We start from the raw sequence: 72089 nt of genomic DNA, 5'->3' as shown, positions 1-72089 counted from the left end.
ATTGTACACTCTAAAATAACATAGTGGCCAACCTTCATAATGGCATGTGATGCTCTGCTTTTCGCCACTGTGTCATGCATGTAATGGGTCACTCAATAAATATTGGCTCAACAAAAAGGGCTTCGTTTTTTTTGTTGTTGTTGTTTTGTTTTGTTTTGTTTTAAAGTTATGGACTGTTGAGCTTCATGGCTTTCACCAGCTCCACAGTACAACAGTATCAGAGTAAATATATTCTTACGTCCTTAAGTTAATTTCCCAAATTGCTGAAGCTCAGAAGAAATTTCTGCAAAGCTTAAGGAGCAGAGGGTGATGGGAATAAATATTCCCCTTACAGGTCTATGTTTTTTTGGGAGGAAAGAATATCTATCTCTTCTGGTGTTCCCAGCAGAATTCTTACTACAAATCATTAGCAATAGATTTTTGGCATTTTTGGGAATTCTGCTTCTCCTTACCCTTCATTTCTCAAAGGTAGCCAAACATCTTAGAACAGAAATCATTTCTTGAAATAGAAACCACCTTGTTTGTTTATTTTTTGGATGTTTCTGACAACTTAATGATATTTCTTGTCCCTCCTCCAATTTATTACAGATTTATTCAGGCTTTGTCCTGCATTCTCTTTGTTATGGCGTTCTGTTTGAGTGTGAAATCACTCATATAAAGTGCCTGATTAGTTCATTACTGTGAGTCAATTTATTTATTTTTAATTAACTAATTTTATCTTCCTCAAATTCTTTTTTGGTGCAGACATACACAGCTTTCACTATTTTATGAATCTGTTGTTCCTCCTCTTCTAATCTGACGTCTGCCAAAGTGAAATTTGACTCTCTGTCATCTCCGGGATGACATCAGTGCAGCATAAAAATGACATTAAGAGACAATATAGGGTATTTCTTAAGGGCATGAGGTCCCAAGTATGAACTAGATCACCTGGTTTTGAAACCTAGTTCTAATACCTAATGCATTGGTGTGTGCTCTGACAAGTTAACCTCTCTGAATCACCATTTTATATTAAAAATTAAATTTTTTAATTTTTTAAAATTTAAATTTTAAAAATCTCAGATAGCTGTTGTGAGGAAGATTAATCCAGACGTGAAGGATGCCTGTCATATGGTACCCAAAAATGAGATACTATTACCTAGTAGTCTTTATGACCATCACAAAGATTCTTTTTAATACATCAACAGTTTGATAATATTTATACTTACACAACACTATATCATTTTTTTTCTTATTTTGAGAGTTTATTTTTTTAGGAAGTTTTAGGTTCACTGCAAATTTAAGAAGAAGGTAAAGAGATTTTCCATGTGTTCTCTGCCCCAACCAATGCATAGCCCCCACTTTTCATTATTCACATTCCCCACTAGAGTGGTAGATTTGTTACAATCGATGAACCTACACTGTTACATCATTTTCACTGAAACTCCATCATTTACATCAGTGTTCCTCCTCGGAGTTGTACTTCCTATTGCTTTGGACAAATATATAATGACTTGTGTCCACCATTTTCATTTCACACAAAGTATTTTAATACCCTAAAAATTTTCTTCGTTCCTCCATTCATCCCCTCCTCTGCTCTAACTGCTGCCAACCACTGGTCTTTGTATTATCCCCATAGTTTTTCCTTTTTCAGAGTGTAGCATAGTTGGAATTAGACTGTATGCACCATATCTTTTCATGGCTTGGTAGCTCCTTTCTTTTTACTGCTGAATACTATTTCATTGTCTGGATGTCTCCTAGTTTATTGACCCATACGCCAACTGAAGGGCATCTTGGTTACTTTGCATCATGCACTTTTAATATTATATTCAAATGAATTCCTTTTACTAAATGTTCATTGGCTAAACAGAGAATTTTATTGCATGATGGTGAACAAAGCAAATATTATGAATTATAAATAATGTTGGTAAAATCCCAGAACTATCAAGAATAAAAATAAGCAAAGGGGAAACAAAAAATAAAAAAAGTACATGGGAAAATGTGGAGTGACATAGAGCACCTATGCACAAAAGGCAAGATCAGTATGTCTTTACCACGTATCAGTCCTCATTTGCCTTAGAAATGTGGCATAGTGCAGACAACATGATTATTTTCCTTGGCTTCCCATAAGAAGGACAATCAATTGATGCAATTAAAAGATGACAGTCAATTAAAATGTAGTATACAATCAATATTGATAAATATTTGGAAACCTCAATCTGAGGAAAGAGAGGCAATGCAATTAATGCATTGTAAAATAGTTCTCTTACCCAAGGATACAAAAACAACTGGGACATAATTTTTAAACACAGATAATTACTCATTTTTGAAAAGCTAAGGAAATATTATAATATCCCAAACCAAAGAACCAGTTATTAAAAAAGAACGAGATTACCTGGATGGCTCAATGGGTTAAGCATATGACTTTTTGTTTTGGCTCAGGTCATGATCTCATGGGTCATGAGATCAAGCCCCACATCTGCTTCCATGCTTAGTGGAGAGTCTGCTTGAAGATTCTCTCCCTCTGTTCCTCTGCCCTTCAAATAAATAAATAATTTTTTTTTTAAAGAAAGAGCAACTAGTTGAGGAAAAAGCACAAACTGGGGAGTCCTTAGAATATTACCCTAATTTGAATATCCTCTGATATCAACAAAATGGACTTTTTGGAGACAAACCAGATGCCAATCAGATTGCTGGATTACAAAGTATGTTCAGCCAATAGACTCATACATTGATGAGGAAAATATATGATCTCAATGCTTATAATAAGGGTGTTTGAACAAGCTAATATGACTTTAATCATTAGGTATCACAGAAACAACCAGTATTAACTATACTTCTAAGACATACCAGGAAGAGTATGAAGGCTAAAACAGAAGGAAAGGATTTACACATTCACACACACACATAAAAGGAGACTGCAATTTTATTCCAATAGGTGAGGAAAAACACCAGAATCCTTGACAGCTTTGTGTGTGTGTGTGTGTGTGTGTGTGTGTGGTGTGTGTGTGTGTGTGTGTGTGTGTGTGTATCCATCTAACACATTCCACTGTACTACAATATTTACTTGATTTATGTATTCCACCCACCTTTCTCTCTGAAGAAAGGCAATTCTTATAGAAAGGCATCTTTTTGCTATTTTGTTGACAAATCAATATACAGCAGTTAGAAGTACTTAGCATACATAAGACAATTTATAAATATATAATATGTGTTGAACTCATTTGTGTTTGCTATTTTCCTTGAAGGCACATGGAACAAAAATTCAAGTCCATAACCTAGTTTATAGGAATCATATTCAGACAGTGAATTTTAAGAAAAGATATTACATATTTTTTTCCACATCCTTTGTCTTGCATATTTTACATCTTTGTTCCTCAAGCTATAGATCAAGGGATTCAGCATGGGGATAACGAGGGTGTAAAATATGGACGCCACTTTATCAGTGTCAAAGGAATGACTGGACTCAGGTTGCACATACATAAATATCAAAGTCCCATAGAACACTGTGGCCACTGTCAGGTGGGAACCACAGGTGGAAAAAGCCTTGAGCCTACCCTCAGCTGAGTTCATCTTGATGATGGCTACTAGGATCAGTAGGTAAGACACAAGAACTACCAGAAGGGATGAAATCAAATCAAAACCAGCTAAGATAAGAATAATCATTTCAGTTTCATGTGTATTTGAGCAGAGCAAAGACAATAAGGGGAGACTGTCACAGTAGAAATGACTGATGACATTGTAGCCACAGAAGGATAAATTAAAAATCTTTATGGTGACTATAAGAGACACAAATGTGCTGTAGAGATAAGGGATTGCCACCAGCACCTGACACACCCTTTGTGACATGATGATGGGGTACAGCAGAGGGTTGCAGATGGCCACGTAGCGGTCGTAGGACATAGCTGTTAGAATAAAAAGTTCACTAACAATGAACACAAGAAAGAAGGCTAGTTGTACAGCACAAAAATAATAAGAGATTGTATTTTGATCCACAACAAAATTTACTAACATTTTGGGTCCCACAGTTGTTGAATAACCAAGATCAGTGAAGGCCAGGTGTCTGAGGAAGAAGTACATGGGTGTTTGTAGTCTGGTGTCCACCTTGGTGAGGATGATCATGCCCAGATTGGCCACCACTGAGATCAAATAGATGATGAGGAAGAGCCCAAATAGTGGAGCCTGCAGCTCAGGTTTGTCTGTGATTCCCATGAGAATGAACTCATTGAGCACTGTTAGATTTTGAGTTTCCATGCAAGTTTATCAGGACACCTATTCTGGATAAAGACATCCACATGGTCAACAGATTTCATGTATTATCACCTGAATGATTTTTAGTATGCAAATCTAGTATAAATAAAATACATCCAAACTTTCCAATTTCAGATATTTGAACATAAACTCCTCTCCCACAAAGACTAATATCATAAACAAAAATAGTCAGTGGTTCTCAACTGGAAGTGATTTTACTAACCAGATAACACTTTATCAATGTCTAGAAGACATTTTAGTTGTTACAACCAGGAGGTGGGGTTCTACTGGTTTATGATGGTTAGAGGTCAGTTATGTTTCTAAACATCCTACCAGACCCAATATTCAGTCCAAAATATCAATCGTGCCAAGTTTGAGAAACCAAGATGGTATTGATAGATAAATAATCTAGACGAAGAGAGAGAGAGAGAGAAATGAATATATAGGTAGACACATCTATGTATGTAAATAAAGATACAGATATAGACATAAATATGTATATAGGAAAAATTTTTAAAAATCAAAACATTTAAAAATTTGGGTATAATACATAAACTATACTGTGTCATATCTTAAAGTTTTCTATTAGTCATTTGTGTAATTGCAATTACACAGTGACACTTATAAATTGCATTTAATAATATGACTTAATACATATTTCACTATATAATAAATTGTATTATACAATTATGTAATGACTACAAAAAAATTAAAGCCACAGAGTCCAAAAATATACACTACTTCAGCACATAGTCCTGTAAAATCTTTTACACCCACAGGTGATATAGACTGAAACAGTTGACACACCTGACAGATATTGCACAAGTGAATTAATAAGAAAACTATCACAGATTGCAGTTGAGAATCATTCATCTTTATTGCATAAATATATAAGATATATTTATGTAGATATAGTCTCTGTTATACCTTTATTTATGGCATATATGAGGGTCACTTTGGGCCAATAATTTACTTATCTGAATCTCTTTATTCTCATATACAAAACAATACTTCCTTACATAGGGCGATTAAGAGAGATGAATGAAGGTCAAATGATTCAGCATGCCTGGAAATCATGTATATAATGGATTTTTTGTTTTTGTTTTTTGGTTTAATGGTGATAGTAACTTAGCTCAATGCAGATTTATTTACATATTTGTATGTAAATTCTTACGGACTGTGACATAATTTCTTTATTCAGGTTATGATGATGAACAGGTAAGGAATAGGTCAAGTAAGATGGAATGCAACTTAATGCAGGTGCTACCCCTGACCCCTTTTCCATAACTAACTTGAACCATCAACATGCTATTCTTTTAATTATTTATCTTTTAATATTCTTAAGTATTTTTTTTAAATACTATAAGTTTATTTGGATATGACTTTTCTTAGAACATTAATTTTCCCTAGGGGCATTTTCATTATAATTGACATGTACTAACGTGTATGTGACAAATCTAATACACTTCATCATGCAATAACCCAGGAGAGAATGAGGAAGTCTGGGCAAATTGGGAGAATGAGGGTGGCTCCATTGGTTAAGTGTTTGGATCAGAGGGTTCTGAGATCAAGCCCCCCGTCCAGCTCCTGGCTTAATGTGGAGTCTGGTTGTCCTTTTCCCCCTGCCCCTCCCCTAGCTCCTGCTCTCTCTCTCTCTCTCTCTCTCTCTCAAATAAATAAATAAAATATTTTAAGAAATTGGGAGAATGAGCAGTCACTGGCATTGCTTTCGTATGTATATGAATATGATAAAGATTCATTTAAAAATTCCTTTGGGTACTGTACTTTAAAAACCATTTAAAGTCACTATATTAGACAATACTATAGAGGTGAAATAAAATATACTAAAGATGAGATATTCATGGATTCTTGATATTACTTTAAATTCTTCTATACTTAAGGGCCACAGGAACTTCTCCAAACTATAATATAATACAGAATGCAGATATAGATTATGATCAAATAAAAATATATCTGACTATCCCTAATAATATACAGATTATACCACTAAGAAGCGGATGGCAGATTAAGGCAAGAGAATTATTAAATTTAAAATATCCAAGCATGAACCCTTCCTTAAGAAAAAAAGAAATAGAAGTGATACTGGTTACAATGAAAACTCATGGTTACATTAGGAGATAATAGGGACATTACAATATACTTACATTACATAGTCACAGCAGTCTCTGTGCCACAAAAAAATAGAAATATATAATTTAATATATTAAATATAAGAGTGATTACATAAAATTTTCATTTAACTCACTTAAAATACTGCTTCTAATGTTGTGACCTCCTGATCACCTACCCTGCCTTGATGCATGCAACTTTCTTATATTAGAAAGATGGAAAAGTGTATCAGTAGATAGTAATTTTAGAAAAGTATCTTCAGGGACACCTGGGTGGCTCAGCAGTTGAATGTCGGCCTTTAGCTCAGGGTGTGATCCCAGTTAGGGGATCAAGTCCCACACCAGGCTTCCTGTGAGGAGCCTGCTTCTCCCTCTGCCTATGTCTCTGCCTCTCTCTGTGTGTCTCTCATGAATAAATAAATAAAATATTTTTAAAGCTTGTCTTTAGCAAATGCAACAAGAAGTGGTATAAACCTTGTTTTCTGTTTTTTGGGTTTTTTTTTTTTTTGCAAATATGAAAAGCTGCGAAAAATCATACTGATAAGTTCCAATTTTCCCATTAGATAAGGAAAAGCAAACATCTATTTCTTTTTTCCTCTGAGCTTTAGAGTTCTAGGGAAGAACCAAATTGCTTTTTCACTGTTTAACATCTTTGTTGAAAATCAATTGTTATTTTTTTAAAGCTACATTCTTTTAGATAATTATATCTGCTTCTTATCGGATCCTAACTAAAATTGAAGAACATACTGAACACTGTACCATTACCATAAAACTGTGTACTTAAAATTCTGCTAATATCCAAATAATGCTTTTCACATCCTAGTGTGAAATAGAATTCCCCTTTTGTCTCAACAAGTGATCTGGAAAGAATCATACGTATATTTTTATTTAAATAATCATTAAATCTTAAATTATATTGAGAAGTTCACACAAAAAGAGCATGGAGTCACTAAATAACTAAGAATTTGGAAGGACATCAAAATGCAAGACTGAATACTGGCCACTTCTTAATTTTGCCAATTAAAAAAAATGAATATCTGTTTAGTTATGCTTCATTTGCTCTCAGTTTTGGCCTGCATTGGAGATGAAATTATTTATATAAAATGAATAGCTTGCAAGCAATAACATGATGATACTTCAAAGATGTTTTTGAATATTTAGTCTGTCGATCCAGATGAAAATAATAGAAAAAAAAAAGGATAATGTGAATAGGAAAGGTTAGGTGTCCTATTCCTGCTGAGACATTATGGAGTAATAAAAAGGAACAAAACCAAACACTAAACACAAAAAAATACCCCAAAACTAAATCATAAATGGCAACTTTTTGCTAGAGGTTTGCAATTGAATTAAAGCAGAACTTTGCTTATGTCACTTGATCATTGTTGGTGTTGTAACATAAGATCACCCATGAAATATTCTATCATTTTACCTGTAATGAAGCCTGTCTTGACTCCCGCATGTGTTTCTTACATGGCATAGTGAGAACAATTTATGGATTTCTTTTCACCTTTTGAGACTCTCCCTGAGGAGATTCCAAGCAATTTGCTGATTATCCCTAAAGTATTTCGGAGCGTAACAAAATGTCTGGAGGTTGTGCTATAATTGTCCAAGAAAATTGCATTTACTGTCTTTTCTTTCATTTTTCTTTTTGACTTCCTGAATTCCTTCCTGACTTCCATCCTTACTCCCCTCCTCTCTTCCTCCTTCCCTCCTTCCTTGACCCTCTTCCTCTCTCTGCTTTTTCTCCCTCTCTTCCTTACCCCCCTCTCTTCCTTCCTTCCTTCCTTTTTTCTTATTTTTTTTTCTCTTGGTTAACTTTCCTCTTGTAGCACAAGGAGCTCTTGATTAAAATATCCTATCTATAGGACACTCATCAAGAATCTGCATTTCCAAAGTGGTCTTCTCAAAGGAATGGTGTAGTGTAGAAGTGTTTAAACACTGTCCTATTACAGTATTTTAAACTTTTTAGGGAATTATAACACTACATAATGCAAATTCAAGGTGCTACTTCCTTGATTTGTTGCTCAAATTGTTTTTACTTTTCCTTCAGGGACAGAAGTTAGTTACTATCACTTTTCATTTCGTTCCTCATTATGCTACACTTTAAAATGTGTTTTATCTCTACTAGTTTCTTGAACTTTCATGTAAATTTCAGTATAAAGTTGCCTTTACAAAAATTTGCTGGGTTTGCACTAAATCTATAGATCAGTTCATAAAGAATTGATATTCTGAGTGTATTGAGTCTTTCAATGAACTCAATATGTTTATTAGTTTGTTCAGATCCTTTCTGATTTCTTCAATCACTATTTTGTACTTTTCTGCCTACAGTTCCTGTACATTATTTGCTTGCTTCTACCTACATATTTCAGTATATGTAGGGGATTATGAATTTTTAAAATTTCATTTCTATATGTATATATAGAACGATATTTGTTTGTTAATCATGTATCATGTCACCTTGCCAAACTCACATTTTTGTTTTACACTTTCGTTTTTCAGATTTGTGGAAATTTTCTATTAGATGACATATCACTTGCATGTAAGAATGGTGGCATTATTTTCTTCCCAAGTTGTACATATCTTATGTCCTTTTCTTGCACTTTCTGGGAAATCCTATTGGTCGGCTTTGTTTAACTATCGGTGATGTTGCATTTTTAGATTTTTTTGTAATGTAATTATAAATTAATTAGTCTTTTGTTGTTGTTGTTGTTGTTGTTCTGGCATCCTTTACTCAGCAGAATTATTTTGAGATTATCCCCATTTTGGGATGTACCAATAATTCATTATTTTTCATTGCTAGTGGCATTCACTTCCTTGGATACCCTACAGTCCATTCTCAATTGGATGAATATTTCATTTGTTTCCAGTTTGGGGCCATCACAAATAAAACTTCAATAAAATTGAAGGGGAAGAAAAAAAAAATCCTCGTTTACTGTCTTAATGTTTACACTTAGGCCTGCGATTTAAACTGACACAAGAGATTAACAGGACAAAAGCATATAGATTTTATTTTGTCATTTTTTACATATATGTGGGAGTCCTCCCAAGAACATGGACCCAAAGAATTGGCTAGGCCTAAGTGTTTATATACTAGGTTGAAGAAAGAGTGACAATTGTAGAAAAGTAACTAAAATATTTGGTGAAACTAAAGACAGATAAGAGTTATTTTAATAAACTCTGTTTGTATAGGTTTCTTTTGGCTTAGTCTCAAATCTATGGTGCTGAGAATTTTTTTTTTCCTTCTGATAAGGAGGGCTTTTTTAAGATGGCAATTTAGTTTTCTTTCTTTTTAAAAAAATAATATTTTATTTATTTATTTGAGAGAGAGAGAGAGTACACATAGCAGGGGGACGGGCAGAGGGAGGGGGAGAAGCAGACTCCCCATTGAGCAGGGGGCTTGATCCCAGGACCCTGGGATGATGATCTGAGCTGAAGGCAGGCACTTAACCAATGAGCCACCCAGGCACACCGTAATTTCATTTTCTGTCAATGAGCCACCCAGGTGCACCTTATTTTAGTTTTTAATACGGTGATTTTATTTTTAAATGTTAAATCATCTGTATGTTTCTGGGGCAAGCCTAATATGGTGCATCATTGCTTTTACATACTGCTAGATTCCATTTTTTAAATTCTTATTACAATTTTTGAGTAAGCGTTCATGACTGATATTTATTTCTCTGTTGTTTACTTATGATGCTTTTGCATTTGATATTGGGGGAAGTGCCACTCAGTGTTGAGTATTTACTTCAATTAAATTGAATTGAGTATTTAATTCAATATTCTGGAAGAAAATGTATATAACTCATTTTCCCAGAAACTTAGTGGAATTCCTCAGTCAAGACCCCCAGGCTTGAGTTTTGGATTAGTGAGAGTTATTTACATATATATTGCCATAGTGAGATCCTTTTCATCTGGGATTTTTTAATACAGTATTTCTTAGCATCCGTATACATAAAAATATATAATGCATTCATTCTTAATATCCTAACCTAAAACATGTATTGTTTATAGATACCTTTAATGTCTCTAAATTTTTTGTACTTTTTGTGTTCTCAATTTTGTTAATCTTCTCAAATTATCATTGCATAGTATATGAAATTTGGAAATTCCTTATAATATCACATAAAATTTTCAGTTATGCACCAATTTTTAATTTTTAAAAACTTTTCCATTTTATGGAAATATATTGAACTTTCTGAAATAAGTTATTATTGTACTTAATATTGAAATAGAGACTGACTTTATATATATATATATATATATATATATATATAAATAAATAAAATACATTATCACAATTTGTAAATCTCAATATATTTTATTCTCTTTCTGGTTTATCATTTGAGGGACTATGAAAGGTACAAGATTTTTTTAACAAGATTTATTTCATTTTACTTATTTATTTTAAAGATTTTATTTATTTATTCATGATATTTATTAATGATAGAGAGAGACAGAGAGAAAGAGAGAGAGAGAGAGAGAGAGAGGCAGAGAAACAGAGAGAACCAGGTTCCATGCCAGGAGCCTGATTCAGGACTCGATCCTGAGACTCCAGGATCATGCCCTGGACCAAAGGCAGTCACTAAACTACTGAGCCAACCAGGGAACCCTAACAAGATTTATTTTAGAAGTGGGATAGTCAGTTATGTTGTTATTTTATATTTTTCAAATCCAGATATTGGAGACTTTTATTTTCTCCTATTACAAAAGTCATAATTATTCACTGAAGATAATTTGGGGAAGTATGTAACCAAAACTATTATTTTAGACACTTTCATAACTTTAGCAGCCACCAAGAACTAGTGTTTGCTCCTAGAAAGCAAATATTTTCTTATATTTATAGTTGCAAAGTTCATAGTACATATTTTTTCTCAATAATTAAAAAATTAATGATATAAACTCTTTAGTAAGAATTATCCTTATATAGAAATATACATATGATGGGTTTTTTTATTCCAATGAATAAGTTTTATTCAAATTTTACTGACTAAATTTTATTCCATGATAGAGGCAGAGAAACAGCCCAGTATCTCTGTGATGTAAATAATAACAAAATATGCTAAAAATAAACAAAACGTTCAAAATTTAGAAGAGTTAGAAGGAAGTTTTCCAGAAGCTTTAACATAATATTCTATAAGTTGTAGCATATTTTACTAAACTTTTACTAGAAATATAGTATAGCTCAAATTATGGGATTATCTCCTTTTGCTTCTTAGCAAAGATTATCAAATCCATGCAGTGAAATAATGGACCCTAATAGAAATCTTTTACATATTTTTATGAACCAATATTGAAAAAAGTCACCCCCCCAAAAAAAAGGCAACAAACCAAATTTAACATAGAATAGACCTCTTTTTCAAAGATAAAAAACCAATTAGAAAACTAATTTTAATGAGTATTCTTATTTTTCAGAAATAAAAAAGTGTACCCATCGCATTAGACAAAAACAAGCAGTTAGAAGTAAAGACCCCAACAAAACATAAAATCAAAAATCAAATATTGGAAGCTTCTTTTGGAGACCTCAAGAAATTTATCTTTTTTTCTCCCAGCTTTATTGAGGTATTAATGACACATAAGTATAAAGTGTACAATGTGTTGATTTGATACACTTATGTACTGCAATATGATTACACTTTAGCATTAGCTAATGTCTCCATCATGTTTCATAAGTACCACTTTTTTTGTGATGAGAACATATAAGATTTACTGTCTTAGCAACTTTAAAGTATATAATGGAAGTACTGTTAACTATAATCAAGAAAATCTCTCTTAATTTGTATTTCCCCTGGTATAGGGAAATGGACTGATTAAGACAAAAAAGATGTTACACCGATCTTGTAAGTTACTGAATTGCTAAATATGTTGAGTTAATAGGCTTTCTAGGGCTCCTATATGGAAGCAACTCACTGATGAGAAGAGCTGCACCCTGAGATCACCCACAGGTTACTAGAGTATTTGAGCAAATTCACATGACAGATGATTTCTAACCATAGTGCTACACTGAGCCTCCTTGAAATCACAGTCAGTTTGATTTCAACATATTCCAATAAGAAGAGTACAAAGGCTAAAAGTGAAAAATGAGCTCACAGAAATACTTACACACAGGCACAAATACACAAACAGACACTGGGAGATTTAATCTATTAATTGAGAATAACATAAGAATCATTTGAACTCTCCTTTTGTGCCTTCTATTCTTCTTCATGCCCCTTAGTAAGAGTCTTAGTAGTAAGACTCTCCTACTTACTCTTATGGTTTATGGTGTCTTAACCAATTCTACTGTCCTATAAATTGTACCTAATTATTATTATTTTTATAATATATCTCCTCCCCTCAAAAAAAAAAGAAAATATTTTTCCTGTTTTGTATAGTAATGTATTTACAGCACATAAAACTGTGACTGGCACTTAATAACCTCTAAGTGTATGTTGAACTCACTTGTGTTTGCTATTATTCCTTCTAGAGACATACAGAACAAATTTTGAAGCCCATAACCTAATTTTGGGGGATCATATTGTATGTCAGCTTTAAGAAACATTATTGCATAGTTTTTTCCACATTGTTTGCACTGCATATTTTACATCTTTGTTCCTCAAGCTATAGATCAAGGGATTCAGCATGGGGATAACGAGGGTGTAAAATATGGATGCCACTTTATCAGTGTCAAAGGAATGGCTGGACTCAGGTTGCAGATACATAAATATCAAAGTCCCATAGAACATTGTGGCCACTGTCAGGTGGGACCCACAGGTGGAAAAAGCCTTGAGCCTACCCTCAGCTGAGTTCATCCTGATGATGGCTACTAGGATCAGTAGGTAAGACACAAGAACTACCAGAAGGGATGAAATCAAATCAAAACCAGCTAAGATAAGAATAATCATTTCAGTTTCATGTGAATTTGAGCAGAGCAAAGATAACAAGGGGAGACAGTCACAGTAGAAATGATTGACAACATTGTAGCCACAGAAGAATGAACTAAAAATCTTTATGGTGACTAGAAGAGACACAAATGTGCTGTAGAGATAAGGGATTGCCACCAGCACCTGACACACCCTCTGTGACATGATGAGGGGGTAGAGCAGAGGGTTGCAGATGGCCACGTAACGGTCGTAGGACATAGCTGTTAGAATGAAAAGTTCACTTATGATAAACACAAGAAAGAAAGCTAGTTGCATAGCACAAAAATAATAGGAGATTGTATTTTGATCCACAATAAAATATACTAACATTTTGGGTCCCACGGTTGTTGAATAACCAAGGTCAGTAAAAGCCAGGTGTTTGAGGAAGAAGTACATGGGTGTTTGTAGTCTGGCATCCACTTTGGTGAGGATGATCATGCCCAGGTTGCCCACCACGGAGATCAAATAGATGACAAAGAAGAGCCCAAATAATGGAGCCTGCAGCTCAGGACGATGTGTGATTCCCATGAGAATGAATTCATTGAGCATGGTCAGATTGTGTTTTTCCATCCAGGTTTATTTAAAAATCTATTCTGGATAGATACATCATCATAATCAATAGATTTCATGCATTAAATCCTGGGAAATGTTTAGTATGGCAAACTAGTATAAATAAGATACATCCAAGCTTTCCTTTTAAGGATATTTGAAGACAAACTCATTTCCATCAAAGACTACTATACTTACATAGGGAAAGAAAGAGAAATGGAAGTAGATGAATAGTTCTCAATTGGAGCCATTTTAGCCCAGAAAGAATATTCTTCAATGTCTGAAGACACTCTGGTTATCACACCTGGGAGTTGGGATGCTACTGACTTCTAATGGTTAGACACTTGTTAAGCTGCTAAATATTTTACTGTATCCAGTACAAATAATTACAGTACAATAATTTTACAGTACAAATATTTTACTATATCCAGTACAAATAATTACAGAACAATTATTTGTACTGGATATATTACTATATTTATACTCTCTCTCTCTAAGTACTAGTAATTATAAAATATATTTACTATTTCCAGTACAATATTCATCCAAGACCAGCAATAGTAACAAAGTTAAGAACCTCTGATGATGTAGTTAGATAGATGATAGATAGATAGATAGATAGATAGATAGATAGATAGATGATAGATAGGGATGTTAAAGAAAAATAAAAAACAAGTAAAAAATTTAGGACTTATATATAAGGGTGATCACTTTACTATTCTTTGTTTCAATTAAAAAAACTTTATTGAGCATCTATTAAAATTATAGAATCTCCGATTTTAAAGAAGTTTATAATCTAAAACATTTTATCTATTTGAAATTTTTATGTACTTCAAATTGTATTTTAATTTATTTTTTTGATTATTTTGTTTTCTTTAAATTTGTAGAACAGATATATACTACATCAAAAAAAGTTAAACAGGGATCCCTGGGTGGCGCTGCGGTTTAGCGCCTGCCTTTGGCCCAGGGCGCGATCCTGGAGATCCGGGATCGAATCCCACGTCGGGCTCCCGGTGCATGGAGCCTGCTTCTCCCTCTGCCTGTGTCTCTGCCTCTCTCTCTCTCTTTGTGTGACTATCATAAATAAATAAAAAATTAAAAAAAAAAAAAAGTTAAACATACATGATGAGCTGAATACTTGGTGCCATACTATATGTTGGCAAATTGCAATTAAATAAAATTTAAAAAAACAAAAATGTTAAACAATACGATAATATACCTAATAACAATGAATATATCTATACATTTCCCATCTAACCACATTCTATCATTTACGTGGCACAATCACAAAATAACATTTGTAAAATACATCAGTCATATGACCTAATGCATATGTTAATTATATAATAATTTTAAACCGCAAATTCCCCAAATGCACAAAACCTACTCCTCAAAACATGGTCCTATGAAAGATATTATGCCTGGAATGTTAGCATATTTGACAGATATTTGACAGGTGTATGACTCAGAAAAGTATAATAGATCATAGTGGGAGTTATTTATATGGTGAACCATACCAGGAGATACAGTTTCTACTATATCCTAATTTATAGTATATACAAAGGATTAATTTGGGCAAAAAGTGAAAGCTATCTAAAACTCTTTATTCTCAAAAAAAAAAAATAAAAAATAAAACTCTTTATTCTCATTTGTAAAACTGACATTTCTCTGAAGAGTTTTGGGGTAGGATAAATGAGGATTCAATAACTCAATGTGTTTATGTTACCTGGAAAGAGTTCTCAAAAATCAATGAGGTGAAGAAAGATAAAAGCATTTCCTCTCACCAGCTTTGGAGTTCTACGAAAAGAATCAAGGGGCTTGATCTAAGGACTTTGTGGGCTTTTGTTTGTTTGCTTGCTTGCTTGTTTATTTTTTAACAGTGATAATAACTTATCGGAAATGCTTCTGCTTTCTTTACTTACATACTTGTGCATTCTCTGGCCAGTGACTTAAGTTCTTTGTAGGGACTCTAGTATAAATAAGTGAGGAACTGTTAAACAGGATGTAACATTTGCAACTCATCCCAGTTCCTACCCCACTGGCTATTCCATGACTAAATTTGAACAAGAATGTTGCTACTCTTTGGATTACTTATCTTCCAATTTTATTATTTATTTTAACAATGTTTTAATATAAGCTATTTTAATATAGATTTGCCTAAAATACTATTCTTCCCCTTGTGGCATTTTCATTAAAATAGAGATATACTAACTTGTATGTAACAAATCATACGCACTTTATCAAGCAAGAAACTACAGGAATGTGGTGAAATTGGGGGGTAAAAAGACTACCGGCAGAGGTTTCATGCAATGAAGTTTCATAAAAATTCCCTTTGAATTAAAAGACATAATACTTTAAAGAAAAAAGAGAAAGTTGACAGTCACAGTGATACACCATACCATAGAGATAAAATAAAATACACTAAAGATGAGATATATGTAAATCCCTGGATGCACTTTGACATTCCATATATGAAGCCCACAGGAATCCATTCAAACTATAATATAGCACATAATGGCGATAAAAATATATGTAACAACAGAAAATGTATGTAATACCCTAAAAACCCATAGATAAAAAATTATGCCAGAGTAGGAGGTGGATGGCATTTTAAGGTAAGAGAACTATTTTTTTCTAAAGGTTTTATTTATTTATTCACGAGAGACACACACACAACGAGAGAGAGAGAGAGAGAGAGGCAGAGACAGAGGCAGAGGGAGAAGCAGGGAGGCCATGCGGGACTCGGTCCTGAATCTCCAGGATCACGTCCTGGGCCAAAGGCGGCACTAAAACCGCTGAGCCACCCGGGCCGCACACTATTTTTGGTTTAAAAAATTATGAATATCAATGCTTTTGTTTCCAAAAAAAAAAAAAAAAAAGGGAAATGTACTGCCTGCAATGAAATTATAAGTCAGAAGTCTCTGAATGAGATATATATAAGCAGGCAAAAACATACAATTCCACAACATTAAATAAAAAGTAATTATGTGTAATTTCCACTTAACTTACTTATAAATTTGCTTATGTTTGTGACCTTTGGATATTCTATATGCCTGTGAGACATACACCTTTCTTATATTAGAAATATGCTAATGTGTGTCAGTAGATAATAATAGAGAAATATTTAGTAAATACAATCAAAAAGCAGTATAAATGTTGGGTTTTGCTTGTTTCATTTTTTTTTCATTTGTTTTGTTTTTCTTTACAATCATGGAAGGCTAAAAGATAAATAGTGCTTTTTTGAAATAAAGATTACTAGTAATTTTTTATTTATTTAATTTTTAAGTTTTTACTTTTTTTTAAGGAAGAGAGAGACAGTTGAGATAGGGGTAGAGTGAAAGGGAGAGAGATGTGGGGCTTGATCTCAGGACCCTAAAATCATGACCTGAGCCTAAATCAAAAGTCAGATGCTTAACCAAATGAGCCACCCATGGGTCTCTAAATTGCATTTAAAACATTTTTTTACTTAAATTAAATCTAATTAACATATAGTGTATTATTAGTTTCAGAGGTAGAGTTTAGAGATTCGTCCGTTGCATGTAACACCCAGTGCTTTCCATCAAGTGCCCTCCTTCATGTCCATCGCCCAGTTACCTCGCCCCTGCCCACCTTCCCTCCAGCAACCATCAGTTTGTTTCCTAGACATAAGAGTCTCATGGTTTGTCACCCTCTCCATTTTCCTTTTATTTTATATTTCCTTCCCTTCTCCTATGGTCATCTGTTTTGTTTCTTAAATTCCACATATGAGTGAAATCATATTTGTCTTTCTCTGACTTTTAAATAGCATTTTTTTAAGTACCAATTTTTCTATGAGGTGAAGAAAGTTAAAAGCATTTCCCCTCACCAGCTTTGGAGTTCTACGAAAAGAATCAAATTGCTGTTTCATAGTTTACTATCACTATTGAATATTTGATATTTATTTTTTTAAAGCTACATTCTTTGACATAATTATACCTGCTTTCAGTCAGGTCCCGCTGGAAAGAACATCGTGAACATCCTTCCATTACTGTAAAACTTGGTACTTAAAGGTCTCCTAATATCTAAGTCATGCTTTGCACACACAACTCATTGTGAGTTGGCAACCCCTTCTTTCCTTAAAAAGATATCAAGTGATAATTATATTCATGCATTTATTTAAATAATCTTAAGTCCAAAATTATTTTTTAGAGAATCATGAAAAGTGACTAGATTCACTAAGTAAGTATTCAGAATGGCATCAAAATAAGAGAAAATACCTGTAGTTTCTTAATTTTGCCAATTAAAAAAAATTGCATGTTTTTCAACTGTGCATAACTTGCTGTCAGTTTTGTCTTCCATTTGAGATAAAACTGTTTATATTAAACCTAAGAATTTTATAACAATATGAAAATGAAGTTTCAAATATGCACAGGAGTATTTGGCCTCTCTCTCATCCCATGTGAAAACATACAAAAAATTTAAAATCAAGGACAGAGGAGTTAAGTTCTGTTCTTTCTCAGGCATTATGTTTACTATAAAGCAAAGCAAACTAAATCAGATATGTCACATTTTGCTAGGGTGGCCATGGACATGAAATGGAATGCTACAAGCATCACTAAAACTTTGTGGATATTTGGTAGCATAAGGTACTACACAAATATTCTGTTATTTTTACCTGTAATGAAACCTTGTCTTGACTCCTATATGTGTTTCTTAACATGGCATATTGAGAATAATATATGGTTTTTCTTCACCTTTTGAGACTCTCCCTCAGGGGATGCCAAGCAATTTATTTATTCTCACGAAAGCATATGAAAGGATGAAAAAAAAAAAAGCCTGGAGGTTGTCTATTAATAAGCAGGGCAAATTTGGACTCACCAGTGAATAAATTACATATGTATAATCTAGCTATCATCAATCTATCATCTATCTCACCTATTTATTTCACTCCTGTTTTTCACATTTTTAAATTAAATTGAATTAGCAAATATACAGCACCATTAGTTTCAGATGTAATTTTCAATAATTCATCAGCTGTGTATAACACCGAGTGCTCATCATATCATGCGCCCTCCTTAATTCCCATCACCCAGTTACCCCATGTCCCACCGGCCTCCCCTTCATCAACCATCACTTTGTTTCCCAGAGTTAAGAGTCTCACTTGGGGCAGCCTGGATGGCTCAGCGGTTTAGCGCCTGCCTTCAGCCCTGGGCATGATCCTGAAGACCCAGGATCGAGTCCCACATCCAGCTCCCTGCGTGTAGCCTGCTTCTCCCTCTGCCTATCTCTCTCTCTGTGTGTCTCTCATGAATAAACAAACAAAATCTTAAAAGAAGAGAGAGTCTCTCTTGGTTTGTCTCCCTCTCTGATTTTTTCCCATTCAGTTTTCCCTCCTTCCCTATGGTCCTCTGCACTATTTCTTATATTCCGCATATGAGTGAACTATATGGTAATTGTCTTTCTAGGATGATTTAATTCACTCAGCATAATACCCTCCAGTTCCATCCACATCGAAGCAAATGGTGGGTATTCATCCTTTCTGATAGGTGAGTAATATTCCATTGTTTATATAGACCACATCTTTCTTATCCATTCATCTGTCAATGAACATCTTGGCTCCTTCCACAGTTGGGCTATTGTGGATATTGCAGTTATGAATATTGGGGTGCAGGTGTCCCTTTGTTTCACTCCATCTGTATCTTTGGGATAAATACCCTGTAGTGCAATTGCTGAGTTGTGGGGTACCTCTACTTTTACCTTCCTGAGGAACTTCCATACTGTTTTCGAGAGTGGCTGCACTAGCTTGTATTCCTACCAACAGTGCAAGGCAGGAAGAACTGGTGCATAGCAAATTACAGACCTCACAAGACTCTAAAACAGACCTCACAGTGCTAGGGGAAAATAGTATATAGAATTTGAGTTTTTTTTCTCATAATTAATTTATCTTTCAATTTAAAAAATTCCATTTCTTTTTTTTTCTTTTTCCCCTCTACAATTAGTTTCTTATTTTATCAAGTCTTTGTTTTTAAGTCTTTTTTTAACTTCCTTTTCTTTTACATTTACATTTTATAGACATATACTTCATTTTTGGATTCCTTTCACTCCATTCAATTTTACTTTTGTATAATATATGTTTTGCTTTCTTTAAATTTGGAATTTAGTGTCTTCTAACACAGAGACCAAATTCCACTCAGGAACAAGGGCATTACCCTCTTTTGTCCACCGTGTGAGTTTATATTCTCTCTTCTACACCTCCCTTTTTTTTTCTTTTGTTTTCTGTTTTGCTTTCTGACCTCATCAGATTTGTCTATTGTGTATTTTGCTTTAGTTGTGGTTGATATATTGATTCTGCTCACTCATACATCCATTCTTCTCTGGACAAAATGAGTAGAAGGGATTTACAACAAAAGAAAGAACTAGAGGCTATACTCTCTGCCATAGATCTATTGATATGAATTTAATTAAAATGTCAGAGTTGGAGTTCAGGATAACTGTGATAAACTCATTAGTTTGGGCTTGAAAAAAGCATAAAGGATGCTAGAGAATCTCTTAGTGCAGAAATGAGATCTAAACAGGCCAAAATTTAAAAAAAAATATTCTAACTTAGATGCAGCCTAACTGGATGTTCTAACACCTCAGGTAAATGAGGTAGAAGGGAGAGTAAGTGACATAGAAGACTAGTTGATGGAAAGGAAGGAAATTGAGGAAAAGAGAGAAAAATAACTAATAGCCCATAAGGAGAGGCTTTGAGAAATCAATGATACCAGAAAAGAAGCAACATCAGAATTATTGGAGTGCTTAGGGTGAAGAGAAAGAGGGATGGCCAGAAGGCATATTTGAGGAAATCATAGCTGCAAACATCCCTAATCTGGGGAAGGAAAGAGACATTTAAGTCTAAGAGGTACAGAGGACCTCTCCCAAAATCAATAAGAATAGATCAATAACTCAACATATAGTAGTGAAGCTTGCAAATTTCAGAAATAAAGAGAAAATCCTGAAAGCAGCTTGAGACAAGAGATTCCTAACATATACATATATTCCTAACATATACATATATTCCTAACATATACATATATTCCTAACATATACATATAGGATATAACATATCCTAATATGTTAGTCTATAACATATTAGACTAACTGTAGACTTATCCATAGAGACCTGGCAGGTCAGCAAGAGCTGGCATGATATACTCAGGGTACTAAATGAGAAAAACAGGCAACCAAGAATATTTTATCCAGGGCAGCCCTGGTGGTGCAGCGGTTTAGTGCCACCTGCAGCCCAGGATGTGATCCTGGAGACCTGAGATGGAGTCTCACATTGGGGTCCTTGCATGGAGCCTGCTTCTCCCTCTGCCTGTGTCTCTGTGCCTCTCTCTCTCTCTCTGTGTGTGTCTCTCATGAATAAATAAATAAAATCTTTTAAAAAAAGAATATTTTATCCAGTAAGGCACTGTTATTCAGAATGGAAAGAGAGATAAAGAGCTTTCAGGCTAGACAGAAACTGAAAGAATATGCGATCACCAAGCCATTCCTGCAGGAAATATTAAGGGGGATCCTGTAAGCAAAGAGGGAGCCCAAGAGTAACATAGGCCAGAAAGAAACAGAGGCAATCTACAGAAAAAAGGACTTTACAGGTAATACAATGGCACTAAATCATATCTTTCAATAGTTACTCTGAATGTAAATGAACTGAATGCTTCAATCAAAAGACACAAGGTACCAGATTGGATTAAAAAAAAAAAAAGCAAGACCCAACCTTATGCTGTCTATAAGGGACTCCTTTTAGACCTAAAGACACTTCCAGGCTGAAAATGAGGGGGTGGAGAACTTCAAATGGATCTTAAAACAAAGCTGGGGTAGCAATCCTTATTTCAGACAGATTTTAAACCAAAGATTTTAAGTAAGAAATGAAGAGGGACACTATATCATACTTAAAGGGTCTATCCAACAAGAAGACCTAATAATTATAAATGTTAATGCTTCTAATTTGGGAGTAACCAATTATATAAAATGATTAATAACCAAAGTAAAATAACATAGATAATAATACATTAATAGTAGGGGACTTCAACACCTACTCACGGTAATGGACAGATAATCTAAACAGAAGATCAACAAAGAAACAAGAGATATTTTTCACTCTTAAATAACTTTTCATCTCTTCTTCACAGGACTTTTAATTAAAATGTCATGTATTTTAGTCAGGCTTATCAAGTGGTCTCCTGGTATGGGAGACATGATAGAGAAATGATTAATTCTGTTCTATATTATTTTAAAATTGTAAACGGAATAAAAATTATGTATTATGTAAATATGTGTTATTTCCTTTATTTTCATTTTTTTTTTGTTTTCATTGTTATTCCTCCTTCTAAGGTAGAAATTAGCTAGGCATTATTCTCATCGCATAGTGACTAGCCATCACCGACATGGTTTCCACTGTTGCTTTCATTTTGCTTTTTCTCTGTACTTTCACATTGCAGAATTTTATTTATACCTTCTGTCCAACCCCAGTCCAATTTTTCTTTCCCACCTTGAAACATGCTCTGTTGTACTTGATATATGCTTAGATGATCAATTTGTCCTTGCAAAAATATATTTTACATATATATAACTATATAGGTGTGTTATTTTTCTATAAGTTTCATTGTTGCATCTAAGTCACTTTCCTTGTTGTGTAAAGATGATATGACGTGATGCTTCTTTCTGTGTTATAAACCATGATATATATTTAACAAATTTCACTTAATTTTTTTAATAAATTTATTTTTTATTGGTGTTCAATTTACCAACATACAGAATAACACCCAGTGCTCATCCCGTCAAGTGCCCCCCTCAGTGCCCGTCACCCAATTACCCCCACCCCCTGCCCTCCTCCCCTTCCACCACCCCTAGTTCGTTTCCCAGAGTTAGGAGTCTTTATGTTCTGTCTCCCTTTCTGATATTTCCCACACATTTCTTCTCCTTTCCCTTATATTCCCTTTCACCATTATTTATATTCCCCAAATGAATGAGAACATATAATGTTTGTCCTTCTCCAATTGACTTACTTCACTCAGCATAATACCCTCCAGTTCCATCCACGTTGAAGCAAATGGTGGATATTTGTCCTTTCTAACGACGGAGTAATATTCCATTGTATATATAAACCACATCTTCTTTATCCATTCATCTTTCGATGGACACTGAGGCTGCTTCCACAGTTTAGCTATTGTGGACATTGCTGCTAGAAACATTGGGGTGCAGGTGTCCTGGCGTTTCATTGCATCTGTATCATTGGGGTAAATCCCCAACAGTGCAATTGCTAGGTCATAGGGCAGGTCTATTTTTAACTCTTTGAGGAACCTCCACAGAGTTTTCCAGAGTGGCTGCACCAGTTCACATTCCCACCAACAGTGGAAGAGGGTTCCCCTTTCTCCGCATCCTCTCCAACATTTGTGGTTTCCTGCCTTGTTAATTTTCCCCATTCTCACTGGTGTGAGGTGGGATCTCACTGTGGTTTTGATTTGTATTTCCCTGATGGCAAGTGATGCAGAGCATTTTCTCATGTGCATGTTGGCCATGTCTATGTCTTCCTCTGTGAGATTTCTCTTCATGTCTTTTGTCCATCTCATGATTGGATTGTTTGTTTCTTTGGTGTTGAGATTCATAAGTTCTTTATAGATCTTGGAAACAAGCCCTTTATCTGATACGTCATTTGCAATATCTCCTCCCATTCTGTAGGTTGTCTTTGAGTTTTGTGACTGTATCCTTTGCTGTGCAATAGCTTCTTATCTTGATGAAGTCCCAATAGTTCATTTTTGCTTTTATTTCTTTTGCCTTCGTGGATGTATCTTGCAAGAAGTTACTGTGGCTGAGTTCAAAAAGGGTGTTGCCTGTGTTCTCCTCTAGGATTTTGATGGAATCTTGAATCACAATTAGATCTTTCATCCATTTTTAGTTTATCTTTGTGTATGGTGAAAGGGAGTGGTCTAGTTTCATTCTTCTGCATGTGGATGTCCAATTTTCCCAGCACCATTTATTGAACAGACTGTCTTTCTTCCAATGGAAAGTCTTTCCTCCTTTATCAAATATTAGTTGACCATAAAGTTCAGGGTCCACTTCGGGATTCTCTATTCTGTTCCATTGATCTGTGTCTGTTTTTGTGCCAGTACCACACTGTCTTGATGACCACAGCTTTGTAGCACAACCTGAAATCTGGCATTGTGATGCCCCCAGATATGGTTTTCTTTTTTAAATTTCCCCTGGCTGGGGATCCCTGGGTGGCTCAGCAGTTTGGCGCCTGCCTTTGGCCCGAGGTGCGATCCTGGAGTCCTGGGATCGAGTCCCACGTCAGGCTCCTGGCATGGAGCCTGCTTCTCCCTCCTCTTGTGTCTCTGCCTCTCTCTCTCTCTCTCTGTCTATCATATGTAAATAAGTAAATATTTAGAAAAAAAATAAAATTCCCCTCACTCTTCGGCATCTTTTCTGATTCCACACAAATCTTAAAATAAGTTGTTCTAACTCTCTGAAGAAAGTCCATGGTATTTTGATAGGGATTGCATTAAATGTGTACATTGCCCTGGGTAACATTGACATTTTCACAATATTAATTCTGCCAATCCATGAGCATGGAATATTTTTCCATCTCTTTGTGTCTTCCTCAATTTCTTTCAGAAGTGTTCTATAGTTTTTAGGGTATAGATCCTTTACCTGTTTGGTTAGGTTTATTCCTAGGTATCTTATGCTTTTGGGTGCAATTGTAAATGGGATTGACTCCTTAATTTCTCTTTCTTCAGTCTCATTGTTAGTGTATAGTAATGCCCCTGATTTCTGGGCATTGATTTTGTATCCTGCCACACTATCAAATTGCTGTATGAGTTCTAGCAATCTTGGGGTGGAGGCTTTTGGGTTTTCTATGTAGAGTATCATGTCCCTGGCGAAGAGGGATACTTTGATTTCTTCTTTGCCAATTTGAATGCCTTTAATGTCTTTTTGTTGTCTGATTGCTGAGGCTAGGACTTCTAGTCCTATGTTGAATACCAGTGGTGAGAGTGGACATCCCTGTCTTGTTCCTGATCTTAGGGGAAAGGCTCCCAGTGCTTCCCCATTGAGAATGATATTTGCTGTGGGCTTTTCGTAGATGGCTTTTAAGATGCTGAGGAATGTTCCCTCTATCCCTACACTCTGAAGAGTTTTGATCAGGAATGGATGCTGTAATTTGTCAAATGCTTTCTCTGCATCTAATGAGAGGATCATATGGTTCTTGGTTGTTCTCTTGCTGATATGATGAATCACATTGATTGTTTTACGGGTGTTGAACCAGCCTTGTGTCCCGGGGATAAATCCTACTTGGTCATGGTGAATAATTTTCTTAATGTATTGTTGGATCCTATTGGCTAGCATCTTGTTGAGAATTTTTGCATCCATGTTCATCAGGGATATGGGTCTGTAATTCTCCTTTTTGGTGGGGTCTTTGTCTGGTTTTGGAATTAAGGTGATGCTGGACTCATAGAACGAATTTGGAAGTACTCCATATCTTTCTATCTTTCCAAACAGCTTTAGTAGAAGAGGTATGGTTTGTTTTTTAAACGTTTGATAGAATTCCCCTGGGAAGCCATCTGGCCCTGGACTCTTGTGTCTTGGGAGGTTTTTGATGACTGCTTCAATTTCCTCCCTGGTTATTGGCCTGTTCAGGTTTTCTATTTCTTCCTGTTCCAGTTTTGGTAGTTTGTGGCTTTCCAGGAATGCGTCCATTTCTTCTAGATTGCCTAATTTATTGGCATATAGCTATTCATAATATATTTTTAAAATCGTTTGTATTTCCTTGGTGTTGGTAGTGATCTGTCCTTTCTCATTCATGATTTTATTAATTTGAGTCTTCTCTCTCTTCTTTTTAATAAGGCTGGCTAATGGTTTATCTATCTTATTAATTCTTTCAAAGAACCAACTCCTGGTTTTATTGATCTGTTCCACAGTTCTTCTGGTCTCGATTTCGTTGAGTTCTGCTCGATCTTTATTAACTCTCTTCTTCTGCTGGGTGTAGGATCTATCTGCTGTTTTTTCTCTAGCTCCTTTAGGTGTAAGGTTAGCTTTTGTATTTGAGTTCTTTCCAGTTTTTGAATGGATGCTTCTATTGTGATGTATTTCCCCCTCAGGACTGCTTTTGCTGCGTCCCAAAGATTTTGAACGGTTGTATCTTCATTCTCATTAGTTTCCATGCATCTTTTTAATTCTTCCTTAATTTCCTGGTTGACCCTTTCATCTTTTAGCAGGATGGTCCTTAACCTCCACGTATTTGAGGTCCTTCCAAGCTTCTTGTTGTGATTTAGTTCTAATTTCAAGGCATTATGGTCTGAGAATATGCAGGGGATGATCCCAATCTTTTGGTATCGGTTCAGACCCGATTTGTGACGCAGTATGTGGTCTATTCTGGAGAAAGTTCCATGTGCACTTGAGAAGAATGTGTATTCAGTTGAGTTTGGATGTAAAGTTCTGTAGATATCTGTGAAATCCATCTGGTCCAGTGTATCATTTAAAGCTCTCGTTTCTTTGGAGATGTTGTGCTTAGAAGACCTATTGAGTATAGAAAGAGCTAGATTGAAGTCACCAAGTATAAGTGTATTATTATCTAAGTATTTTTTCATTTTGGTTATTAATTGATTTATATATTTGCAGCTCCCACATTCGGGGCATATATATTGAGGATTGTTAAGTCCTCTTGTTGGATAGATCCTTCAAGTATGATATAGTGTCCCTTTCATCTCTCACTACAGTCTTCGGGGTAAATTTTAGTTTATCTGATATAAGGATGGCTACCCCTGCTTTCTTTTGAGGACCATTCGAATGGTAAATGGTTCTCCAACCTTTTATTTTCAGGCTGTAGGTGTCCTTCTGTCTAAAATGAGTCTCTTGTAGACAGCAAATAGATGGGTCCTGCTTTTTTATCCAGTCTGAAACCCTGCGCCTTTTGATGGGGTCATTAAGCCCGTTCACGTTCAGAGTTACTATTGACAGATATGAGTTTAGTGTCATCATGATATCTATTCAGTCCTTGCTTTTGTGGATTGTTCCACTGAATTTCTTCTTAAAGGGGAATTTTAAGAGTCCCCCTAAAATTTCCTGCAGAGCTGGTTTGGAGGTCACATAATCTTTCAGTTGCTGCCTGTCTTGGAAGCTCTTTATCTCTCCTTCCATTTTGAATGAGAGTCTTGCTGGATAAAGTATTCTTGGTTGCATGTTCTTCTCATTTAGGACCCTGAATATATCCTGCCAGCCCTTTCTGGCCTGCCAGGTCTCTGTGGAGAGGTCTGCTGTTACCCTAATACTCCTCCCCAAAAAAGTCAGGGATTTCTTGTCTCTTGCTGCTTTAAGGATCTTCTCTTTATCTTTGGAATTTGCAAGCTTCCCTATTAAATGTCGAGGTATTGAACGGTTCTTATTGATTTTAGGGGGGGATCTCTCTATTTCCTGGATCTCAATGCCTGTTTCCCTTCCCAGATTAGGAAAGTTTTCAGCTAGGATTTGTTCAAATACGTATTCTGGCCCTCTGGCCCTTTCGGCGCCCAGGGAACCCCAATTAAACGTAGGTTTTTCTTCTTCAGGCTGTCGTTTATTTCCCTTAATCTATCTTCATGGTCTTTTAATTGTGTGTCTGTTTTTTTCTCAGTTTCCCTCTTTGCCATCAACTTGTCTTCTATGTCACTCACTTGTTCTTCCACCTCGTTAACCCTCGTCATTAGGACTTCTAGTTTGGATTGCATCTCATTCAATTGATTTTTAATTTCTGCCTGATTGGTTCTAAATTCTGCAGTCATGAAGTCTCTTGAGTCCTTTATGCTTTTTTCTAGAGCCACCAGTAGCTGTATAATAGTGCTTCTGAATTGGCTTTCTGACATTGAATTGTAATCCAGATTTTGTAACTCTGTGGGAGAGAGGACTGTTTCTGATTCTTTCTTTTGAGGTGAGGTTTTCCTTCTAGTCATTTTGCTCAGTGCAGAGTGGACAAAAACAAGTTGTATTAGGAAAAGGAGAAAAAGAGAGGAGAGAAAGAAGGAAAGAAAAGAGAAAAAGAAAAAAGAAAAAAGGAATTAAAAAAAGGAAAAAAGAGAAGAAAAAGAGAAAGAAAAAGAAAGAAAGGGAAAAAAAGGGGTGGGGGAATCAATCAGAAAAAAAAAAAAAACACGGGGGAGTGTCTTCTGATTCTGTATACTTTAGGCCCCTTGACTTCCCCTGGAACTTGTCCATCTAGCTGGTGTTCTGGGGGAGGGGCCTGTTGTGCTGATTTTCAGGCGTTAGCACTTGGGGGGAGCTACTCTGCCCCCTGCCTGGTGCAGGGCTCAGTGGGGGTTGTTTACCCCGTGAGGCCCCAGGAGGAACAGCCCCAGTGGCTGGGCCAGCTCTGCAGCCCTGGATCAGCTCCCGCAGGAACTCCAGAGCTCTCTGTCTGCAGGGCCTGGAGGCTCCGGGGCAGGGCCGCTGATCTGCTCAGCTCGGGGCAGGAGCGTCCTTGCTGTCCTGTGCCCTCCCGGCCTCTGCCTGTCCCGGGGGAGGCCGGATCCTGGGCTGTGTCCCGGCGCCCTGTGCTCCGGAGCCTGCGCTGGTGCATTCGCGCTCCGGCCCCGCAGCCCCCTCCGCGGAGCCGCCGCCCGAGCCCCTCCGAGCTGCTCCGGGTCTGCCGTGCGCGCTGCAGCCCTTAGGGAGCTCGGCGCACTCTCCCGGGGCGCAGGTGTCTGTTAGTGTCCCCGGGAGCCCGAGGGCATCCCCGCCCTCCTGGGGTCCTGCTCCACCTCCCTGCGAGGCCTTTCTGCCCGGGCAGATTGGTGCAGCTCCTGATTCTTCTCTCCTGTCCTGGGGACCCTCGCCCCGGCCTCAGCCCGGCTCCTCGCGAGGCCCCTCCCCCTTGGAGGCCTTTTGTTTCTTTATTTCTATTTTCCTCGTCTTCCTACCTTGATAGAAGCGCGAACTCTTCTCACTGTAGCATTCCAGCTGTTCTCTCTTTAATTCTTGTGAATTTGAAGATTTTCAGGATGATTTGAAGGTTATCTAGGTACTTTGGTGGGGACAGGTGACTTGGGGACCCTACTCTTCAGCCATCTTGCCCCTCCTCCGCATCTAGGTGTTCTGACAGATTTGTAGTGTTATCTCATTGAGGTTTTCAATTGAATCTCAGGGGCGCCTGGGTCACCCAGCAGTTGAGCATCTGCCTTCAGCTCAGGGTGTGATCCTGGAGTCCCAGGATCCAGTCCGACATCGGGCTTCCTGCATGGGGCCTGCTTCTCCCTCTCTCTCTGTCTCTGCCTCAGTCTCTGTGTCTCTCATGAATACAGAAATAAAATATTTTAAAAAATAAATAAATTGAATTTCATTACTGAACAATGATACTGAGCATCGTTTTATGTACATATTTAAACTTTTTGTGTGTTATTTGGTGAAATACTTTCCATATGTTTTGCCCATTCTGGAGGTCTGTTGATATTAGCATTGAGGTTTGAGACACTTGTATAGATTGTGGAACAAGCCCTTTATGAAATACATTACCTGAAACTATTGCCTTCCAGAACATAAATTGGTTTTATACCTTTTTATAAAGATTATAATATATGATTTTGATGTCTTACAATGTATCAAAATTGCTTAATTTGTTTTACTTTGAGTATAGTATTTAAGAAATCTTTATAGGACGACCTGGTGGCTCAGTGGTGAAGCATCTGTTTTCGTCTCAAGTCATGATCCTGAGGTCCTGGGATCGGGTTCTGCATCAGGCTCCCAACGGGAGCTTGCTTCTCCCTCTGCCTATTTCTCTGTCTCTTTGTGTCTCTCATAAATTATTAAAAAAGAAAAAAGAAATCTTTACAGAACCCAAGATCCCAAATATTATCTACTATGTTTTCGCCTGAAATTTTTTGTTTTTAAGTTTTTGTTTTTGGTGAATTTTTTAGGTGCTACATTTACGTCTTATGATGCTTTTGCATTTGATATTGGGGGAAGTGCCCCTCAAACAGTGTTGAGTATTTACTTCAATTAAATTGAATTGAGTATTTAATTCAGTATTCTGGAAGAAAATGTATTTAACTCATTTCCCCAGGAACTTAGTGGAATTCCTCAGTCAAGACCCCTAGGCTTGAGTTTTGGAATAGTGAGAGTTATTTACATATATATTGCCATAGTGAGATCCTTTTCATCTGGGATTTTTTAATACAGTATTTCTTAGCATCTGTATACATAAAAATATATAATGCATTCATTCTTAATATCCTAACCTAAAACATGTATTGTTTAGATACCTTTAATGCCTCTAAATTTTTTGTACTTTTTGTGTTCTCAATTTTGTTAATCTTCTCAAATTATCATTGCATAGTATTTGAAATTTGGAAATTCTTTATAATATCACATAAAAATTTCAGTTATGCACCAATTTTTAATTTTTAAAAACGTTTCCATTTTATGGAAATATATTGAACTTTCTGAAATAAATTATTGTTGTACTTAATATTGAAATAGAGACTGACTTTTAAAATAAATAAAATACATTATCACAATTTGTAAATCCCAATATATTTTATTCTCTTTCTGGTTTATCATTTGAGGGACTATGAAACAAGATATTTTTTAACAAGATTTATTTTATTTTATTTTTTATTTTGAAGATTTTATTTATTTATTCATGATATTTATTCATGATAGACACAGAGAGAAAGAGGCAGAGACACAGGGAGAAACAGGCTCCATGCCGGGAGCCTGATGGCAGGACTCGATCCCGGGACTCCAGGATCATGCCCTGGGCCAAAGGCAGGCACTGAACCACTGAGCCACCCAGGGATCCCTAACAAGATTTATTTTAGAAGTGGGATAGTCAGTTATGTTATTTCATATTTTTCAAATCCAGATATTGGAGACTGTTATTTTCTCCTATTACAAAAGTCATAATTATTCACTGAAGATAATTTGGGGAAGTACGTAAAGAAAACTATTATTTTAGACATTTTCATAACCTTAGCAGCCACCAAGAACTATGTGTTTGCTCCTAGAAAGCTAAATATTTTCTTATATTTATAGTTGCAAAGTTCATAGTACATATTTCTTCTCAATAATTAAAAAAATCAACAGTGAAAACTCTTTAGTAAGAATTATTCTTACATAGAAATACACATATGATTTTTTTATTCCAATGAATAAGTTTTATTCAAATTTTTTTGAATATACAGAAAATTTTATTCCATGATGGAGGCAGAGAAACAGCCCAGTGTCTCTGTGGTGTAAATAATGACAAAATATGCTAAAAATAAACAAAAAGTTCAAAATTTAGAAGAGTTAGAATGCCAGAAGCTTTAACATAGTATTCTATAAAGTGTTGCATATCTTACTAAACTTTTACTAGAAATATAGTATAGCTCAAATTATGGGATTATCTCCTTTTGCTTCTTAGCAAAGATTATCAAATCCATGCAGTGAAATAATGGACCCTAATAGAAATCTTTTACATATTTTTATGAACCAATATTGAGGAAAGTCACCCCCCAAAAAAGGCAACAAACCAAATTCAACATAGAATAGACCTCTTTTTCAAAGATAAAAAACCAATTAGAAAACTAATTTTAATGAGTATTCTTATTTTTCAGAAATAAAAAAGTGTACCCATCGCATTAGACAAAAACAAGCAGTTAGAAATAAAGACCCCAACAAAACATAAAATCAAAAATCAAATATTGGAAGCTTCTTTTAGAGACATCAAGAAATTTATCTTTTTTTCTCCCAGCTTTATTGAGGTATTAATGACACATAACAAGTATAAAGTGTACAATGTGTTGATTTGATACACTTATGTACTGCAATATGATTACACTTTAGCATTAGCTAATGTCTCCATCATGTTTCATAAGTACCATTTTTTTTGTGATGAGAACATATAAGATTTACTGTCTTAGCAACTTTAAAGTATATAATGGAAGTACTGTTAACTATAATCAAGAAAATCTCTCTTAATTTGTATTTCCCCTGGTATAGGGAAATGGACTGATTAAGACAAAAGAGATGTTACACTGATCTTGTAAGTTACTGAATTGCTATATATGTTGAGTTAATAGGCTTTCTAGGGCTCCTATATGGAAGCAACTCACTGATGAGAAGAGCTGCACCCTGAGATCACCCACAGGGTACTGGAATATTTGAACAAATTCACATGACAGATGATTTCCAACCATAGTGCTACACTGAGCCTTCTTGAAATCACAGTCAGTTTGATTTCAACATATTCCAATAAGAAGAGTACAAAGGCTAAAAGTGAAAAATGAGCTCACAGAAATACACACAAACACAAACACACAGACACTGGGAGATTTAATCTATTAATTGAGAATAACGTAAGAATCATTTGAACTCCCTTTTTGTGCCTTCTATTCTTCCTCATGACCCTTAGTAAGAGTCTTAGTAGTAAGACTCTCCTACTTACTCTTATGGTTTATGGTGTCTTAACCAATTCTACTGTCCTATAAATTGTACCTAATTATTATTATTTTTATAATATATCTCCTTCCCATAAAAAAAGAAAATATTTTTACTGTTTTGTATACTAATGTATTTACAGCACATAGAAGTGTGACTGGCACTTAGATAACCTCTAAGTGTATATTGAACTCACTTGTGTTTGCTATTATTCCTTCTAGAGACATACAGAACAAATTTTGAAGCCCATAACCTAATTTTGGGGGATCATATTTTATGTCAGCTTTAAGAAAAATTATTGCATAGTTTTTTCCACATTGTTTGCACTGCATATTTTACATCTTTGTTCCTCAAGCTATAGATCAAGGGATTCAGCATGGGGATAACGAGGGTGTAAAATATGGACGCCACTTTATCAGTGTCAAAGGAATGGCTGGACTCAGGTTGCACATACATAAATATCAAAGTCCCATAGAACACTGTGGCCACTGTCAGGTGGGATCCACAGGTGGAAAAAGCCTTGAGCCTACCCTTAGCTGAATTCATCCTGACAATGGCTACCAGGATCAGCAGGTAAGACACAAGAATTATCAGAAGGGATGAACTGACATCAAAAACTGAGAAAATCAAAATCATCAACTCAATTTCATGTGTATTTGAGCAGAGCAAAGATAACAAGGGGAGACAGTCACAGTAGAAATGATTTACAACATTGTAGCCACAGAAGAATGAACTAAAAATCTTTATGGTGACTAGAAGAGACACCAATGTGCTGTAGAGATAAGGGATTGCCACCAGCACCTGACAGACCCTCTGTGACATGATGAGGGGGTAGAGCAGAGGGTTACAGATGGCTACATAGCGGTCATAGGACATAGCTGACAGAATGAAAAGTTCACTGATAATAAACACAAGAAAGAAAGCTAGTTGCATAGCACAAAAGTAATAGGAGATTGTACTTTTATCCACAATAAAATTTACTAACATTTTGGGTCCCACGGTTGTTGAATAACCAAGGTCAGTAAAAGCCAGGTGTTTGAGGAAGAAGTACATGGGTGTTTGTAGTCTGGCATCCACTTTGGTGAGGATGATCATGCCCAGGTTGCCCACCACGGAGATCAAATAGATGATAAAGAAGAGCCCAAATAATGGAGCCTGCAGCTCAGGACGATGTGTGATTCCCATGAGAATGAATTCATTAAGCATGGTCAGATTGTGTTTTTCCATCCAGGTTTATTTAAAAATCTATTCTGGATAGATACATCATCATAATCAATAGATTTCATGCATTAAATGCTGGGAAATGTTTAGTATGGCAAACTAGTATAAATAAGATACATCCAAGCTTTCCTTTTAAGGATATTTGAAGACAAACTCATTTCCATCAAAGACTACTATACATACATAGGGAAAGAAAGAGAAATGGAAGTAGATGAATAGTTCTCAATTGGAGCCATTTTAGCCCAGAAAGAATATTCTTCAATGTCTGGAGACACTCTGGTTATCACACCTGGGAGTTGGGATGCTACTGACTTCTAATGGTTAAACACTTGTTAAGCTGCTAAATATTTTACTGTATCCAGTACAAATAATTACAGTACAATAATTTTACAGTACAAATATTTTACTATATCCAGTACAAATAATTGTACTGTAATTATTTGTACTGGATATATTACTATAGATATACTCTCTCTCTCTATGTACTAGTAATTATAAAATATCATTACTATTTCCAGTACAATATTCATCCAAGACCAGCAATAGTAACAAAGTTAAGAACCTCTGATGATATAGTTAGATAGATGATGATAGATAGATAGATAGATAGATAGATGATAGATAGATAGATGATAGATAGGGATGTTAAAGAAAAAATTAAAAAACAAGTAAATATTTAGGACTTATATATAAGGGTTATTATTTTACTATTCTTCATTTGTCTCAATTAAAAAAACTTTATTGAGTATCTATTAAAATTATAGAATCTCCGATTTTAAAGAACTTTATAATCTAAAACATTTTATCTATTTGAAATTTTTGTCTACTTCAAATTGTATTTTAAATTATTTTTTGATTATTTTGTTTTCTTTAAATTTGTAGAACAGATATATACTACTTCAAAAAAAAGTTAAACATCTGTGATGAGCTGAATACTGGGTGCCATACTATATGTTGGCAAATTGCAATTAAATAAAATTTAAAAAAACAAAAAATGTTAAACAATACAATAATATACCTAATAACAATGAATATATCTATACATCTCCCATCTAACCACATTCTATCATTTACGTGGCACAATCACAAAATAACATTTGTAAAATACATTAGTCATATGACCTAATACATATGTTAATTATATAATAATTTTAAGCCACAAATTCCCCAAATGCACAAAACCTACTCCTCAAAACATGGTCCTATGAAAAATATTATGCCTGGAATGTTAGCATATTTGACTGGTATTTGACAGGTGTATGTCTAAGAAAAGTATAATAGATCATAGTGGGAGTTATTTATATGGTGAACCATACCAGGAGATATAGTTTCTACTATATCCTAATTAATAGTATATGCAAAGGGTTAATTTTGGCAAAAAGTGAAAGCTATTTAAAACTCTTTATTCTCATTTCTAAAACTGACTATTCTTTGAAGAGTTTTTGTGTAGGATAAACGAGGATTCAATAACTCAATGTGTTTATGTTACCTGGAAATAGTTCTCAAAAATCAAGTACGTTATGGGCTTTTGCTTGTTTGCTTGCTTGCTTGCTTATTTTTTAATAGTGATAATAACTTATCAGAAATGCTTCTGCTTTCTTTACTTACATACTTATGCATTCTCTGGCCAGTGACTTAAGTTCTTTGTAGGAGCTCTAGTATAAATAAGTGAGGAACTGTTAAACAGGATGTAACATTTGCAACTCATCCCAGTTCCTACCCCACTCGCTATTCCATGACTAAATTTGAACAAGAATGTTGCTACTCTTTGGATTGCTTATCTTCCAATTTTATTATTTATTTTAACAATGTTTTAATATAAGCTATTTTAATATAGATTTGCTTAAAATACTATTCTTCCCCTTGTGGCATTTTCATTAAAATAGAGATATACTAACTTGTATGTAACAAATCATACACACTTTATCAAGCAAGAAACTACAGGAATGTGGTGAAATTGGGGGGTAAAAAGACTACCGGCAGAGGTTTCATGCAATGAAGTTTCATAAAAATTCCCTTTGAATTAAAAGACATAATACTTTAAAGAAAAAAGAGAAAGTTGACAGTCACTGTGATACACCATACCATAGAGACAAAATAAAATACACTAAAGATGAGATATATGTAAATCCCTGGATGCACTTTGACATTCCATATATGAAGCCCACAGGAATATATTCAAACTATAATATAGCACATAATGGAGATAAAAATATATGTAACAACAGAAAATGTATGTAATACCCTAAAAACCCATAGATAAAAAAATTATGCCAGAGTAGGAGATGGATGGCATTTTAAGGTAAGAGAACTATTTTTTTCTAAAGGTTTTATTTATTTATTCACAAGAGACACACACACACACACACACACACACACACACACACAGAGGCAGAGAGAGAAGCAGGGTCCATTCAGTCAGGCCGATGCCGGACTCGATCCTGAATCTCCAGGATCATGTCCTGGGCCAAAGGCGGCACTTAAACCGCTGAGCCACCCGGGCCGCACACTATTTTTGGTTTAAAAAATTATGAATATCAATGCTTCTGTTTCCAAAAAAAAAAAGGGAAATGTACTGCCTGCAATGAAATTATAAGTCAGAAGTCTCTGAATGAGATATATATAAGCAGACAAAAACATACAATTCCACAACATTAAATAAAAAGTAATTATGTGTAATTTCCACTTAACTTACTTATAAATTTGCTTATGTTTGTGACCTTTGGATATGCTATATGCCTGTGAGACATACACCTTTCTTATATTAGAAATATGCTAATGTGCGTCAGTAGATAATAATAGAGAAATATTTAGTAAATACAATCAAAAAGCAGTATAAATATTGGGTTTTGCTTGTTTCATTTTTTTTTCATTTGTTTTGTTTTTCTTTACAATCATGGAAGGCTAAAAGATAAATAGTGTTTTTTTGAAATAAAGATTACTAGTAATTTTTTATTTATTTAATTTTTAAGTTTTTACTTTTTTTTAAGGAAGAGAGAGACAGTTGAGATAGGGGTAGAGTGAAAGGGAGAGAGATGTGGGGCTTAATCTCAGTACCCTAAAATCATGACCTGAGCCTAAATCAAAAGTCAGATGCTTAACCAAATGAGCCACCCATGGGTCTCTAAATTGCATTTAAAACATTTTTTTACTTAAATTAAATCTAATTAACATATAGTGTATTATTAGTTTCAGAGGTAGAGGTTAGTGATTCGTCCGTTGCATGTAACACCCAGTGCTTTCCATCAAGTGCCCTCCTTCATGTCCATCGCCCAGTTACCCCGCCCCTGCCCACCTTCCCTCCAGCAACCATCAGTTTGTTTCCTAGACATAAGAGTCTCATGGTTTGTCACCCTCTCCATTTTCCTTTTATTTTATATTTCCTTCCCTTCTCCTATGGTCATCTGTTTTGTTTCTTAAATTCCACATATGAGTGAAATCATATTTGTCTTTCTCTGACTTTTAAATAGCATTTTTTTAAGTACCAATTTTTCTATGAGGTGAAGAAAGTTAAAAGCATTTCCCCTCACCAGCTTTGGAGTTCTACGAAAAGAATCAAATTGCTGTTTCATAGTTTACTATCACTATTGAATATTTGATATTTATTTTTTTAAAGCTACATTCTTTGACATAATTATACCTGCTTTCAGTCAGGTCCCGCTGGAAAGAACATCGTGAACATCCTTCCATTACTGTAAAACTTGGTACTTAAAGGTCTCCTAATATCTAAGTCATGCTTTGCACACACAACTCATTGTGAGTTGGCAACCCCTTCTTTCCTTAAAAAGATATCAAGTGATAATTATATTCATGCATTTATTTAAATAATCTTAAGTCCAAAATTATTTTTTAGAGAATCATGAAAAGTGACTAGATTCACTAAGTAAGTATTCAGAATGGCATCAAAATAAGAGAAAATACCTGTAGTTTCTTAATTTTGCCAATTAAAAAAAATTGCATGTTTTTCCACTGTGCATAACTTGCTGCCAGTTTTGGCTTCCATTTGAGATAAAACTGTTTATATTAAACCTAAGAATTTTATAACAATATGAAAATGAAGTTTCAAATATGCACAGGAGTATTTGGCCTCTCTCTCATCCCATGTGAAAACATACAAAAAATTTAAAATCAAGGACAGAGGAGTTAAGTTCTGTTCTTTCTCAGGCATTATGTTTACTATAAAGCAAAGCAAACTAAATCAGATATGTCACATTTTGCTAGGGTGGCCATGGACATGAAATGGAATGCTACAAGCATCACTACAACTTTGTGGATATTTGGTAGCATAAGGTACTACACAAATATTCTGTTATTTTTACCTGTAATGAAACCTTGTCTTGACTCCTATATGTGTTTCTTAACATGGCGTATTGAGAATAATATATGGTTTTTCTTCACCTTTTGAGACTCTCCCTCAGGGGATGCCAAGCAATTTATTTATTCTCACGAAAGCATATGAGAGGATGGAAAAAAAGCCTGGAGGTTGTCTATTAATAAGCAGGGCAAATTTGGACTCACCAGTGAATAAATTACATATGTATAATCTATCATCAATCTATCATCTATCTCACCTATTTATTTATTTCACTCCTGTTTTTCACATTTTTAAATTAAATTGAATTAGCAAATATACAGCACCATTAGTTTCAGATGTAATTTTCAATAATTCATCAGCTGTGTATAACACCGAGTGCTCATCATATCATGCGCCCTCCTTAATTCCCATCACCCAGTTACCCCATGTCCCACCGACCTCCCCTTCATCAACCATCACTTTGTTTCCCAGAGTTAAGAGTCTCACTTGGGGCAGCCTGGATGGCTCAGCAGTTTAGCGCCTGCCTTCAGCCCTGGGCATGATCCTGAAGACCCAGGATCGAGTCCCACATCCAGCTCCCTGCGTGTAGCCTGCTTCTCCCTCTGCCTATCTCTCTCTCTGTGTGTCTCTCATGAATAAACAAACAAAATCTTAAAAGAAGAGAGAGTCTCTCTTGGTTTGTCTCCCTCTCTGATTTTTTCCCATTCAGTTTTCCCTCCTTCCCTATGGTTCTCTGCACTATTTCTTATATTCCGCATATGAGTAAAATATATGGTAATTGTCTTTCTAGGATGATTTAATACACTCAGCATAATACTCTCCAGTTCCATCCACAACGAAGCAAATGGTGGGTATTCATCCTTTCTGATAGGTGAGTAATATTCCATTGTTTATATAGACCACATTTTTCTTATTCATTCATCTGTCAATGAACATCTTGGCTCCTTCCACAGTTGGGCTATTGTGGATATTGCAGTTATGAATATTGGGGTGCAGGTGACCCTTTGTTTCACTCCATCTTTATCTTTGGGATAAATACCCTGTAGTGCAATTGCTGAGTTGTGGGGTATCTACTTTTACCTTCCTGAGGAACTTCCATACTGTTTTCGAGAGTGGCTGCACTAACTTGCATTCCTACCAACAGTGCAAGGCAGGAAGAACAGGTGCACAGCAAATAACAGACCTCACAAGACTCTAAAACAGACCTCACAGTGCTCGGGGAAAATAGCATATAGAATTTGAGGGTTTTTTCTCGTGATTTATTTATCTTTCAATTTAAAAAATTCCATTTCTTTTCTTTCTTTTTTCCCCTCTTCAATTAGTTTCTTATTTTATCAGGTCTTTGTTTTTAAATCTTTTTTTAACTTCCTTTTTTTTACATTTACATTTTATTGATATATACTTCATTTTTGGATTCCTTTCACTCCATTCAATTTTCTTTTTGTATATATATGTTTTGCTTTCTTAAAATTTGGAATTTAGTGTCTTCTAACACAGAGACCAAATTCCACTCAGGAACAAGGGCATTACCCTCTTTTGTCCACCGTGTGAGTTTATATTCTCTCTTCTACACCTCCCTTTTTTTTTCTTTTGCTTTTCTGTTTTGCTTTCTGACCTCATCAGATTTGTCTAGTGTGTATTTTCCTTTAGTCGTGGTTGATATTTTGATTCTGCTCACTCATACATCCATTCTTCTCTGGACAAAATGAGTAGAAGGGATTCACAACAAAAGAAAGAACCAGAAGCAATACTCTCTGCCATAGATGTATTGATATGAATTTAAGTAAAATGTCAGAGTTGGAGTTCAGGATAACTGTGATAAATTCATTAGTTTGGGCTTGAAAAAAGCATAAAGGATGCTAGAGAATCTCTTAGTGCAGAAATGAGATCTAAACAGGCCAAAATTAAAAAAATATATATTCTAACTTAGATGCAGCCTAACTGGATGTTCTAACACCTCAGGTAAATGAGGTAGAAGGGAGAGTAAGTGACATAGAAGACTAGTTGATGGAAAGGAAGGAAATTGAGGAAAAGAGAGAAAAATAACTAATAGCCCATAAGGAGAGGCTTTGAGAAATCAATGATACCAGAAAAGAAGCAACATCAGAATTATTGGAGTGCTTAGGGTGAAGAGAAAGAGGGATGGCCAGAAGGCATATTTGAGGAAATCATAGCTGCGAACATCCCTAATCTGGGGAAGGAAAGAGACATTTAAGTCTAAGAGGTACAGAGGACCTCTCCCAAAATCAATAAGAATAGATCAATACCTCAACATATAGTAGTGAAGCTTGCAAATTTCAGAAATAAAGAGAAAATCCTGAAAGCAGCTTGAGACAAGAGATTCCTAACATATACAGCAAGAAATATTAGACTAACTGTAGACTTATCCATAGACACCTGGCAGGTCAGAAAGAGTTGGCATGATATGCTCAGGGTACTAAATGAGAAAAACAGGCAACCAAGAATATTTTATCCAGGGCAGCCCCGGTGGCACAGAGGTTTAGCGCCGCCTGCAGCCCAGGGTGTGACCCTGGAGACCTGAGATGGAGTCTCACATTGGGGTCCTTGCATGGAGCCTGCTTCTCCCTCTGCCTCTCTCTCTCTCTCTCTCTCTCTCTGTGTGAATAAATGAATAAATAAATAAAATCTTAAAAAAGAATATTTTATCCAGTAAGGCACTGTTATTCAGAATGGAAAGAGAGATAAAGAGCTTTCAGGCTAGACAGAAACTGAAAGAATATGCGATCACCAAGCCATTCCTGCAGGAAATATTAAAGGGGATCCTGTAAGCAAAGAGGGAGCCCAAGAGTAACATAGGCCAGAAAGAAACAGGCAATCTACAGAAAAAAGGACTTTACAGGTAATACAATGGCACTAAATCATATCTTTCAATAGTTGCTCTGAATGTAAATGAACTGAATGCTTCAATCAAAAGACACAAGGTACCAGATTGGATTAAAAAAAAAAAAAAAAAAAAAGCAAGACCCAACCTTATGCTGTCTATAAGGGACTCCTTTTAAAGACACTAAAGACACTTCCGGGCTGAAAATGAGGGGGTGGAGAACTTCAAATGGATCTTAAAACAAAGCTGGGGTAGCAATCCTCATATCAGACAGATTTTAAACCAAAGACTTTAGTAAGAGATGAGGAGGAACACTATAGCATACTTAAAGAGTCTATCCAACAAGAAGACCTAATAATTATAAATGTTTATGCTTCTAATTTGGGACAACCAATTATATAAAATGATTAATAACCAAAGAAAAGTAACATAGATAATAAATAACACATTAATAGTAGGGGACTTCAACACCTACTCACGGTAATGGACAGACATTCTAAGCAGATCAACAAAGAAACAAGAGCTATTTTTCACTCTTACATAACTTTTCATCTCTTCTTCACAGGACTTTTAATTAAAATGTCATGTATTTTAGTCAGGCTTATCAAGTGGTCTCCTGGGATGGGTGACATGATAGAGAAATGATTAATTCTGTTCTATATTATTTTAAAATTATAAACAGAATAAAAATTATGTATTATGTAAATATGTGTTATTTCTTTTATTTTCATTTTTGTTTTCATTGTTATTCCTCCTTCTAAGGTAGAAATTAGCTAGACATTATTCTCATCGCATAGTGACTTGCCATCACCGACATGGTTTCCACTGTTGCTTTTTTCATTTTGCTTTTTCTCCTTACTTTCACATTGCAGAATTTTATTTATTCCTTCTGTCCAACTCCAGTCCAATTTTTCTCTCCCACCTTGAAACATGCTCCGTTGTACTTGATATATGCTTATATGATCAATTTGTCCTTGCAAAAATATATTTTACATATATATAACTATGTATTTGTGTTATTTTTCTATAAGTTTCATCGTTGCATTTAAGTCACTTTACTTGTGTAAAGATGATACGACATGTGTTGCTTCTTTCTGTGTTATAAACCATGATATATATTTAACAAATTTCACTTAATGTTTTTTAATAAACATTTTATCTCCAACTCTTACTTATCACCAACAGTACAGGGTAGTGCCTCAATGAACACCCCTGAGTTTCACCCCTTAAAAATTATATATAAAAAATAAAAATTAAATATTATATAGATGTATTCTTAATAAGGGATAAACTATACTCATTAATTTCCCCAAATGTTTCATATGTATTATCCCAACATACTCTTCTATGAATAAATGCAAGAGGGATGCCTGGGAGGCTCAGTCAGCTAAGCATTCAACTTTTGATCTCAGCTGAAGTATTTTTTTTTAAGATTTTATTTATTTATTCATGAGAGACACAGAGAGAAAGGCAGAGACATAGGCAGAAGGAGAAGTAGTCTCCCTGTGGGGAACCTGATATGGGACTCAATCCCAGGACAACAGGATCACTCCATGAGCCAAAGGCAGGCACTCAACCACTGAGCCACTCAGGTGTCTCTCAGCTGAAGTCTTGATCTGAGGGTTGTGAGATGCACCTGTGCTTGTAGCCTATTTAAAAACAGACAAACAGGGCAGCCCAGGTGGCTCAGCGGTTTAGTGCCACCTTTGATCCTTGAGACCTGGGATTGAGTCCCATGTCGGGCTTCCTGCATGGATCCTGCTTCTCTGTCTGCCTGTGTCTCTGTCTCTCAATCTCTATCTATCTTTTTCTCTCTCTGTTTCTCATGAATAAATAAAATCTTAAAGAAATAAAAACAAACAAATAAATAAATGCAAGACTTATCTTGGATCTTTCCTTTCATATCAGGTGCACAAATTATACCTTTCTTATTAATTGTGCATTTACAGTATTATAAGTATCTTTCATATAATTTATTATACTGCTTCTCCCGTTTTCTTTCCAAGTTACCCAACAACAAACATTATTAGTCTGTTTCTATTGTCACTTTTATGTTGATATTTTGACATATGTGTATACCTATGGAAATGTGAAAACCAGCAAGATAACAAACATATCCATCACTCCAAAAGTGTCTTGGTGTTTATACATTTTAACTCCATTCTATCCTTCCTGCCTCTTACCTGATCAAGACAACTTTAATTTGCCATTTACAAAAAACTTTTTTATATTCAAATAATTATAAAGTAATAGAAAGTTGCAAAAAAGACTGGAGAATGATCCCATGTGATCTTCACTCAGATCTTCTGACCCAATAATAACATCTTACAACACTATAGTATGATTTCACAACCAGGAAACTGACATTGGTATAACACACATATTTTGTTCAAATTTCACCAGTTTGGGGTTATTCTTTCATGTATTTGTGTACATTCACTGCTCTGAATTTTATCACAGGTTGATATTGTAACCACCACCACAGTCAAACAGCAGAGCTATTCCATCTCCACAAAGTTCTCTCTGTTACCCCTTCAAAGCCACTCCATCTCCCTACCTCTCAGGCAACTGTTTCTAACCATTGGTAACTGCTAATATTTTCTTCCATTACTACAATTTTGTCATTTGAACAATGTTTTATAAATAGTGAATAATTTATAATCTTTTGGGATAGGCTTTTTCCACTTAACTTCACTCTTTTGAGACCCATCTCTGTTTTATTTTATTTTTTTTTTAAGATTTTATTTATTCATTCATGAGAGAGAGAGAGAGAGAGAGGCAGAGACACAGGCAGAGGGAGGAGCAGGCTCCATGCAGGGAGCCCAACGTGGGACTCGATCCCCGGTCTCCAGGATCAGGCCCTGGGCTAAAGGCGGCACTAAACCGCTGAGCCACCGGGGCTGCCCCCCATCCCTGTTTTAGTGTGTATATATCATTTGTTCTTTAAGGTGGCTGAATAGTATTCCATAGTATTGATAGTAAAATTTGTTAAACCACTTAGTAATTTAAAAACTATATTTTATTTAGATTCAACTAATTAATATATAGTGTATTATTAGTTTCTGAGGTAGAGTTCTGGGATTCATCAGTTGCATATAATGCCCAGTGCTCATTCTATAAAGTGCCTTTCTTAATGCCCATTACCCAGTGACCTCATCCTCCCATCCACCTCCCCTCCAGCAACTCTCAGTTTCTTTCTTATACTTAAGAGTCTCTTATGGTTTGTCTCCCTCTCTGATTTCATCTTATTTTATTTTTCCTTCCTTTCACCTATGATCCTCTATTTTGTTTCTTATATTCCACATGAGTGAAATTGTATGATATTTCTCATATGATTGCAAAACATTGACTTCTTTCACTTAGCATGATACCCTCCAGTTCCATCCACAGCATTGCAAATATAAACCATTTAGTCTTTGAAAGCCATTTGGATTCTTTCTAGTTTTCAACCATTATAAATAAAGATTCTATAAACATTACCTTAAGATGATTGTGTGAACATGCATTTTGATTCCTTTGGAATCATTTCCAAGAATGTGATTAGCAGGTTGTTTTAATTTTGATGAAGTCTAATTTATCAATATGTAGTTATGTATATGTATTTTTGTCTAAGCATTTCATAGTCTTGCTTTAAAGTTGTTATATATTTTGGGGTATATTTTGTATAAGATTTAGGTCAACATAATTTGTTTTTGTCTGAGGACATTAAAAGATTCCAGAATGATTTTTAAAGGTTATCCTTCTTCTATTGAATTAGCTTTGTACCTTCATGAAAAATTAGTTGTAATTTTTGTGGAAGTCTATCTCTGAGTTCTCTATTCTGTTCCATTGCTTTATATGTCTTTTTTCTACCATCAAGGTCACACAATTTTGATTATTATATTTACATGGAAAGTCTTAACATGGCATAGATTGCTTCCCTCCATGTTATTTGACATTATTACATGTACTTTTAGCTATGCTAAGTCCTTTATCTTTTCTAAATATTTTGACATAAACTCATCTATATCTATAAAATATCTTGTTAGAATTTTGTTTTGATTTGCATTACATATAAAACAGTTTGGTAAGAATTGGTATCATTAGTATACTGAGTCTACTAGTCTTTGAACTCAGTATGTCCTGCAATTTATTCAGATCTCCTTTGAATTCTTTAATCAGCATATTTTTCAGCATAAAGACCCTGCACATGCTTTCTGAGTTCTGTTCTAAGTATTTCATTATATTTGTCCGATTATAAATGGTATTTTTTAAAATTTTGTTTTCTACAAAATATCTGTGCATTGATCTTGTATCCTGTCATCTTGCTGAACTCACATTCATGGGGGCATTCCTTGAGGTTTTCTACTAGATAACATGCCATTTGCTCTAGGGACAGTCCTACTTCTTCCTTTTCAAGCTGTATTTCTCTTAGGCCATTTCCTTGTGCTTGCTAGGATTTCATCTTTGATCTGTTCTCTGTAACTATGGATGAGTTTGAATTTTAGATTTTTAAAAAACTTAATGTTAGATTGTTGACCCTTTTAAGTCCAATGTCCCTTATTCTACCTAATAATTTTGAGAGACATCCATATTTTTGTGTTTGTGAATTATTACTTTTTATAGCTGAATCATATTCACTTGCTTGGATATTCCATAATTTGTTTAATCATTCTCAAGTGGAAGGACATTTGAGCTATTTCCAGTGTCTATTATAAGTAAGGCTTCTATGGATGTTCACATACGCATACTTTCAATGGAATGTGCTCTTTTTCTTGGGTAAATACATGGCAGTGGAATGCCTAAATATGTTGGATTCTTGTTTAATTTTTCAGACATGAATATTTTTAAAATATTTATACTATTTTGGGTGCCTGGGGGGCTCAGTCAGTTAAGCATCTGCCTGTCTGCTTTCTGGCCAGGTCATGATCTCAGGGTCCTGGGATCAAGTCTAGTATTGGGCTCTCTGCTCAGCAGGGACTCTGCTTCTCCCTCTGCCCTTCCCCCTTGCTTGTCTCTCTCTCTCTCTTTCTAATAAATAAATAAATAAATAAATAAATAAATAAATAAATAAATAAAATATTTTAAAAATAAATATCTATACCATTTTAATTTTCCACCAGCAATGTGTGAAAGTTTTAACTTTTCCACTTACTCACCAACAGCTAGATATTATTCTCGACATATATTGTTCTCACTGACATTTAAAATGAAATTCATTAATGATAATGCTGAACAAGTTTTTATGTTAGTAGCAGTTTTTTATTTTAAATTATTATATTCTATGAAAAATATAATACCTTTATGTATCTACTTAACAAGGAAATACAAATAATTTTTTAAGTGAATGAAATACATTATCAAAATTTATAAATCTTAATATATAGTTTTTCTCTTTTTGGCTTATAGCCTGTGGGTTAATCAAAGACACTCCAATATTTATTATAGGAGTACAATATTGTGTTCTGTTTACTCACAGTTTGTTTTTTCAAATCCATATATTATCCACACTTCACTGTAACTCTGTCCAATATATATAATCTAAGAAACAGTGTTTTCTTATATTTATATATGCATAGCTCATACTAAGGTACATAATTTTTCTCAATACTTAAAAAATAAACCAGAAAGGCACTATTAATATTTGTCCTCATATGCCTATACATAAATTTGTATATATATTCTTATGAATTATTTTTAATAGAATTTTATTGACTTCACAGAAATTTTATTCTATGAGAGTGGACTCAGAAAATAGTCTTCTCCATAATGTGAAAAAGTTTATTGAATGTTAAAAAATAATAAAAATAAAAATATAAGGGGATTTAGGGAGGGTTATGTAGGAAGTATGTCCAAAAACCACACCAAGTATATAAATTACTACATATCATATCACATGTTCACTGTTTAAATCACAGAATCATCTTTTGTTTTCTCCAGACAGGATCAACAAATCAATGTATTTATTGTATCCAATGTTATCAATGTATCCTAATAGAAATGGAGTATATACTAATTTGAACCAAATTTGTGGAAAGTTGACGAAATGAAAGACAACACCCTCATTTATGATAGAGTAGGCCTTGTATGTAAGCATACAAAAACTACTAGACTGTGACTTTTACTCAAAACTTATCTTTGTTTTTCAGAGAGTAACACCATTGGACAAAAACAAGCATTTAAGAATCAAGATCCAGCTGGTAGGAAAAATTAAAAAACATGGAAACATCTATGACAGACTATGTGAAACTTAATTCACTAGTTCTATCTGCTGTTAGACACAATGGATGTATTAAGACAAAATTAGATGCTGTGGTGATTTCTGGATTGTTGAAATGCCAAGTGTGTGTAGTTGATAGAGTCTCTAGAGCTCCTATGTAATAGCACTCATGAGGAAAGACTGGGACACAAAAACCTCCCTGTGGAATGGAGATATTTGAGCAAATTCAGATGACTGATGACTTAAAGCTAGTACAATACACTGAACCTCCTTAAAACTATGATCAAGTGTGTTTTTATTTCATTTTAAGATTTTATTTATTTATTCATGAGAGACACACACACACAGACAGAGACAGAGGGAGATGTAGGCTTCTTGCAAGGAGACTGATGTGGGACTCGATCCCAGGACCCCAGAATCACGACCTGAGCCAAAGGCAGACAGACACTCAACTGCTGAACCACCAGGCATCCCATCAAGTGTGACTTAGACAACCCATAGAAACCTACATAGGCTAAACAGAAAGAATGTTCTTACTAAAAATCACAGCTATACACATAATACATAGACATTGGAATGTTTATTCTGATAGTTGATAATAACATGAGTCATTTTTACTCTCTTTCTGTACCAAGTATTCTTCTTTACTCCCACACAGCATATCCACACTACTTCCTTGGTGTTATAGCTTATAGTCTCCTAACCCATTCTCCAGTACTAACACAAGCCCCAGTTATTATGCCTATAACTTGTCTCTTTCCCTCAGGAAGGAAAAATATATTTATTGCTTATGCACAATGTATTCAGAGTACTTTGAAATATGAATAGTACATAGAAGCAAATCTCTAGATATACATCGAACTTATTTATCCTTGCTTTTCCCTCTAAAGAAACATAGAGAAATGTTTAATGTTGATTGTTTAATTCATAGGAACCGCATAGTATACAATAAACTTAAGAAAAGGTATTGCATATTTTTTTCCATATCCTATGTAGAGCATACTTTACATCTTTGTTCCTCAAGCTATAGATCAAGGGATTCAGCATGGGGATTATAAGGGTGTAAAATATGGACGCCACTTTATCAGTGTCAAAGGAATGGCTGGACTCAGGTTGCACATACATAAATATCAAAGTCCCATAGAACACTGTGGCCACTGTCAGGTGGGACCCACAGGTGGAAAAAGCCTTGAGCCTACCCTCAGCTGAATTCATCCTGACGATGGCTACCAGGATCAGCAGGTAAGACACAAGAACTATCAGAAGGGATGAAATCACATCAAAAACTGAGAAAATCAAAATCATCAATTCAATTTCATGTGTATTTGAGCAGAGCAAAGATAACAAGGGGAGACAGTCACAGTAGAAATGATTGACAACATTGTAGCCACAGAAGAATGAACTAAAGATCTTTACGGTGACAAAAAGTGAAACAAATATGCTATAGAGATAAGGGATTGCCACCAGCACCTGACACACCTTCTGTGACATGATGACGGGGTAGAGCAGAGGGTTACAGATGGCCATGTAGCGGTCGTAGGACATAGCAGTTAGAATAAAAAGTTCACTAATGATGAAGATCATGTAGAAAGCTCCCTGTGTGGCACATAAATAATAAGAAATTGTGTTTTCTTCCAAAAAAAAACTTACTAACATTTTTGGTCCTATAGTTGTTGAATAACCCAGATCAGTGAAGGCCAGGTGTCTGAGGAAGAAGTACATGGGTGTTTGTAGTCTGGCGTCCACCTTGGTGAGGACAATCATGCCCAGGTTGCCCACCACTGAGATCAAATAGATGATGAGGAAGAGCCCAAATAGTGGAGCCTGCAGCTCAGGTTTGTCTGTGATTCCCATGAGAATGAACTCATTGAGCACCGTTAGATTGTGTTTTGCCATCCAGGTTTGTTGGAAAACCTATTCTGAATTGATAATCAGCATAGTAGATAGCTTTCATGTTATATTATCTGGTCTTGTTTTATCCTGAATACAAGTAAAATAGAAGTGTCAGGAGTCTAGGAGTGAGCTATATGAACATTACAGAAAAATACAGCATTGTTAACATTAAATTATAAACATTTTTTTCTAGAAAATACACTCACCTCATATAGGGCATTGCTGATAAGATTGTGAGCTTCTAATAAATAACCGGATACCCAAGTACATACATTCTTTTGTCAGAAATCCTGATATTAAGAAAAACTGTTTTAAGCGAACAGAAGAAACAATGTGAATAATGTTGAGGTGCAATGATGAAAGGCAAAAGAAAAAAAAAAAGACTTTGTCTTCTGATTTTGCGTAAGCTAAGCAGAGAGAAGGGCGTTCTCTCACCAGTTTGAGACATCAACTGGGAAAAGCTTCAAATTGCTTTTTTGTAGTTTCTATCTGTTTTGATGATCAGATCATTGTTATTTAAAGTTCTACTTTTTGTGAAAATTATCCGTGCTGTCAGATTCCACTGGAAATTGAACATGTTGTACATTGTACCATTACTATAAAACAGGGTACTTAAACGTCTCCTCACCTCCAAATATTGTTTTTCACAACTCAGCACGAGGTGAAATTTCTCCTTTTGCTCATTATTAATTAGAAAAAAAATTACTTTGTGGCACCTGGGTGGCTCAGATGGTTAAGCAGCTGCCTTCCACTCAGGTCATGATCCCAGTGTCCTGGGATCAAGCCCCACATTGGGCTCCCCGCTCTGTGGGGAACCTGCTTCTCCCTCTCCCTCTGCCTACTATTCTCTTTGCTTGTGCTCTCCCTCTCTCTGTCAAATAAATAAAATCTTTTTTAAAAATTTATCTTTATAAGTTGATTTAAATAACCATCACAATGTTTTTGAGAAGGGAATGAGAAGAATCTAGTCACTAAATGAGGTTTTTAGATATTAGACACACACCTGAATAGCAACAGTTTCATAATTCTTTCATACTTTTTGTTTTTTTTTTATTCCTTACTCTTTAGTTAGGCTTTATGGTCGCTTCGTTTGGTCTGTATTATTTATATGATCAAGTATTTACATGAAACATATATTTACATAAGCAATATGGCCCTGACATTTCAAACATGCTAATAAGCATTACTTGAACAAATAATGTGAAGAGAAAGGAGAGCACTCTTACTGTGTCATGCATTATCACCAGGAGAATGCAGAAATGAATCAGAAATCCTAATAGTTTTCTATGCCTTGACATGGAATGAAAGTGTTACCTTGCAACTGTCAGCGAAAGTATGTGGATATGGGTATAATACAGGACCACATGAAATATCTGTTTACCTGTGATGAAACCTCTGTCTTGGCTTCCCCACGATGCTTCATGATATGGTGATGTGAGATTAATTTACGGACTCTTGCTCACCCTCTGAGACTCTCCCTGAGGATATGCCAAGCAATTGCTTGATCATCCCTGAGGCATCTGAAAGCTTAAGAGAATGCAAAAGATGGTGTTTATTAATTCTCTAGGACAATTTGTATTCACCAATGAGTTAGATTTTTTTTATTAGTTTGTGTACTACCTTCATACATCTTACTCTTGATTAATTCTTTTTCTCCTTGCTTTGATGGTTAATTTTATGTGTCCACTTGACTAGGCTACGGTGCCCACCTGTTTAGTCAAAAACTAGTTCAGATGTTGTCATAAAGATATTTTTTACATATGATTAAGATTCAAATTAATGGTCTTTGAGCATAGCCATGTAACTTCTGGAATGTCGGTGGGCCTCATCTAATCAGTTGAAAGCCTTACAAAAGATGAGGTCTCCTAAAGACAAAGAATTAGGCTCCAGGGCAACCTGGGTGGCTCAGCGGTTTAGCACCTGCCTTCGGCCCAGGGCATGATCCTGGAGACCTGGGATCGAGTCCCATGTTGGGCTCCCTTCATGGAGCCTGCTTCTCCCTCTGCCTGTGTCTCTGCCTCTCTCTTTCTCTCTCTCTCTCTCTGTGTCTCTCATGAGTAAATAAATAAAATCTAAAAAAAAAAAAAAAGCTGATTTAAAAAAAAAAGAAAAAGAAATTAGGCTCCAGACTGAAATATAGAAAATTTACCTTAGTTTCCCCCTTTTGTACTCAAGACTGGAGTATTAGCTTTTGCAATGCTAAGCTCCTTGTCATTCCCAACAATCATACATATTGATTTCTCAAAATCTCTCCCTCTGTCTCTCAAATCTATTTTATCATGTTATATATAACATGTATATTATTATATTATTATATAATTATATATATTATATAATTATATATATGTATATTATAGTACATTATATATATGTACTGATAATTTATATTAAAATAGTTTACAGATGGTATATATAATATATATTATATTATATATATAATCACTTCATTTTGGTTTTGTTTCTCTGAAGCACCTTTACCAAAACAAACGTATAAGGAAATGGATTAATATGCCTTATCTATACACCAAACTGCCAGTATTCCCCAGGTGTACAATGGTCTCCTTAGACAGATGACAAAATGGACTCCTCAGATGACACATAGAGTCATTTTTAAATGCCGTCTCATTGCATTATTCAAATGATTAAATGAGGGGCATCTGGGTGGCTCAGTCAGTGAAGCATCCAACTCTTGGTCTCAGGATCCTGAAATCGAGCCCCTTGGTGGCCCAGTGCTCAGTGCATAGTCTGCTTGTCCCTCTCCCTTTGCTCCTCCCACCCCAATCTCGAATAAATAAATAAAATCTTAAAAAAATAAATGAATAAACTAAAAGTAATAAGATTTTGTGAATATAAGATGCTATGTCTTCTCCTTTATTTTGACTATATAGTGAGAAATTAGTTACTCTTCTCATTTTTTTTTCACAGTAAATTCTCATCATCTATTTTAGGTTTTCCCTTGAATTTTATTTGTCTGTATTAGAGTTCAATATTTCTTGTTTTTCCATAATGCCTAATACCCACTCCAATTCTTTTTTTCTCCCTTGTCACCTGCTCTACTGTACTTGACGAATATCTTACAATATTAATATATTCTGCAAAAATATAATATTTTATATGCATATGTTTTGCTATGTTATTTTGCTATAAATTATGTTGTTGCATTTTAAGCCACATTACACGTGATGTTTTCATGCTGTGTTTCTTTTTGCTTCTTTCCTATTTATAGTCAATAATACATAATGAATTTTATGGATCTATTCTTTGTTGGTATTTTCTTGTCTCCAACCTTGGTTATCAGCAGCATGGAGTTCCATGAAAAGCCCTGACTTGCTATGTTAATATGTTGGAAACAAAATTATCTATGGTATACATGTCACATATCTGTCTCTGGATGCGTGTGCATGTGTGCATGTGTTTGTTAATGTGCATATAGATGCACCTACGTGTACGCATATGACCACATATAAGCACCCACAAGCAGAAAGATTGCTTTGAAGGAGAAAACAATTTTTTAAATTTTTTAAGTTTTCCAGATTGGTTCTACAGTACTAATATCCTCTTTCTGTAGCAAATATATGAGGTTCTTGGATCTTCACTTCTATGATAGGAGCCTGCATTATGTTCTCTCTTGTTAACTAGATAATACTTTTTAAAAATATTTTATTTATTTATTTAGAGGGAGTAAATGATCAGGAAAGAAGCAGAGGTGAGGGAGAGAGATAATCTCATGCAGACCCCATGCTGCATGTAGAGTCTTCATGGGGCTCAATCTCATGACCCTGAGATCATGACCTGAGCTAAAATCAAGAGCTGGTCACTTAACCAATGGAGCCAACCTGACGCCTCTCTTTAGTGGATAATACTTAACATGTTTTCTGTTACTGACTTTTCCCTTGGTTTTAGTTTGATCTCTTGGCATATTTAGTAAAGAAGTAAAACAACTTAAGTAGGTATCATTATAAAATAAATGCATATATGTAAATAATAAACTGCACACATATAAAGTATAAAATTTGATAGGTTTTGACATATGTATGTGTATATATATATATATATATATATTTCTATGTAATATTTCCATTTTACTTCATCCTACCCCATAATGTCTCAGACAAACTTGGATTTAATTTCTTTAACTTTATTATTATTATTTTAAAATATTTTATTTATTTTTCATGAGAGACACACTCAGAGAGGCAGAGGCACAGGCAGAGGGAGAAGCAGGCTCCTTGCTCGATGTGAGACTCATTCCTGGTACCCTGGGATCAAGCCCTGAGCTAAAGGCAGATGCTCAACCACTGAGCCACCCAGGAGTCCCAACTTCTCATTATTTTGAAATAGTTATAGAATTATGAGAAGATGGAGCAAAATTAATTAATTAATCATTAAACTAATATTACAATACTTTGCCTGTTCAGGTCACCAGGTTTTCATGTGCTCATTTTTGTGTTTATACACACACACACACACACACACACAAACAATTTTAATCAGATGTACATATGTGTAATCAGCATAACAATCAACACACAGGCTTATTTCACCACCAAATGGGTCACTTCTCATATGCCGTTCCTTCATAGCCAAATCCTCTTCCTTTCCCTCATTCCCTTGTCTTTAACCTCTATCAATCACTAACCTGTTTTTTATCACCAAATTTTCCAGGTACAGAATTCTCAGTTGGCAGTTCTTTTGTTTCAATATTTTACTGATGTTGCTCCATTGTCTTCTCACCTGCAGAGCTTCTGATCATGAGTTGATATTCTTTGTTCCTTTGTACATAAAACACCTTTGCTTTTTTACTGCTTAATGTTTTGGCTTTGAGAAATTTGATGATGAGGTACCTTTAGGTCATGGTCTTTATGTTTCTTGTATCTGGGGTTTGTTAATCTTGAATCTGAGGTCTTTTAATTTTTATCATGTTTGATTATTTTTCACCTGTATTTTCTTCAAATAATTCTAATGACATTTGACATTATTGTCATTAATGTCTAATGACATTCTTCTTTGGAAAAGCCAGTTGTGAGCATACTTGGCTGCTTGAAACTGCTTGATTATTGTAATTCTTTTATGTTTTTGCTTCTTCCCCCCCCCCATTTCATTTTGATACTTTTTATTGCTGTATCTATAGACTCACTAATCTTCTATAATGTTTAATCTCCTGCAAATACAATCTCATTTATCTTTCACCTTGAACATGGTGCTTTTCATCTCTAGAAGTTGAGATTCTTTTTTTATAATTTCTTCCAAGTTCCTAGTTACCTTTTAGAGAATATGATATACAATTCTAATAACCATTTTTGTCCTTTGATATTTCTTTTTTTAATATTTTATTTATTTATTCATGAGAGACACAGGGAGAGGGGCAGAGACACAGGCAGAGGGAGAAGCAGGCTCCATGCAGGGAGCCTGATGGGACTCGATCCTGGGACTCCAGGATCACGCCCTGAGCTGAAGGCAGACGCTTAACTACTGAGCCACCCAGGTATCTCTGTCCTTTAATATTTCAAACGTGTGCCAGTTCTTGATAAGTTTCCACTGATTGGTTATTTTATTTACTATGGAACATGTATTCCTGCTTCTTTGTATGTATGATAATTATAGGATGTATTTCATTCATTGTGAATTTTTCTTCATGCATATTGGATAAATTTGTATTTTAAAAAATGTCCCTGAAATTTGTTCTAGGATATAATTAGTTGGAAATAGTTTAATCCTTTTGGATGTTGCCTTTATAATTTCTTAGGTTGGACCAGAGTAGTGTGCAATTTAGAGCTAATTATTCCACGTACTGAAAGAAGATCTTCTTGAGTATTCTACCTAAAGCCTTATAAACTATGAGATTTTTTACTCCCTGTTCAATACATTGGCACAATTTCTACCTCTGCTTGAGTTCAGAATACTGTTGCCTTTCATCTTAGATGATTCTTTCTTTTGCCAGGATGATTTCCTCTTGCTTGTGCTAATCTGGTGAATAATTGAGGAGGATTCTCTGTAGAGATCCAGTGTTCTTTCTCTGTACAGCTCTCCTAGTGTAGGCACTCTGTCTTGCAAAATTGAGCTACCATAATCTTACTAGATTCTTGACTTAGTTTTTTCAACTCTCAGGAAGGTGGAACAATCATAGGACTCACCTCATTTGTTCCTGATCCATCAGGAAAATTGTCCTTTGTGGTCTGTTATCAGTGTTGTGACAGCTTGTTTCATATATCTTGTCTCTGTTTTTGTTTGGTTTGGTGCTTTTTTTTTCTAGTTTTAATGGGAAGTTAAGGTCATATTAATTGAAAGAAGAAAACAGTATTCAGTATATCTTAAGATGAGCCTTGGAACTAGTCTTTCTATTCTTTTTTAATCATTGATTTCCTTTTCTATGCCTCTTTACCCCACGTAAACATGAAGAACTATTAAGATTTTCCTCAAAAATATGGGATCCCTGGGTGGTGCAGTGGTTTAGCGCCTGCCTTTGGCCCAGGGCACGATCCTGGAGACCCGGGATCGAATCCCACGTCGGGCTCCCAGTGCATGGAGCCTGCTTCTCCCTCTGCCTATGTCTCTGCCTCTCTCTCTCTATCATAAATAAATAAAAAAAAATTAAAAAAAAGATTTTCCTCAAAAATATGTTAATAATCTAATCACTTCTATTCTTTGATTGTTCCTGTCTTAGATTAAACCTCTATTGTCTCTCAAATGTATCGTGAGTCTGGCCATACCACCCTGAATGCATCCAATCTTGTCAAATGTATCATGATTAATCCCCTCAGCATTTTCAATTTCCAAACTTAGAATCTGCCATCCATTATTTACACAGCAGTCATAGCTGTGTTTAATCAAAGATAGATCAAATCACTCCTTAGCTGAAAATCCTCTGAAGACTTTTTGATTATTCAGGAAAAAAGACAACTTTTACAATGGCCTTAATAGAGTACTACAGGGTTAAATTCTGTTACAAATTCATCATCTCTCTTTTGTTTCCTAATCACATTTAGGCTCCCACCACCTTTGACTCTGGTGTTCCTCAGCACATGAGTCATTAGGAACTGCTGCAGTGTCATTTCTGTCCCCATGGAACAGGCTTCTGCTAGGTAGCCCCAGAGTCTCACTCAGCAACTCTAGTATTTGTTTCAATGCCATCTTCACAGAGCGCTCCCTGACAACCTTAATTAAAAGGTGACCCCATCCTGGCTACTTGCTCTAGCCCATTTTCATATTGCTTGATACACTCCATCCCACTTATAGGCCACTTCTCAAGCTGCCTATTTTCTGTAAGCCCCATTTCTGGCTTAAACTTCACAGTATATGTTTATTTCCTTGATTAATTCATTCATATAATATCTATCAGGCATCTTCTTTGTGTGTGACTTTTACTATGCTAGACAGTGATAGATAAGACTGTGAAGAGAATGTACAAGATCCCTAGTTTTATAAAAAATAAGTATTTAGTGGAAAAGACAAATAGGGCACATGAAAGAACATGTAGGAATGGCATTGACTTGGAATTGAAACTAAATTAAGCTAGTATCTGAAGTAGGATAAAGGAACAAATAATCTATTGGTGATTATTCTTATTTGAAATTTAAAATAATGAATATATGTATATTTTATTTCTATGGTTATCATACATTGATTCTTGCCTATCCCCTAGAAACAACAGAACAAGACTACAGCAAAGTTAATTACAGGATATATTGGCTAATACATAATTTATTGTTAGTGTATCCTACAGTGAATTTTAAATAGAACATTTGCAAACATTCTGCAGGTTTTATATAAGGCATTTTTCACCTCTTTTTTTCCTCAAACTGTAGATCATGGGATTCAGCATGAATATAATCAAAGTGTAAAATAAGGAGGCTATTTTATCACTATCAAATGAATGAATTGGTTTGGGCTGCACATACATAAAAAAATGGAGAACCGTAAAATATGACTATCAGTGTCATATGGGATTCACAGGTGGAGAAAGCCTTGTGCCTACCTTCTGCAAAGTTCATCCTGAGGATGGCAATAAGGATCAGCATGTAAAACACAGGGCTATCATAAGAGATGACACTAAATTAAAAGCTGAAAAGATCAGAATTATCAACTTAATTTCATGTGTGCCTGAGCAGAGCAAAGCTATCAATGATAGACTATCACAGGGATCCCTGGGTGGCGCAGCGGTTTGGCGCCTGCCTTTGGCCCAGGGCGCGATCCTGGAGACCCGGGATCGAATCCCACGTCGGGCTCCCGGTGCATGGAGCCTGCTTCTCCCTCTGCCTGTGTCTCTGCCTCTCTCTCTCTCTCTCTGTGACTATCATAAATAAATAAAATAAAATAAAAATAAAAATAAATAGACTATCACAGAAGAAATGCCTAAATGACATTATAGTCACCAAACTGAAAGGGAAATTTTTATAATGATCAGCAAAGACAAAATGATAGATTATGCCACCAGCAACTGACATAATCTATGTGACATAATGACTATGCAGAGCAGAGGATTATAGATGGCCACATAGCAGTCATAGGCCATTGCTGACAAAATGAGAATTTCACTAGTAATAAACATAATGAAAAAAGTGAGTTGGGTAGCACATCAGTTAGAAGAGATGATAGATTGATCTACAACAAGGCTTACTAGCATTTGGGGTCCCACAGCTATTGAACAACCAATATTAGTGAAAGCTAGGTGTCTGAGGAAGATGTACATGGGTGTTTGTGGCCTAGAGTCCACCTTGGTGAGGATGATCAAGCTCAGGTTATCCACCAGTGACACCAGGTAAACAGTGAGGAAGAGTCCAGACAATGGAGCCTGCAGCTCAGGGAGTTCTGTGATTCCCATTTGGATGTGTTCTTTCCACTGTGTTAGATTGTGTTTCTCCATGCAGGCATTTGAGAAACCTATAATGGGAATAGATATAAAAATAATCATTAATTTCATGACATATGACTAAGATGACCATTGTAGTAAGTGATTAAGGACTTAAATCTTGCATTTATGGCCTGTTGCTTTAACTGGCTGTTCCAACACCTGGCAGCTCAATTATCTCTCCTGGCTCAGCTGAGCTCTTTACAGCTTTCTTAGATATGACACCAAAAGTACAAATGACAAAAGTAAAAATACATAACTGGACATAAAAATAATTTAAAATACAAATAAACTTTTGTCCATTAAAGGACACTATCAGAGAATGAAACCATGACTCACACGATGGAGGTGATTGCAAATCATATATCTGGCAAGGCTCTGTTTTATAAGGATTCTTCAACTCAACAGGAAAAAAATCCAATTTAGAGAACAGGCTAAAGACTCGAACAGACACTTCCCACTGAAGATATAAACATGGCCAATAAGCACATGAAGAGATTTTCTTAACAAAACTCCCTTTTCAGAGATTGCTCTTTTTTTTTTTTTTTTTTTTACTATTCAAAGAGTACAAATTTCCTGGATCATAGCAAATGTCTACATTTCACCCAAAATTATAATGAAGACATTTACAAACTTACAACCTATAACCACCCGGAAACTTTAGATACCAAAGCAGATTATTAAAGAGATGGCTAAATCACTGAGGGAGGTACCAGATACTATTGGGGTCCTAAAACCATACTCTTTTTTTGATGGTTCCATAAATGTTATCTTTCCTTCAATTTTATTTTCTAACTGTTGTTGATAGGTGTAAAAATAAAGTTGATTTTTGTAAATTTATATTCGGCAAATTTGCTAAATTCACTTATTATTTCTAATAAATTATATATTTTCCCTATGTGGTTAATTATAACATTAATCAAAAACTAAAAATGGCAGTTTATGACTTCCTACCTGTCTTTACCTCATTTTTTTTATCATGGTTGAACCTGCTATAATATTCAATACATACTGAATATAAATGGGGAAACTGGGTCTCCTAATCTTGGGGGCAATTTCATCAGGGGAAAAGTTTTCAATGATTCAGTTTACACTAATAGTTTTATACATATTTTTAAATGTAATGATATATGCCCATCAGTATAATATCATATGGAATATTATCACTGCCCTAAAATCTTTTGTTCTCCGCTTATTTATCCCCCAATATAGGATTCTTATAAATATTATTTATAACACTGTTTTTGTCTATTCTGCTCAGCTAGGCAAATAGGTGTTAAAAATAGGTATTGAATATTATCATAAATCTATTTTTTTCTTTTAACTTACAATGATGTTAATTTATGTCGTAAGTTTTCAACTGTGAAATCAGCCTTTCATTCTTGCTTACAAGCAGTGCTCCTTAATGGTATCATGTACTCAAAAACAAAATGTGTAACTTATGAAAAGTGCCCATAATAGTACAACTTAGCTTCATTGCTATTTGTATGAGTTGGTGTAATTTTTGGAGAGCATGGTGCCTTTCACTTAATATTTTATCCATTCATCTTCTTTGCCACTCCTCTCCTCCTCTGCTCTTCCTCTTCTTTCTCCCACTTCTTCATGCTCTGCTGTGCAGAATATATTTTTTTGAACGTGCCATTACATATCCATCCATTCCACCCTTGATAAACATTTAACACCTATGATGACTACATCTGCCACAAACATTCTATTACTTATTCTCTAGGGGACATAATTACACGGATATGGAATTGGCACATCATAGAGTATACTCACACTAAAATTTAGTAATTATTCCCTTATTTTCCCAAAGTTTTTATAGCAATGTACTCACCTTTAAACAAGTAAAAGAATTATAATTTTCCACATTCTTATCAACATTTTCAATTATTGTTCAAACAAACTTTTGCATTTCAGCTATCCTGGTAATGTTTGGCGATATCACAGTATACATTCTTCACTTAGATTTATCTAATGAATAATTTTTTGAACACATTTGTGTATTTTTGGCTGTTTTGATATCCTCTTCTGTGAAGAGTTTCTTCAGGTGTCTTCCCTCACCTCTTCCCCTCAACTATTTTTTCCCTCCTAAAAGTTAACCCTCTTGATCATCCTCATTCAAAGAGTTAGGGAATTTGAATTTGTTGTTTTGTTTTGTTTTACAAATTACTTTGCAAGAGTGTATTTCAAATATGGTTTCTTTGGATTTTTAAAATTTATTATGGTGTATTTTCATTAATACAAGTTTTCATTCTAGATAGAGTACTATTTTTCTATTAGTATCACTACTTTTTGTACCCCATTTAAGGAAACTTTGTTGATCCCAAGTCATGAAAATATTATTTTACTTTACTTTAAGAAACCTTTTGGTTTCAAATTTCACATTCCCATTTGTAACATATTTCAATTAATTTTTACATGTAGTGTATAAATGACCAAGTTCCATATTTTATATAGAAACCTAATTGAACTGACCAATTTACTGAGAAAACCTATTTTATTCACTATATTGCAGCAAGGCTCTTGTTTTAAAATAAGTGGAATTAAACATGTGAGTCTATTTTGGACTTTATTTTCATTTTATTGATCTCTCTGTAAATATGTGCACTAATGATACATTTAAAAAATGGGTAGGAAATATCAGAAAGGGAGACAGAACATAAAGACTCCTAACTCTGGGAAACGAACTAGGGGTGGTGGAAGGGGAGGAGGGCGGGAGGTGGAGGTGAATGGGTGACGGGCACTGAGGGGGGCACTTGACGGGATGAGCAATGGGTGTTATTCTGTATGTTGGCAAATTGAACACCAATAAAAAATAAATTTATTATTAAAAAAATAAAAAAATAATAAAAAATCTTATTTCATTAAATGAATTGATATCTGTCATTGGAAGTCCTCTGAAATCTTTCTTCTAAGATATTGCCTGGCTAATCTAGATCTTTTGCGTTTCCAAATAATTTTTTTTAAATCTTTTTTTTTAATTTTTATTTATTTATGATAGTCACACACAGAGAGAGAGAGAGAGGCAGAGACATAGGCAGAGGGAGAAGCAGGCTCCATGCACCGAGAGCCCGATGTGGGATTCGATCCCGGGTCTCCAGGATCGCGCCCTGGGCCAAAGGCAGGCGTTAAACCGCTGCGCCACCCAGGGATCCCCCAAATAATTTTTGATATCAACTTAAGCACTAAAAAATCCTACTGGGATGCCTGGGTGGCTCAGCGGTTGAGAGTCTGCCTTCAGCTCAGGGCATTATCCCTGGACCAGGGATAGAGTCCTAAACAGGCTTCCTGCAGGGAGCCTGCTTCTCCCTCTGTCTGTGTCTCTGCCTCTCTCTGTGTCTCTCATGAATAAATAAATAAAATCTTAAAAAATATTACTGGAATCTTGATTGTTAACTGCATTGGATCTATAGGAAAATTAGGGAGAACTGGCCTCACCAAATTTATATCTTTCAACCAATTGACATGGTATTTTAACATTTATCTCTCCTTCAATAACTCAGTAATATTGGTTGTAGTGTCTAGCAATGAAGCTTTATTTGCACATCTGTGTAAGATTTCTAGATCTGTCCCAGTAAGGGAAGAAGAGGCCTTTCTCTTACACCTGTCACTAAAATGCAAACTAATATAATTGCTGACCAAACTTACACACATGGTGACATAACTTTTAGCCCCTATGTTAACCACTGTGATTATCAGGGGGAAAAACACTTTTCCTAAGACATTCAGCTGCAAAGGGAGGCAATGTTGGAATCCCCCTCAGTGATGCTGCACCACTCTGGAAAATATGCCTTCAGGCTGTTTGCCATCCCCTAGGGCAGCAACAAATCCTTCCAGTCGCCTCCTTTTGGCCAAAGCAGCCAAAGATTTAAAAGTCTTTGGTTCATAGATGGCTAGATCCACAAGTACTTCCTGTTGAGCTCCACCTGGCACTTAATTAAATGGACAATGAATGCCGGGTACTTCAGGCCATATTCCTGGGAGGCAGCTGTGATTCGATTAATCCAGAGGGTCCGCATATTCCTCTTCTTCAGTATCCGTGCTTTTGTGCATTTCACAAACGCTCTGGTCATGGCTCTCACCGTCAGCTTGTACTCATTAAAATTTTTCCTAGTTTAGCTTAAAATTTTAATTTTATCTGTTTTTGTTGGTAGATACAAAATAATTGATCTTTAACACGCTGACACTATATCCACTAATCCTGCAAAATTCACTTATTATTTCTAATGTTTCAATGCTGAGTCTTTTGAATTTTTAATGTACATAATTATGGCCCTCGAAGATAATCAACTTTATTTTATGCTTTTCCATGCATATACATGTTCACATATAATAATGTAACAAATTTAAAATGCCACCAACCAAAGGGGATAGAGTTGAAATGTCATTAAGGCAGATACTGTTCATTACTCATTAATGTATGTATGCTCAGCACAAAAAACATTAAGTGCCATCTTATGTCAGTATGCAGGTATGGAGGGCACTGGTATTTAAATGGTGTTTATCCCACAAAAAATATTTAAGAAAAGACACAAGAAAGCCTTTAAAAGATTACTTAATGGCAGATGTATTAAAACAGACTTCCCTTAAATTGTAACATAAGTACTTGGCAATGTAAGAACAGATGTCTGAACTTAGATCTCTGGCAGTAACACTTAAGGACAAATAAAAATTGATACAGGAAGGTTGATCACTACTGGAACACCTATAGTTGAAAATAGGAAAAACATTTCTAGTTTTCCATGACTTCTACACATTACTCCTTTCTAAACCCAACAACATAAACAGTAGTCCATAACCTAATTTATTGTATGTATAGTCTATATTGAACTCTACATAGGCAGTATGTGCAAGTTTTTCCATACTCTATGCAGGGCACATTTTACCTCTTTGTTCCTTAAGCTGTAGATCATGGGATTCAACATAGGGATTATCAAAGTGTAAAATGCAGAGGCGATTTTATCAGTATCAAAGGAATGACTGGATTTGGGTTGCACGTAGATGAAAAATAGAGTAGCATATAATACAACAACCACCGTCAGGTGAGATCCACAGGTGGAGAAGGCCTTGTGCCTGCCCTCTGCAGAGTTCATCTTAAGGATGGCCATAAGGATTAGGATGTAAGACACAAGCACTATGAGAAGGGAGGAAATCAAATTAAATGCTGAAAAGATCAGTATTATCAACTCAATGTCATGTGTGCTTGAACACAGCAAAGTTAACAAGGGAAGACTATCACAGTAAAAATGTCTAATGACATTATGTCCACAGAAGGATGACATAAAAATCTTGATGGTGGTTATCAGAGAAAGAAAGGCACTGTAGACATAAGGGGTTGCTACTAGCACCCAGCACACCCTTTGTGACATAACAACGGTGTAGAGCAGAGGGTTACAGATGGCCACATAGCGGTCATAGGCCATTGCTGACAGAATGAACAGCTCACTGATGATGAACAAGATGAAGAAAGCCAGCTGGGTAGCACACCAGTTATAGGGGATGGTATTTTGATCAGCTACAAAATTTACTAACATTTTGGGTGCCACAGCTGATGAGTAGCCAAGATCAATGAAAGCCAGGTGTCTGAGGAAGAAGTACATGGGTGTTTGGAGCCTGGAGTCCACCTTGGTGAGGATGATCATGCCCAGGTTGCCCACCACTGAAACTGAGTAGATGATGAGGAAAAGCCCAAAGAAGGGAGCCTGCAGCTCAGGACGGTCGGTGATTCCCATTAGGATGAATTCTGTTAACACTGTTAGATTTTGTCTGTTCATCCAGGTCATTAAGCAAAATTGCTGTGGGAACAACTATCACAAGAGTCATTGGGATTCAGGAGACAACATCTGTGGTCATTTTAGGAGGCAAAGCCATCATGGGTAAGATAGGTCCATTTTTTTAGATGGGTTAATTTAAAATAAGACTCACTTTTGTCACTGAACCTGGAGCCAAATACAGAAGGCATTACAACCTAAGGTATACAGTAGCCTTTTTTTTTTTTCTTTTTCTTTTTTGCTGCATGCTGGCTATCATTACCAAGTCAATACAGTCTCTGTGTGGTTGGTCTGTCAAGAAGGTATCATTAGAAAGTTTGGTCTTAAGTGGGAATCCTGAAATTCTTTTAGACATGTTTTTTACTTAATGCCTGTAATTGGTTAAACATATAATTCTTTATAAGAAATAATAATAAAAGTTATAACCCTCCACTTCTCAACTTGCAATTTCAGTCCCAACATTCAAGTAAAACACGATTAACTCATTTAATAGACTTTGATTTACATTTCTCATTATAACTCTGCATATCTAATGGTATTCCCATTCCATTATCCGTTTGATTTATTAACTTGTGTTATCATTCCATTATGCTTTTATGAGTTGTGAATATTGTTTAATGACTTTTTCTGATGATAGACAATTATTTAGATACCCTGCAAAAGTCCCCAACATGCTCACTGTAATGCACATAAATAAATTTTCTCAATAACATTGTATCTTAATATTTAGCACTTGCCTGCGGTGTTTTCATTTTCTGATTTTTGATATGTTGCACAGAAAGTAAGGCCTGCATCTACAAGTTATTAATATATAAAAAAAGAATACAGCTAACATTCCCACATTTGCTTTGACTTTAGCACTAGTATCTCTGAAATGATGGGTTTAATTTGGTAATTATATTTTCTAGCACATTTTAAGACCAGGATAAATTATCAGAATGTATTTGTTAATGTATCACCTGAAATCATCCAATAAACTGCTATTTAATTTCAAAGTAGGGGATGCTATCTCGAGTGTCTTTGAGGCTGGCAAATAACATTGCACGAACTACATGAATGAAAGACAATTTAATAGGGAACAAGGGTAAATAGATATGGCATGATTTATTTGATATACCTATCAAATATACCTACTGTTTAAATGTACATGGACAGGACTAATGATTCTCTGATCTAGATGAAGTGAACTGGACATGGCATAAAGAGAAATGGAAGACATTAACTATATTTTAATTTGAATATTACTCTTATACCTTTATTTCACCTTCCATCAAATAAACATGAAATGTTTTGTATTAACACAATTTATTAAAAAAATGTACTTTATCTATCTCTGCTTTTCCAACTTCTTTCTCCTTCAGATTGTTTTTAAAGGCAAATGTTCTAAAATTTCAAAGGAAAAAATATCATCCATATTTTTTCTACTAACTATTTCAGAGTGAAAAAATGAGAACTTCACTGTAACTCATCTTAGGTGACAAAATCATGATTTATAAAGAAAGATATAATAATGAAAAAAACCCACAATATATCCACTATATATATATAGTCTCTCTCTATATATATAGTCTCTCTCTCTCTCTCTGTATTTAAAAATGTATAAGAATTACAGGAAGTTGTCCAAACTGCATTGATCTCATGTTTGGCTTGATGGTTTTATTTTGGAAAATCTATAACTAGAATTCATCACATTGGCAGAATTAATTAGAAAAAAAATATTGAGCATTTAAACATCTATTTAAGGAATTTAGGAATTAATGTCATTAGAATGGACAAAGGCAATAAAAATTAAGGATAAAAGGAATAAGCCATAATCACAGAATGTCTTATAAAAACTAGACAACCCACTCCTAAAAGGTGAAAAGTTAAAATATTTTTGGGAAAAATTGCAGAGGTCCTAAATAAATTGGTAAAAATATTATGTTCCTGGATTGCTCAACTTAGTGTTATAAAAATGTCAATTGTGCTAAAATTAATCTTATGTACATGATGCCTTTGCAATCAAACTCTCACTCAGGAATCTGTAGAATTTAACCCTGAATTAAAAATGTATTTTAAAAAATGCAAATTATAAAGAATAACATGGAAACTTTTGAAAAGACCTATGCTACCAGATATAAAACTTAGAAATCTAGAACATGCCTTCTGAATGTCTCTCTTTTTTTTTTTTTTTTTTTTGATGCAAACACACGAGGGTTTATTTACAAGCTCGAGCTTGGGTCCAAGTGCACCTGACACAGCGGAGCAGGGACTTGGACCCCGAGACTAAGAGGCGTAGCAGCTTTATAGGGGCCAGTGGCCAATGGGATCGTAACACACATAGAAAGTTGCACAGTCATGTCGGTCCACACGCAGGTGCCCGATTGAATTACACCTTATCCTATAGTATCCATTTGAGCTGGCCTATTACTTTGGTCAGAATTGGCGCGCAGTTTTGTGGGGCACAAAGCAGGGTTACTTTGTTATGAGCCGATTTCCGATTAGGGTGGGCCCAGCGGCTTGACTAGGGTGGGGCAGTGCCTTAAGCAATAAGCAGGTCATGTGGGGGTCATACGGGAGGTGGCAGGTGTAGCACATAATGGAATCAGTCCTGCTCTGCTTGTCCAGGGGTAGGGGATTTTTGTAAAATTTCCTGCGTCCCACACTTGCAGCTCACGCACCCGGGCCACCCTCACCAGGTGGACTCAGCGTGCACACCTTGTGGTGCTGGATCTCTCACACCAGCGTGTGGAGGGCACGCTCCTCGCCCTAGTGAGTAGGTTGGGTGAGCATGGGGCTCGGCCTGAAGGCCAGGCTGCACAGGGGACCGAGGAACCGCAGCCCCATCCCCACCCTGACTCCCACACACAGGCAGCCCCAGGGCTCCCCCCCATGGACAGCCGGCTCCTCAGGATCTCCCCCCAGGGCGGCCCCGAGGTCTGGCTCCCTGCTGGAGAGGCGTCTCGGAGAAGAGAAGCACACATGTGCGTAAGAGAAGCTGCCACTAGAACTACAGGACGATGGCTCCGACAGCAGAAGTCCATGCGTCAATCTACAGCTGAGCATACACGACAGACATTCCTTCGGGTACAAGAGGGGCAGGGCCAGTCACAGCGGCGAAAGGGGCCCCATTGTGAGCGGCCTCTGACCCAGCAAGAGCTGCTCAGAGAGGCCAAGATCACAGAAGAGCTCAACTTACGTTCACTGGAGACATACGAGAGGCTCGAGGCTGACAAAAAGAAGCAGGTGCACAAGAAGAGGAAGTGCCCTGGGCCCATAATCACCTATCATTCGGTTACAGTGCCCCTTGTTGGGGAGCCAGGCCCTAAAGAAGAGAATGTGGATGTGGAAGGGCTGGATCCTACTCCCACAGCTTCTGCACTGACTCCCCATGCCGGCACTAGACCGGTTGTCTCTCCACCTCGCTGCTTGCATACTTTCATCATTTTTAGTGATGATGCAACATTTGAGGAATGGTTTTCCCCAAGGCCGGCCCCCAAAGGTCCCTGTTCGGGAGGTCTGCCCGTGACCCATCGCCCAGCCCTGTACCGGGACCCTGTCACAGACATCCCCTACGCCACTGCTCGAGCCTTCAAGATCATCCGTGAGGCCTACAAGAAGTACATCACTGGGATCCCTGGGTGGCGCAGCGGTTTGGCGCCTGCCTTTGGCCTGCCCAGGGCGCGGTCCTGGAGACCCGGGATCGAATCCCACATCGGGCTCCCGGTGCATGGAGCCTGCTTCTCCCTCTGCCTGTGTCTCTGCCTCTCTCTCTCTCTCTCTGTGACTATCATAAACAAATAATAAAAATTTAAAAAAAAAAAAAAAAGAAGTACATCACTGCCCACGGACTGCCTCCCACTGCCTCGGCCCTGGGCCCTGGCCCACCACCTCCCGAGCCTCTCCCTGGTTCTGGGCCACGAGCCTTGTGCCAGAAAATTGTCATCAAATAAGGAGATGTTTAATCCCTAGAAACCTCTTTCCTGCCCTGACTTGGGGCTCTTCATGTTTCCCCTTCTCTCCCTGCTTCTCCCCTTTGTCAGCTCTGAGCTTTGCCCAGCCCTTTTCTATTTCTTTCCCCCCAGTTCCTACTGGTTTTGTGTTTTTTAGTCTAATAAAAGAGAAAGATCTCAAAAAAAAATTGCTTTATTGAGGCAATATGGCATACACCAGTGGAACAGAATAGAGACCTCAGGAAAAGACCCATGAATGTATAGAACTGTAGTGTTTGGATAAAAGTGGCATGCTAGGACAGGCATGCAAAAATGGGCTAGTCAATGTATCTGGAAAAAGTGATTATGCATATAGAGGATAATGAAATAATGAAATTATTTCCAATAATGAAATTGGATGTTTATTTGATCCATATAAAAATCAGCCCTAGGCTGGTCAAGGACTTAATGTCACAGAAAATATTAAACTTTTTTTTTTTTTTTGAGAGAGAGCCTGCATACATAGGGGGGTGGTGGGGGCAGAGAGAGAGAGAGAGAGAGAGAGAATCTTAAGCAGACTGTACACCCAGTGCAGACTCTGAGATGGGGCTCAATTTCATGACCCGGAGATCATGACTTGAGCTGAAGTTGGAGGCTTAACCAACTGAGCCACCCAGTTGCCTCTAAACTTTTATAACTATAAGACTAGAACCTCTGGTTGCTCTTAAATAAACAGAAATTTCAAAAAAAAAATAGAATAGAAATTCAATATTAGTTAGGCAGATGAAACTACTTCACAAAATTTGCTCTACCCCAAAATCTATTCAAATTAACAAATATTTACAACAAAGCAATTACAAACATCCATTAGCAGCAACCAAACAAATGACAGACCCTAATATCTTAAGCTACAAAAATTATACCCAAAGAAAAGACTATTCCTCAGAAGTTTATACGATTTGGTAAACCTCTTCATACCAACATCCATTTTATTGTGATTTTACAAATGCCTGAAGTTCTTCTGAAACTCACTTAGTGAATATTTATGTGGCCTTCCTATAAACAGTCCTACCCAAGCACTGCCTGGAAAGAAAAGGAAGTTGAGTATCAAACCTCTTATCAGATGGAAGCAGAAGCTCAGAGCTGTTCCAGGACCTGGAGGATGGACATAGAGCCCAACGATGTCCTCTTATGCAAATGAAAACAACCAATATCAATGGAATATTCTGTAACATTTTCATAATAGCCTCAACTGAGGTAAATGGGTTGGTCAAACTGAAAACATTGCAATCTCATTAAAAAGGAAGGAAGGAAAGAGGGAGGGAAGGAGAGAGGAAGATTCTAAGTTGAGCTTGGAAAAATGTTTAGTCCCCTTCGGGAAGTTTTTGTCTAGAATACCAGTATAAATGGAGAAATAATAGCAAATAGAAATGAAGTCCCTTATCACTTTCAAATAACATACTAATACTGGTAAACATATATCATTAATCCAAAAAACCTAGTTATGAAAAGAGATGATTAATATATATGATGTAATGTACAGAGTCTGGCTGTATCTGTGACTGTGCTCGTATCTGTCATTTAAATGGAAGACAGGCATCAAAAACCATCACTCTAGTTAACTTAGTAGTCAATATAATCAGTGCCATCTATTCACCTTAAATGAAGACTGTCTTTTTTGTACTCCCGTGTGATTACTAGCATGGCTGCTGTCAGAAGAATTTATGAGCATCTCCTCTCCTTGAGACACTCCCCTGGGAACTTGAATGCATAATTCTTGGTTATTCCCAAAGCATGTGAGAGCAGGAAATGATGCCATGGGTCTTTGCTAATTATTCAGAGTAACTTTGATTTCCCTATTGAGGAAATGTTTTTGAAGAATTTATTTTTTTTTATTTATTTAGAAAGAGAGAGAAGGAGCAAAGAGGGGGAGAGGGAGAGGGAGAGGGAGAAGCAGACTTCCCTATGAACAGGGGGCCCCATGAAAGGTTCCATCCCAGGACCTTGCGATCACAACTTGAGCCAAAGGCAGACACTTAACCAACTGAACACCCAAGCGCCCATTTTTATTTTGTTTTTTGTTTTAAGATTTCATTTATTTATTTATTTATGAGAGACACAGAGACACAGGCAGAGACCCAGGCAGAGGGAGAAGCAGGCTCCATGCAGGGAGCCCGATGTGGGACTTGATACTGGATCTCCAGGATCAGGCCCTGGGCTGAAGGTAGCGCTAAGGCGCTGAGCCACCTGGGCTGCCCCATGTTTTTTATATATAAAAATTCACCTGCTTCCCTTGGTTGTTATTTTTATTGTATTCACTTGACTATCTAGATTTGAATAGTTTTCCTCAGACATATGCTTTAATCATCTATAAATTACATAAACTTTCAGCATTTCCCACAATGGCTTCTTCCATGTTTCACATCTGAAGATAAAGACAAAACTATTTATATATGACCTATAGTATGTTAAAAGTTTAGAAGGAATAAAAATTATGAATATATGTGTGAAGTTATTTATGTTTGGTTTTGTAACCTAAGGGACTAAACTTGGTTAATGACACATGATTCTACATCCCGTGTGCATTCTCATCCTAATTCCTATCCCTGCATCAGTTTTCTTTCCCTACATCGGTATCTCCTCCACAAAAGTTGATATATGTTCTTAAAAAGAAATTCAAATTCATGGGATGTCTAAGTGGTTCAATTAGTTAAGTGTCTGACTTTTAGTTTTAGCTCAGGTCACGATCTCAGGGTCCTGAGATCGAGCCTTGCATTGGGCTCTGTGCTCAATGTGAAGTCTGCTTCTCCCTCTCCCGCTGCCCCTCCTCCTCACACACACTCTCTCTCTCTCAAACTCAACATTAATTAAACAAATCTTTTTTAGAAAAGAAATGCAGCTTTATAAATGTATATTTTAAAGAGCACACACAGGTTATATAGCTTATTTTGATACTTCAAGCTTATCATTCAGCTATGTTTTTGAATTTTATTCATTTTCTACATATACACTAATATTTTACTGGCCTCTGTTTAATGAAATGGCCACAATCTGATTCTACCCTCATTTACTATCGATTTGCTCTAATACTAAGATGCAGTTAGTTATCAACTTTCGACTTCTACATGTATGACCACGATGAACAATTTTGTGTGTGTGGTCCCCCACTGACCCATAAAGGAACATGTCTGAAATATCTCCTGAGGCTCTGTTTTGGGATAAAGAGAGCATATTTAATTTACTTAAATAAGGATGGATCTATTCCAAGATTTATTTTTATTCATATACACTCCACCATCAGTACACAGCATTTCATACTGTGGACATTGAACTTATTAATATGTACCACTTGAACAAATGGTAAAGTTTGCAGCAAATAATTCAATCAGATTTAACTTTATAGAGCTCAAATTGTTTTGCTTGATTTAATACATTATTTTTTAAAAAAGAACCCAAATATTTGTTAAGATTTGAAATGGAAAAGTGCACTATAATCCATGTCAACAGCAAAGTTCAGAAATTATAACCGAGACACATACACATTAATTTTAATATAATGTTACCATTTGAATGCCTATCACAATGCTAATGCTGATAAAGTAGTTGTTAAAATGACAAAAACACACCTCATAGAGACAGGGGATGTCAACCTCCAAATCATGTTTCTTCCTCTGGGCACCTGGCTGGTTGACTTCTCATCCTCCTGGCAGGTGTGCAGAAGTAGCTGAACTGCAGCCTGACTCATCTGTAGTGACACAGCCCCTCCTATGTGCAGTCATTCTTCACCCCTGCTGTGCACTGATCCTAAGAAACCCCTCCAGTTCCCAAAGCATGAAATGCAGATAGAATGCTGAAAAATTGTGAGAGAGGAACTAAACAGAGAGAGAAGTGATTACAGTATGAGATGCTATAGCTGTATAAGGAAGTGTTAGTTTGCACCTATATTGACTATTCGTTGATCTCAAGGCAATATTTTAAGCATTCATATTTTATCATGGAAGTTTTTACTTATATATTTCATAAGAGTTTTAAATTGATATAACAGAATCTTCTGAGTCCATGTCTTATATTAATCACTTTATGATTGTGTAGATATTAATAATCTTTATCATTCAGTAATCTATTATTTTTTTGAAATACAAATTTTAGTGTTTTTAAAAATCATAACTTACTTCTTGTGATGACTATAGCTCAAATTATTTTGTGGCTTGATATTAAGAAGTAGATATTTTGATATTTACATTTTAAGTTAACCCAAAGTCACGGACATTTTGTGAGATGAGGTAAGAGTTTGTTATCAAAGTTGTTTTGCCATAAGAAGTCCCCAACCTAGATCATGGTTGTTGCTTGTGAAAGTACCTTTATGGGATATCTGAGGGGCTCAGTGGTTGAGTGTCTGCCTTTGACTCAGGGTGTGATCCTAGTTTGGGGATCAAGTCCTACATCCAACTCCCTGTGAAGAGCCTGCTTCTCCCTATGCCTATGTCTCTGCCTCTCTTTGTGTCTCTCATAAATAAATAAATAAATATATTTTTTTAAAGTACCTTTTATATTGAAAGAGTCAAACCAATTCTGGACAGGTGCATAAAAAGAGAGTAGCAATTAGTGGCATAATTTATGGAAAGGTCTTAAGCTTTACAAGTAATAGTTCTGTTTAATACAAGGAAAAATATACTACAGACTTTAAATGAGACACAGATAGAAAAGGAGGGAGAGAGAGAATGAGTAGGAGAAGGAACCAGTATTAGGTTAAGAACCAATATATATGAGGGATATAAGAAGGATAATGGAGAATTATTCTGTGGTATAGTAGTTAAGTTTCTCTAAGTATGAGGAGACATGACCTATCACAGAAATCTCTATATTGTCTCCTGTTACCATATCTGCAGTAATTTCTACTT

At 35.8% G+C, this 72089-nt stretch overlaps 5 protein-coding genes and 2 pseudogenes across 5 annotated transcripts; 1 reads left to right on the top strand and 6 right to left on the bottom strand.

Moving 5' to 3' along the window:
* Positions 1-3288: 3288 nt before the first annotated feature.
* Positions 3289-4230, bottom strand: LOC140613412 (olfactory receptor 8K3-like). Its single transcript, XM_072791939.1, has one exon. It carries the CDS (start codon positions 4228-4230, stop codon positions 3289-3291), a length of 942 nt encoding a protein of 313 aa, XP_072648040.1.
* Positions 4231-12883: 8653 nt separating this feature from the next.
* LOC140613411 (olfactory receptor 8K3-like) lies at positions 12884-13825 on the bottom strand. Its single transcript, XM_072791938.1, has one exon. It carries the CDS (start codon positions 13823-13825, stop codon positions 12884-12886), a length of 942 nt encoding a protein of 313 aa, XP_072648039.1.
* An 18645-nt stretch (positions 13826-32470) lies between these two features.
* On the bottom strand, positions 32471-33412 carry LOC140613410 (olfactory receptor 8K3-like). The gene has a single exon (XM_072791937.1). The coding sequence runs from the start codon at positions 33410-33412 to the stop codon at positions 32471-32473; it is 942 nt and encodes a 313-aa protein (XP_072648038.1).
* A 14304-nt stretch (positions 33413-47716) lies between these two features.
* LOC140613409 (olfactory receptor 8K3-like) lies at positions 47717-48738 on the bottom strand. The gene has a single exon (XM_072791936.1). The coding sequence runs from the start codon at positions 48656-48658 to the stop codon at positions 47717-47719; it is 942 nt and encodes a 313-aa protein (XP_072648037.1). The 5' UTR covers positions 48659-48738.
* A 7624-nt stretch (positions 48739-56362) lies between these two features.
* Positions 56363-57518, bottom strand: LOC140613629 (olfactory receptor 8K3-like; annotated as a pseudogene).
* Positions 57519-62338: 4820 nt separating this feature from the next.
* LOC140612767 (olfactory receptor 8K3-like) lies at positions 62339-63280 on the bottom strand. Its single transcript, XM_072790832.1, has one exon. It carries the CDS (start codon positions 63278-63280, stop codon positions 62339-62341), a length of 942 nt encoding a protein of 313 aa, XP_072646933.1.
* Positions 63281-65936: 2656 nt separating this feature from the next.
* Positions 65937-67397, top strand: LOC140613408 (vacuolar protein sorting-associated protein 72 homolog pseudogene; annotated as a pseudogene).
* The last annotated feature ends 4692 nt before the right edge of the window (positions 67398-72089 follow it).

Source organism: Canis lupus, chromosome 21 (genome assembly GCF_048164855.1).
Source record: "Canis lupus baileyi chromosome 21, mCanLup2.hap1, whole genome shotgun sequence".
In the NCBI taxonomy this organism is placed as follows: domain Eukaryota; kingdom Metazoa; phylum Chordata; class Mammalia; order Carnivora; family Canidae; genus Canis; species Canis lupus.
This window is presented reverse-complemented; position numbering and strand designations above follow the sequence as displayed.

Coding starts and splice junctions, on each gene's coding strand:
- LOC140613412 (XM_072791939.1), bottom strand. CDS start 4,230: ATGGAAACTCAAAATCTAACAGTGCTCAATGAGTTCATTCTCATGGGA.
- LOC140613411 (XM_072791938.1), bottom strand. CDS start 13,825: ATGGAAAAACACAATCTGACCATGCTCAATGAATTCATTCTCATGGGA.
- LOC140613410 (XM_072791937.1), bottom strand. CDS start 33,412: ATGGAAAAACACAATCTGACCATGCTTAATGAATTCATTCTCATGGGA.
- LOC140613409 (XM_072791936.1), bottom strand. CDS start 48,658: ATGGCAAAACACAATCTAACGGTGCTCAATGAGTTCATTCTCATGGGA.
- LOC140612767 (XM_072790832.1), bottom strand. CDS start 63,280: ATGAACAGACAAAATCTAACAGTGTTAACAGAATTCATCCTAATGGGA.